Source organism: Narcine bancroftii, chromosome 11, assembly GCF_036971445.1.
Source record: "Narcine bancroftii isolate sNarBan1 chromosome 11, sNarBan1.hap1, whole genome shotgun sequence".
NCBI classification, from domain to species: domain Eukaryota; kingdom Metazoa; phylum Chordata; class Chondrichthyes; order Torpediniformes; family Narcinidae; genus Narcine; species Narcine bancroftii.
This window is the reverse complement of record NC_091479.1, coordinates 34,829,955-34,901,933: the sequence shown is the minus strand read 5'-3', so window position 1 is coordinate 34,901,933 and position 71,979 is coordinate 34,829,955. Positions and strand designations below refer to the sequence as shown.

At 44.6% G+C, this 71,979-nt stretch overlaps 1 protein-coding gene across 3 annotated transcripts; it reads right to left on the bottom strand.

Annotated features, from left to right (window-relative positions):
- Positions 1 to 17,719: 17,719 nt before the first annotated feature.
- On the bottom strand, positions 17,720 to 63,772 carry LOC138745722 (endophilin-B1-like). 3 transcript variants are annotated; one of them, XM_069902993.1, is made up of 4 exons: positions 63,598 to 63,718; positions 39,055 to 39,195; positions 30,862 to 30,926; positions 17,720 to 18,112 (listed from the first exon to the last, which is right to left on the bottom strand). In XM_069902993.1, exons 1-4 carry the CDS (start codon positions 63,667 to 63,669, stop codon positions 18,049 to 18,051), a joined length of 342 nt encoding a protein of 113 aa, XP_069759094.1. In that variant the 5' UTR covers positions 63,670 to 63,718; the 3' UTR covers positions 17,720 to 18,048. The 3 variants fall into 3 exon arrangements, 2 of the variants coding, with proteins under 2 accessions (XP_069759094.1, XP_069759095.1); XM_069902994.1 differs by lacking the exon at positions 17,720 to 18,112 and adding an exon at positions 29,684 to 30,316 and having other exon boundaries at positions 63,598 to 63,772; XR_011346449.1 differs by lacking the exons at positions 17,720 to 18,112; positions 39,055 to 39,195; positions 63,598 to 63,718 and adding exons at positions 29,725 to 30,316; positions 35,242 to 35,739.
- Positions 63,773 to 71,979: the final 8,207 nt, after the last annotated feature.

Below are 71,979 nucleotides of genomic sequence, written 5' to 3'. Positions count from 1 at the left end.
GCCCGCCGGGCCCCACCCGGGAGTGGCCGGTACCGGCGGGGTATTTGGGTGGAGCCGAGGTGTCGGTGCAGGGGGCGGGGAGGGGAGGGGGATGAGGGAGAGGGAGGGGGATGGGAGGGGCTGGAGCCCGGAGGGGGCGGGGCAGGTCAAGGAGGGGAGGGGGCGGGGCCAGGCAGGGGTAAGGGGGAGGGTGGAAGGGGGAGTTGGAGGGCAGGGGAGGAGGGCAGGGAGGAGGGCAGGGGAGGAGGGCAGGGGAGGAGGCAGGGGAGGAGGGCAGGGGAGGAGGGCAGGGGAGGAGGGCAGGGGAGGAGGGCAGGGGAGGAGGGCAGGGGAGGAGGGCAGGGAGGAGGGCAGGGGAGGAGGGCAGGGGAGGAGGGCAGGGGAGGAGGGCAGGGGAGGAGGGCAGGGGAGGAGGGCAGGGGAGGAGGGCAGGGGAGGAGGGCAGGGGAGGAGGGCAGGGGAGGAGGGCAGGGGAGGAGGGCAGGGGAGGAGGCAGGGAGGAGGGCAGGGGAGGAGGGCAGGGGAGGAGGGCAGGGGAGGAGGGCAGGGGAGGAGGGCAGGGAGGAGGGCAGGGGAGGAGGGCAGGGGAGGAGGGCAGGGGAGGAGGGCAGGGAGGAGGGCAGGGAGGAGGGCAGGGGAGGAGGGCAGGGGAGGAGGGCAGGGAGGAGGGCAGGGGAGGAGGGCAGGGGAGGAGGGCAGGGGAGGAGGGCAGGGGAGGAGGGCAGGGGAGGAGGGCAGGGGAGGAGGGCAGGGGAGGAGGGCAGGGGAGGAGGGCAGGGGAGAGGGCAGGGGAGGAGGGCAGGGAGGAGGGCAGGGGAGGAGGGCAGGGGAGGAGGGCAGGGGAGGAGGGCAGGGAGGAGGGCAGGGGAGGAGGGCAGGGGAGGAGGCAGGGGAGGAGGGCAGGGGAGGAGGGCAGGGGAGGAGGGCAGGGGAGGAGGGCAGGGGAGGAGGGCAGGGAGGAGGGCAGGGGAGGAGGGCAGGGGGAGGAGGGCAGGGGAGGAGGGCAGGGGAGGAGGGCAGGGGAGGAGGGCAGGGGAGGAGGGCAGGGGAGGAGGCAGGGGAGGAGGGCAGGGGAGGAGGGCAGGGAGGAGGGCAGGGGAGGAGGGCAGGGGAGGAGGGCAGGGAGGAGGGCAGGGGAGGAGGGCAGGGGAGGAGGGCAGGGGAGGAGGGCAGGGGAGGAGGGCAGGGGAGGAGGGCAGGGGAGGAGGGCAGGGGAGGGAGGGCAGGGGAGGAGGGCAGGGAGGAGGGCAGGGGAGGAGGGCAGGGGAGGAGGGCAGGGGAGGAGGGCAGGGGAGGAGGGCAGGGAGGAGGGCAGGGAGGAGGGCAGGGGAGGAGGGCAGGGGAGGAGGGCAGGGGAGGAGGGCAGGGGAGGAGGGCAGGGGAGGAGGGCAGGGGAGGAGGCAGGGGAGGAGGGCAGGGGAGGAGGGCAGGGGAGGAGGGCAGGGAGGAGGGCAGGGGAGGAGGGCAGGGGAGGAGGGCAGGGGAGGAGGGCAGGGGAGGAGGCGGCAGGGAGGAGGGCAGGGGAGGAGGGCAGGGGAGGAGGGCAGGGGAGGAGGGCAGGGGAGGAGGGCAGGGGAGGAGGGCAGGGGAGGAGGGCAGGGAGGAGGGCAGGGGAGGAGGGCAGGGGAGGAGGGCAGGGGAGGAGGGCAGGGGAGGAGGGCAGGGAGGAGGGCAGGGGAGGAGGGCAGGGGAGGAGGGCAGGGAGGAGGGCAGGGGAGGAGGGCAGGGAGGAGGGCAGGGGAGGAGGGCAGGGGAGGAGGGCAGGGGAGGAGGGCAGGGGAGGAGGGCAGGGGAGGAGGGCAGGGGAGGAGGGCAGGGGAGGAGGGCAGGGGAGGAGGGCAGGGGAGGAGGGCAGGGGAGGAGGGCAGGGGAGGAGGGCAGGGGAGGAGGGCAGGGGAGGAGGCAGGGGAGGAGGGCAGGGGAGGAGGGCAGGGGAGGAGGGCAGGGGAGGAGGGCAGGGGAGGAGGGCAGGGGAGGAGGGCAGGGGAGGAGGGCAGGGGAGGAGGGCAGGGGAGGAGGCAGGGGAGGAGGGCAGGGGAGGAGGGCAGGGGAGGAGGCAGGGGAGGAGGGCAGGGGAGGAGGGCAGGGAGGAGGGCAGGGGAGGAGGGCAGGGGAGGAGGGCAGGGGAGGAGGGCAGGGGAGGAGGGCAGGGGAGGAGGGCAGGGAGGAGGGCAGGGGAGGAGGGCAGGGGAGGAGGGCAGGGGAGGAGGGCAGGGGAGGAGGGCAGGGGAGGAGGGCAGGGAGGAGGCAGGGAGGAGGGCAGGGGAGGAGGGCAGGGGAGGAGGGCAGGGGAGGAGGGCAGGGGAGGAGGGGCAGGGGAGGGAGGGCAGGGGAGGAGGGCAGGGGAGGAGGGCAGGGGAGGAGGGCAGGGGAGGAGGGCAGGGAGGAGGGCAGGGGAGGAGGGCAGGGGAGGAGGGCAGGGAGGAGGGCAGGGGAGGAGGGCAGGGGAGGAGGGCAGGGGAGGAGGGCAGGGGAGGAGGGCAGGGGAGGAGGGCAGGGGAGGAGGGCAGGGAGGAGGGCAGGGGAGGAGGGCAGGGGAGGAGGGCAGGGGAGGAGGGCAGGGAGGAGGGCAGGGAGGAGGGCAGGGGAGGAGGGCAGGGGAGGAGGGCAGGGGAGGAGGGCAGGGGAGGAGGGCAGGGGAGGAGGGCAGGGGAGGAGGGCAGGGGAGGAGGGCAGGGGAGGAGGGCAGGGGAGGAGGGCAGGGGAGGAGGGCAGGGAGGAGGGCAGGGGAGGAGGGCAGGGGAGGAGGGCAGGGGAGGAGGGCAGGGGAGGAGGGCAGGGGAGGAGGGCAGGGGAGGAGGGCAGGGGAGGAGGGCAGGGGAGGAGGGCAGGGAGGAGGGCAGGGGAGGAGGGCAGGGGAGGAGGGCAGGGGAGGAGGGCAGGGGAGGAGGGCAGGGGAGGAGGGCAGGGGAGGAGGGCAGGGGAGGAGGGCAGGGGAGGAGGGCAGGGAGGGAGGGCAGGGGAGGAGGGCAGGGGAGGAGGGCAGGGGAGGAGGGCAGGGGAGGAGGGCAGGGAGGAGGGCAGGGGAGGAGGGCAGGGGAGGAGGGCAGGGGAGGAGGGCAGGGGAGGAGGGCAGGGGAGGAGGGCAGGGGAGGAGGGCAGGGGAGGAGGGCAGGGGAGGAGGGCAGGGAGGAGGGCAGGGGAGGAGGGCAGGGGAGGAGGCAGGGGAGGAGGGCAGGGGAGGAGGGCAGGGGAGGAGGGCAGGGGAGGAGGGCAGGGGAGGAGGGCAGGGGAGGAGGGCAGGGGAGGAGGGCAGGGGAGGAGGGCAGGGGAGAGGGGCAGGGGAGGAGGGGCAGGGGAGGAGGGCAGGGGAGGAGGCAGGGAGGAGGGCAGGGAGGAGGGCAGGGGAGGAGGGCAGGGGAGGAGGGCAGGGGAGGAGGGCAGGGGAGGAGGGCAGGGGAGGAGGGCAGGGAGGAGGGCAGGGGAGGAGGGCAGGGAGGAGGGCAGGGGAGGAGGGCAGGGGAGGAGGGCAGGGGGAGGAGGGCAGGGGAGGAGGGCAGGGGAGGAGGGCAGGGGAGGAGGGCAGGGAGGGAGGAGGGCAGGGGAGGAGGGCAGGGAGGAGGGCAGGGGAGGAGGGCAGGGGAGGAGGGCAGGGGAGGAGGGCAGGGGAGGAGGGCAGGGGAGGAGGGCAGGGGAGGAGGGCAGGGGAGGAGGGCAGGGGAGGAGGCAGGGGAGGAGGGCAGGGGAGGAGGGCAGGGGAGGAGGGCAGGGGAGGAGGGCAGGGGAGGAGGGCAGGGGAGGAGGGGCAGGGGAGGAGGGCAGGGGAGGAGGGCAGGGGAGGAGGGCAGGGAGGAGGGCAGGGGAGGAGGGCAGGGGAGGAGGGCAGGGGAGGAGGGCAGGGGAGGAGGGCAGGGGAGGAGGGCAGGGGAGGAGGGCAGGGGAGGAGGGCAGGGGAGGAGGGCAGGGGAGGAGGGCAGGGGAGGAGGGCAGGGGAGGAGGAGGGCAGGGGAGGAGGGCAGGGGAGGAGGGCAGGGGAGGAGGGCAGGGGAGGAGGGCAGGGGAGGAGGGCAGGGGAGGAGGGCAGGGGAGGAGGGCAGGGGAGGAGGGCAGGGGAGGAGGGCAGGGGAGGAGGGCAGGGGAGGAGGGCAGGGGAGGAGGGCAGGGGAGGAGGGCAGGGGAGGAGGGCAGGGGAGGAGGGCAGGGGAGGAGGGCAGGGGAGGAGGGCAGGGGAGGAGGGCAGGGGAGGAGGGCAGGGGAGGAGGGCAGGGGAGGAGGGCAGGGGAGGAGGGCAGGGGAGGAGGGCAGGGGAGGAGGGCAGGGGAGGAGGGCAGGGGAGGAGGGCAGGGGAGGAGGGCAGGGGAGGAGGGCAGGGGAGGAGGGCAGGGGAGGAGGGCAGGGGAGGAGGGCAGGGGAGGAGGGCAGGGGAGGAGGGCAGGGGAGGAGGGCAGGGGAGGAGGGCAGGGGAGGAGGGCAGGGGAGGAGGGCAGGGGAGGAGGGCAGGGGAGGAGGGCAGGGGAGGAGGGCAGGGGAGGAGGGCAGGGGAGGAGGGCAGGGGAGGAGGGCAGGGGAGGAGGGCAGGGGAGGAGGGCAGGGGAGGAGGGCAGGGGAGGAGGGCAGGGGAGGAGGGCAGGGGAGGAGGGCAGGGGAGGAGGGCAGGGGAGGAGGGCAGGGGAGGAGGGCAGGGGAGGAGGGCAGGGGAGGAGGGCAGGGGAGGAGGGCAGGGGAGGAGGGCAGGGGAGGAGGGCAGGGGAGGAGGGCAGGGGAGGAGGGCAGGGGAGGGAACCCCTCTGTTTGCCCCAGGTACCCAAGTCCCCTCTCTGTGTGTGTTGGCTTCCTCCTGCCCTCCACCCCCACAATTTAATGGTCCCATTTCTGACCTTCTCTTCCTCATCTTTCCTCGATGAAGGGACAAACCCACAATGTGTTTGATGTCTCTTTCTCTTTGCTCTATGTCTGTTTGACCTGCTGACTCTCTCTAACCCTGTGGCTTTACCCCCTCATCTTTCGCTGGTTGAACCCAATGGAGCTGGAAGAGCTCAATTTGTGAAGGGTTGTATCTGGATTTGAGTCGTTTCACACCATGTTGATTTCTTTAAATTGTGGCAAAAGCAACTGAAGGATTTCAAAACCTCGTCATCGGTCCTCTTTCAAACTCGTCTGAATTCCTTGGATGAAAAAACATTGCTCTGAAACTTACCCTGCGAGAGTTTATTTTCCTCTCTTGCAGGGAGGTTTCAGAATCTGTTCCACATGATGAATCTGTTGACTTTTCAAAGAGACAGTGGAGTGGCTATTTTCTTCGACCAAGATTTCATCAACTCAGTCAAGGGCTGAACTAAGTCTGCATTTAAAAATGGTTATGTTGCAAATGCAAGATGACTTTGGCTTTATTCATCAAAAGTGGCCATTTCCACGGTCTCAACGAGGCTGCTCTCTTGATCTCAAAGAGACGGTTAGAAATGGTCTTCCTCCTTCAAAATCCACTTGTTACTCCTGGTGAAAGGAGAAGACGATGTAACTGTACCTTCTCTGACGACTGTATCTTCAATCCTCTCTTCCCCACAGCATGGACAACAACTTCTGCCTCTCATTTGTAATGTTTCTCCAGAATGGCTCATCCCATGACACGTGCCGTCATTTCTGCCTTTGAAGTCCATTCAGCCTCTTCAAAAGTATGAATCATGAGCCAATGGACTCTAGCCTTGAATCAAGAACTCGCTTATTCGAACAGCTGCCATCTCTCAGCACTCTATTGACTTAGTTTCAATTTTAAGAACACAGATAATCAACAGATGGTCTCTCGATTTGATCAGCAGTCTTTCCTGACAACACAAATTCTTCCGTTTTTAATAAAGCAAACACTCCAGTATCTCAAGGACCATCATGAAGGTTTTCCTCTTTCGGTTTCAGATGCAGAATGAGCAGACATTTCATCTCCGTACATGGCTTGCCTTCTGGCATCTCAAAGGATTGTGTGTGTGACCCTGAATCCAACCCACAAAATAACTTGATAATATATATCAACTATTGTAACTTTAAAGATTAATATTCGCATAAAATGGTCCCTGATAATTCACAGGACAATGGCATCTTCAAACAATAATTTTCATTGGTAAAGATTAATAACAACACTTTTTACTTCACTCTAACTCCACTCTGCACAAATATATATGTGTGTGTGTGTGTGTGTGTGTGTATAAAAACCAAAACCATTCCAATTAAGGCAATGCCCATCTTTTTTTCTTCCTACAGTCGACAATCAGCTCCTTGGTTTTGGTGGCATTGAGTGCGAGGTTGTTGTTGGTCCGCGATTGAACCCTGCTTTCAATCTCCCTCCTGAATGCTGACTCGTTGCCATTCCTCATGCAGCTCATGACTGTGCTATCGTCAGTGAATTTGTAGATGGTGTCGGCATACCAAACTATGCAGCTGTAGATGTAAAGCGAGTCGAGCAGGGGTGAAATATGCAACCCTCTGGTGTTTGGGAGCTAATGGAGATTTTGGAAGAGTTGTTCTTGCCAATCCACACTAATTGGGGCCTGGAGATGAAGAAATTCTGGATCCAATTGCACAGTATGTTATGGAGTCCCAGGACTTTGGAGTTTGCTCATCAACTTTGATGGGAGAATGGTATGGAATGCCAGACTCTAGTCAATAAAGAGCATTCTGATGGATGCACCTTTGTCTTCTGGGTGTTTCAGGGTTTTGGCAGAGCCAGTGAAGATGACATCTGCCACAGGTCTGGTAAATTGGAATCGATCCATGTCGCCCCTTGGACAGGAGTTGATGTACTTCAACACCATCCCCTCAATCCACCTCATCACTGGATGTGAGTGTCACTCGTTAATCATCATTTAGGCAGGTTACCCCACTCTTTGGAACTGATATATTTGATGCCTATTTGAAACAGGTGGGTGCCACTCCCTGTCGGAGTGAGATGTTGAAGATATCCATGGCCAGTTGGTCAACACAGGTTATCAGTCCTCTGCTGGGTTCTCCATCCAGGCTTGATCCTTTCCTTTGATTCACTCTGCTGAAGGCAGCCCATATTGTCATCTTTGGTTACTGATAGCAGCGGATCATCAAGAGATGTAGTGGGGGAGGGGGGATTTGCGATGGTTCTTCCCTGTACTAGTGGTCATATCAGGTGTAGAAGGCATTGAGTTCATGTGCAGTGAGGCTTTGCCGCCTCCCACTGCACCAGATTTGTTTATGCAGCACTTTATGTCATTTAGGCCCCTGTCACAGCTGATGGGTATCGTTTGTTGTTTCCATTCTCGTGCTAAATCTCCACCACCTGCAAGATGGCTTTCCATGGTTCGTATTGGCTCCTTGTGTATCTGTATCTCCAAACTGTGATTTGGCTCTCAGCAATTTCTGGATATTGTCATTCCAGGATTTCTGGTTGAGAAAGCTCCCTGAACAATTTGGTGGGGACACCCTCGTCCACAGCTGTTTTGATAAAGTTCGCTATGGTCCTGGTACAGTGATTCAGTTCCTCAGCTGAGTTCTTGAACACGATCCAATCCAGGGACTCTAGGCAGTCCTGCAGCTGGCTTCCCCTCCCGTGACCACCTTCTGGTTGTCCTGATCTCGTAAGTGTTGTGAGCAATTGTAGGCCCCATTTCTAAGAGAGGATGTGATGGCCCAGAGGTGGTTTACAAGAATGATCCTGGGGATGAGAGGAATAATGTTTGAGGAGCATTTGATGGTTCTGGGCCTGTACTCGCCCGAGTTTAGAAGAATGAGGCAGGACCTCATTGAAATCTGCTGAATAGTGAAAGGGCTGGATAGAGAGTATTTTGCCAGTTGTGCAAGAGTTTAGGATCAGTGGGAACAACCTCAGAATAAAAGGATGTCTGCTTAAAACGGAGATGGAGAAACCTTTTCATCTAGAGCAGTGATTTTCAAACTCCTCCACCACCCCACCCCCACCCCCAGGATCATATTCTACTTAATCCTTATGCTCTGTTAGTAAGGGATTACTTAAAGTGGGAGGTGAGTGGAAAGAAAGTTTGAAAAGTTTGAAAACCACTGTTTTAATCGTACCTCATTGATTTGTTCTGTGCATGTTTCATAACTCCAGAGAAAATAGGCCAATGACAACTTTTCTCAAGGAAATTTTCTCCTTCACAATTGGGTCCACTGCAGTCTTTCTCAGCCTTTTTTCCCATTCATATTCCACTTTAAGCAATCTCTTACTCATTTTTCGACACTCCAAGGAATAAAGTCCCAACCTGTTCAACCTTTCTCGTAGCTCAACTCCTGAAGACCTGGCAGCGTCTTCGTAAATGTTCTCTGCACTCTTTCAATCTTACTAATACCCTTCCTATAGCGAGTTGACCAGAACTGCACACAATACTCCAAATGTGGCCTCACCAACATCTTATCCAACCTCACCATAACTTCCCAACTCCTAATTAAAATATGTTAATTAATGAAGGCCAAGATGACATAAGCTGTCTTTTGAACCCTGTCTTCCTGTGACACCACTTTCATGGAATTATGTAACTGTGTTTTATCTCTTGCTGCCGAGTTGTACAACTTCTCTGTTCAATTTCATAATGTTGGCTTCTGGACTATTTTATTGTGCCCCCTGATCTAGACAGTTCTGGCAGGGCAAAACAATTTTGTTTTCTTTTGTCAGATCAAATTTTGTCACATTGATCCAAAAACAAGTATTTTCACCATTCCTTCATTTCAGATTCTCTGCAGCTGTCGTATTGTACCTCACAGTGACGGCATCATGTTTGTCTTGTTTATCCTTTACCCCTCCATCCAGATATATGTGCTGATCAACGAGTCGACTCCACTCATCCAGCACCGCTGCCATTTCTGCTGCTTGGGCTTTTCATACCACGTATTCAGTTTGTTATTTCCCCTCTTCTTTTTCTCAGCAAAGAGAATCAGGTTTGTTTGATCATCTTTCTGAATCCCAGTGAAAGGTTATCGACCTGAAGGTTTGAACTCCGATTATTTTTCCAGTAGATGACCTGCTGAGTATTTCCAGCATTGAGATTTTATTTTAGTTTCTTGGTGTATTACTGAGTACTTTGAATGGGAGAAGAAATGTGGGTTGGGTTTAAGTGGAGAAGTCTCGATCATGGAGTGGATTTAGAAAAATAGACATAAAAGGGGAGGGTGCATGGAAATAGTTAATTCATCTTTTGAAATTGTTTTTTGAGCTATGATTGTTTTTTGATGTATGCGCAGTGTTCAGAATTAAAAATTTATTGTGATGAACATGTCAGAAAATTTGTCGTTTTGTGGCAACAATACAGGTGCAAATATTGTACTAAATTACATTTTAAAAAAAGAAATCCATTTGTCCAAAATGAAGAGTAAGTGAGGGAGTGACTGTGGTTCCTTGTCCATTCAAAAATCTGATGGCAGAGGGGGAGAAGCTGTGTTTGTACCATTGGGTGTTCGTCTTCATGCTCCTGGACCTGTTTCCCTGGTGATCACAGTGTGAAGAAGGCCTGGTCTGGGTGGTGAGGATCCTTGAGGATAGAGGTTGTTTTCTTGAGACTCTGCCTTTTGGAGAAATCCTTAATACAAGGGCAAAGGATGAAAGGGGAAAAGTTTAGTGGAAAATGATGGGGAGCTTCTCCACACAAGGTGGTGGGAAAGTGGAACAAGCTAGTAGCTGCATGAGGAAATGTGAACTCAATGTTAGTATTGAAGAGTTTGGACAAGTTCAGGGATACGAGGGAGATGGAGGGTGATGGACTGGATGCTGGTCAGTGGGACAAGGCAGAATAAGAGTTTGGCACAGACTAGAAAAGCTGAAGGACCTGTATCGGTGCTGTAATGTTCTGTGAATCCATGGAGTGATGCACTGGGTCGTACATCTACAACCCGACAAAACTACCATGGTTCCTGCACAAAAGCACACAATATGCAGCACGTAATGACCAAATGAATAATCGAAATAAATATATGTAGAGGGCCAAGCGGGCACACAGCCCACGTTGTGAACCGTCGGTGACGCGGTTCTCCGATGTCGCGCAATACCATAAAACAGACCACTGGGCACTCACCCATTTAATGGACCACACGTGGACGGTGCTGCATGCCGAGGAATGGCACGTTGATTAGTGGTGTCTTCTGCGGGTAGGTGCAGGACATTCACAGGGCTTAATTTAAACCTGCTGGTTCCATGGATCGATAGCAAACTCTTAATAATGTCTCACCATGTCTCATTTGGCAGCCTATAATATACCCCAATAATAGTACCCTCATCCTTCTTATTTTTTCATTTTACCCACACTGCCTTCCTCGATGAGCCCTCCAGTCTCCTTTATCTTTCTCTGGATTCTAGATGTTGTAAGCCAAGAAACATTTTTGTAAATCTTCTGTGCATTCTCTCCACCTATCTCTATCCTTCCTTTGACAAATGAGACCAGAACTGAACACAATACTCCAAACCTGGCCTCACCAATACCTTCAATAATCGCAGCATCATTTTCCAGCTGTACTTTATGCTATGATATATGAAGGCCAGTTTGCCATAACCACCCTGTCTACGTGGCAATCCACCTTCAAGGAACTCTGTACCGTAACTCCAAGATCCCTCTCTTCCTCTGCATTCCTCGATGCCCTTCCCTTAACTGCATATGTCTTATTTTGCTTATTTTTTCTGGAATGCAGCACCTCACACTTGTCAACATTAAATTCCTTCTGCCATCTTTCAGTCCACTTTTCCAAACAAACCAAATCCTGTAATCTAAGAAAACCTTCCTCAACATCCACCACTCCCCCTATTTTCATATCATCTGCATATTTGCTTACCCAGTTAACCATCCCATTTCATTCCCCAACCACAGATCGAACATTGCCCCCCCCTGTAGTGGGCATCTCCACATACTGCTGCAAAAAGCAGTCCTGAACACATTGTATAAACTCTAAGCCATCCTGCCCTCTCACTGACTGTGTTTCCCAATCGATGTTAGGAAAATTGAAATCCCCAACCAACACCACCCTATTCCTACTGCAGATGTCAGCTAATTCCTTGCACATTTGCTCTTCTAGTTCTCCCTTCCCATTTGCCAGACTATAATGTACCCCTATAATAGTGACCTCACCCTTCTTATTTTTTAGTTTTACCCACACTGCCTCCCTCAATGAGACCTCCAGTCTCTTGCTTGAGCACCGCTGTAATATCTTCCCTGACAAGTAATGCGGTATATAAAAGAAGTCTGTAAAGTTTGAATAAAGCAGTCTTGTGTTGACTAACGTGGGTATGTATATGACTTTAGTAGCTGTACTGAAGTTGCCGCCAGAAATGGTGAGCCCCGAATGCAAGATTCAGCCGAAGCTTGAATCTCCAGTGATCATGGACACGACTGCAGCTGCTGCCACCACGGCTGCAGTTAAACCAGGTTCTGCCTATTTCTCCTGGAATTGACTAGACATGAGCTTTTAAATATGGAGGGCCTGAGTGACAGGGATCCATCTGATCTAATGAATGAGATGCTCGTATTAGCAGATGGCCATTCTCATTGTTTACTTTTTGAGACTCTATTCCTGTCCAAACTCCCAGGTCGTGTCGCAATACCAATCGTTAACTTGGATTTCTGCCATCCCCATGATGTAGCGTGGGAGGCTGACAGGCTCGATCAAACTCCAACGCAAGTGTCTGCTCACAAACAGCCTCTTTGATCAGTAGATCCATCTCCTGTTTCCTACAAGCCTCCTATATCTGCAGTTCAGTTAAAGAAGGATGAATGCACTGACAGGCGGTGAGAATTGTGTTTTTACCATCACCAATGGGGAAAAAAGCCCATAAATGTGTCCCACCATTTATCTATTAGAGAAAAAAGGCAGGAAATTTAAAAAAACGGCTGTCAGTTGGGGCCTCGGCAGCTGGCACAAGTACCGACTGGCCTATTGTATCTTCAAGACGACGTTGGTAAGTACAAATATCCTGCCAACCTATTTTGAAAAAAACACTTAAATAACCACACCGAGCTCTTCAAGCAGCAAATGGAACTACAATTCCCTGCTTTGGCATAGGACAGGTCGCAATTGGGAAAGGAGGTGCGACATTCCTTTGGAATTGCATATTGTCTTCCATTGCACAGGTCATTTTGTGTGCAGATTTTTGAAGGTCGCATGACTTGCCAGTAGACGTGAAGCGGAGGAAATGGGTTCATGCCACCACTTTGAAAACATACCCATTGGTCTGCAGCAAAGGGGGAGTTTCCCATCTCGGGGTCCATATCCTGCACAAAGATGTCTATGCTGTCCTGCTCAATGAATTTCCTGCTATTATCTCCTAATTTCAATACCTCCAAAACAGCCCAGGGTGTGTCCCATTACATAGACACTTCAGACCCGCTGATTTACACCAGTTCTCGTCATCTTCCAACTGATTAACTGCGGCAGGCAAGGGCAGAGTTTATTGCAAGGGAGAAATAAGGCATCATTCAGTGCTCCAACAGTCCTTGGGCATCACGGTGACACGTGGTACCCAAAATAACAGGTGGATGTAGACCCTGCGGTGATTACCGTCGGCTCATTAACTACACCTGACAGATACCCTTTCCCTCATATGCAAGGTTTCGCTGCCCATCTGCACATTTTCCAAGTTTTCTCCAAAGTTGACCTTGTCAAGGGATACCATCAGATCCCGGTGTATAAGGAAGACATTATTATTCCTTTAAGGCTTTTTGAATTTTTTAAGGATACCATTTGGATTGAAGAACGACGTTCAAACTTTCCAGCATCTTATAGAGGCATTGGGCAGAATCGCTTCCATACACTTGGATGACATCCTCATAGCCAGTCAAACTGAACAGGATATCTCGCACTGCAAGAGCTGTCTGTTCCAATGGCTGGAGGAATTTGGTCTTCCCATTAACCATAGCAGATGTCAATTTAGCAAGTCCACCATCGATTCCTGGGACACAAGATCATGGGTCATGGTGTCTTTCCCTTAGCCAGCAAGGTAGAGGCAGTCCGTGCTTTTCCAACACCTATCATGGTTCAGGGCCTGCAGAAATTCTTGAGCAGGAAAAACTTCTATCACCGGTTCATTCCAGCAGCTGCTGACATTCTTTGACCACGGTTTCCAATCCTCACCACAAAGCAAAGGGAGCAGAGGTTAGGTTTGTGATGCCAAAGACGCTTTAGTCAACGCAGAAATGCTCCCCTATCCTAACCCCAACACATCCTTGACATTTAGTCCTGATGCCTCGAGTATGGCCGTGGGTGTGTTTCTAGAGCAGTACGTCAATATGGCCATTGCCAACCCCTCGCATTCTTTAGCAAACATCTATGGCCATCAGAGATGAAATATCGTGCATTATGTCGAGCCACACGGCACTCCGATTTGTTTTGGAGGGTCGGCATTTCACTGTGTTCACAGACCACCAGCCACTCGTTTTTACCTTCAGCAAAATAACAGATCCATGGTCAGCAAGACAGCAGGGCCATTCTCATACATTTCAGAATTTACCATGGACGTGCGCTATATTTCTGGTAAAAACAATGGCATCACGAATATTCTGTCCAGACTGACTGTATATCATATTCAGGGTGACATTGATATTCCTGAATTAGCCAGTGTCCAGGCAATGGACCCCGATGTTCAGGCATACAGTACGGCCATTACTGACCTGGACATACAGCATGGGGCAGCACAACTGGGGGGCCAACCTTACTTTGTGACATGTCTTTGGGCTACACTCGACCAGTGATTCCACCATCTTGGAGGCAACACCTTATTGACCAGATACACAGCTTGTCTCATCCATCCATCAGAACATCTGTCAAGCTTATGTCAAATAAATATGTAGGTCATGGTCTGAAAAAATGTGTCGCGCCATGGGTCTGCACATGTACCTCCTGCCAGACAGCCAAAATTCAGTGGCACACTAAGACACCTCTTCAACCTTTCCCGGCGGTATGCAGGCAGTTGGAACACATTCGTGTGGACCGGCTCAGACCATTGCCAGTATCTCAAAACATGAGATATATTTGAACAGTTGTAGAACATTTCACGCACTGACCAGAGGCCGTCCCGTTGCCATCCAGTGACATTGAGACAACTGCCAGAGCATTCATTATCAATTGGATGGCTAGATTTGGTTTTCTGACCCACATTACTTCAGACCATGGAGCACAATTCACCCACAGTCCAATGGCCTTATAGAACATTTCTACCGGCAACTGAAGTCAAACTTAAGGCCTGACTCACCGGTCCGAATTAGGTCAACAAATTGCCATGGATTCCATTGGGTGTGCACATGGCTCCAAAGGAAGATATGTCTGCATTGTCCGCAGAGATGGTTTATGGTATGCTCCTTACATTTTCATGGGACATTCATTTCACAACAAACTCTGATCTGAATGTTCTTCATCAGCTTCGACATGGTGTCGTGATCAGCAAACCTTTTCCTCTCCACTGGCATGGATCCCCTAAACAGAATGTGCCCCCACCACTCCTGGACGCTGATTTTGTTTTTGTGTGCAGACAGATCCCAAGAGCGCCATTACAATGAACGTATGAGGGCCTTTTCCGCGTGTTGAAGAAGGATGAGGTTGTGTATACATTGGACATTGGGGGACATTCACAGCTGTTTCTGGTGACTGTTCTGGGGTGGGGGTGTAGTAAATGTCGAGTGGCCGGGCAGGCAAAGTTCTTTGGCGGGCGTGAAAAATCATGAGACAGACAGCTGGAAACTCATCCATTTAATTGACCGCCCGTGCATGGTGCTGCGTGCTGATGAATGGCACGTTCTGTGTAAATTCTCCTGCCAGAAGGCGCGGAACGTTCACAGGGCTTAATTTAAACCTGTGGTCCCGTGGATTGGCAGCAAACTCATAATGATGTCCCAGCTTGTCCCATGGAGCCCGGGACATGCTGTAAATAAAACAAAGCCTGTAAAGTCTGAATAAAGCAGTCTTGTGTTGACTAACCTGGTGTGTGTATGTGTGTTGCTTTAGTAGCTCTATCAAAGTAGCTGCTACATATATAAATATTTTGGGTGATTATCGCACTTCTAGGATTCTTTTCATCCATCTCACAGCCTGTGGGAAGAAGCTATTCCCTAGCCTGTCAGTCCTGATTTTGATGATGGACATGGTTAAAGATGCTGTTCACTGGATTGAAATGGTCATTTTATAATTCCTTGAGCCCTATTTGAACAACACTCCCAGTAAATGCCATCTGAAGAAGAAAGGGACCCAAGTGATCCTCACAACTCTTTGCAAAATTCCTGTCTGATGCTTTACAGCAACTAGACCATCCAATGGTGCAGCCAGACAGGAGACTCAACTGCACTCCTGTAAAATCTCAAGATGAGAGCCGTTGGCCTTAACCTCCTCAACCTCCTTGGGAAGTGTAGGTACTTCTGACCAATAAGGAGGTGTGATTGTTTTGTGTATTAATACGTGTGCTGTATGGATGGGAATTTTACGTGATTGTATTGTCTATTCTTGCTCTTTAACAATCTTTAGTGGATAGAAGTAGTCTTTGTACTTTAGGATGTACAATCATGTACAGATTGTCGTAAAATAGCCATTTGGCCCAGATGTCTATTCAGTCCAAGAATACTTTCGATCACAGGCAGATTTTTAACAATAACACCATTCATTCTGCAACAACTGCCACTTAATTTTGCCAGTTGTTCAAAGGTAAACTATATGGGGAAAACACCACTGTCAACTCTTCTACCTTAAAGGAGTAAATATATTGAAATGGGCAGTAGATCAAGAGATGGAAACAGTGAAATCAGACAGAGGTGAGTGGCTGCTTAAATTAGAAACATTCGTGTTCATGCTATAGAGTTTAAGGCTGCCCAGGAGGAATATAATGTGTTTTCTATAAGTTTGTTTGCCCTCACCCTGGCGAAGGATGGGGCCAACAGACATGTTGCTGGAAGGGTTCGAGAATTGATATGCTAGGCCACAGGAAGCTCAAGTTTCGAACCACAGAGCACAGGTGTTTAGCAAAATGGCCACCCAGTCTGTATTGTTCTTGCTGATATCGAGGTCAACTGAATCTACCAAATATAGTAGATTAGGTTGGATGGGATGCATGTGAAACACTGCCTCACCTCGAAGGTCTGATTGTGGCCTTGGATGGAGGTGAGAGGAGATGTAGGGCATGTTTGGCAATTTCTGCAGTTCCAATGGAGAGTGCATCAGGTGGTGGTGGGAGGAGAGGGTAGTGCCGTCGAGGGAGTCACAGAAAGACATAACCCTGTTAAAAGAGGATATGAGTGAAGCAGGTTAGATGTAGCAGGTTATAGGATGGTGCTGAAGTTCGAAGTGTCCGAGGATAACATGTCCAATGTGGCAGCTGATGGTGGTAAGTGAGAAACCTGAGGGATTCTGTCATTGTTCTGCTGGAGAGGAGGTGGGGTAAGGGCAGAAAGCGAATTGGAGATATGGGTGCAGGCTTTTTCAATGACAGTATGGGGGATTCGGCAATTATTGAAGAAATAAGACATTTTGGGTATCCTGGTATGAGGACCTAAACTTGGGATTTTTACAGGCCCAGAGGACCCCAAAAGCTGGCAGCAATAGAAAATCACCAAGACAAATGGATACTTAAACAAACATCATTTTTAATTTTCTTTAAACAAAAAAACAGGATCAAACTTTAATTTAAAACTATTAACTTAATAGCCTTATATTAACCCCTTCTAATTCTAAGCGCTGGTGTTTTTAATATGTATAAAGTTCTTTGACACAACTCCAAGTTCACCGGTGTCTATCAATTCTTAAACTGTGCACAGAATTCAACTTTTATGAATTTTCACCAAGCTCTGGTGCTTAAAAGTAAATGTTTACCCTCCAGGAAGGCTCTTGTTGGTTTCAGAGAGGACTTACTTGGTCATTGGACACACAAAGACTGATTCCCTCTGATCAGCCACTTTGGGGTCTTGCCAATGAAACCCATCATGGTTTTCCAAATGATAACCTCTTCTGCAGGTCACCATAGAGTTCCTTTTGTTTCCCTTATTTCAGGTGAATCACTCAAGCCAGCTATTTCCTCTTGTATGGATGACAAAGTTTTTCAACAGGCTGAACTGAGAACTCACAACCCGTGTTCAAAATGGGTTTCAACAAGATGCCAGCTTGCCATCTCACTCTCTCGCTCTCTCTCTCTCTCTCTCTCTCTCTCTCTCTCTTAGAAAAAGTCTATTTGGTGTCATCTCTCTGCTTGCAAAACCACATGAACTTCTTAGAACAGCAAACTGGAACATGCTTTTGAAATTCTTTAGCAAAACTGTCTCCTTGTTTTGTCTTTGCAAATGTTCTCGGTGCCTGCATGACTCACTCTCAGCAAAGCCTTTGCAATTTAAATAAGAGCTGTTTTGTGAAGTGTTTGTGTTTGTTTGTGACCTACACGACTCCTACAATCCATCTCTTTCAAAAACATATTTATATACAATGTAAATTGTATAATCATTGGAGGAGTTGTGATAAAACCAATGGTGTCCTTGCAAACTAAAAGTGGGAAGAGGTATACAGTGAGTTCTGGTGAGTGGAGTTTGTAATAGTTGAAACGTGAAACTCTCTCTCTCATTCAGGAGACAATTTACTGTCATGTAATTAAAGTGTCATATCACATAAAATTGCTTTTTTCCTGCTGTCAGGTAGACAGATTCACCATTGGCAGAAATTGCTGAAATGACTCTTGTAGTCTGAGAAAGAAGCAAAAGAGAGTAATGCTCTCCACCCCCCCCCCCCCCACCCAACCATCCCAAACCCTGGGCCAAGTCACTGAGGGTCTGTGGATTCTCTTTCAATGCTCACAGACCAATCCAAGTCATTTGCAATGGGAGCTCCACTTTTTAACCTCTGACACGATTAGGAACCATTTCGCACCCACTCGTATCCCAAGTCTGATACCTGATACACTTTTAGCCAGTTTTGAACCAGTCTCTAGCAATCCATAGCCTAGTGTGAGTTCCTTGACTACTTTGTCCGGAAGCCCATAGCCTGCATGGGTTCCTCTCCTCAAGTCACCAACAGCCTGCCACCTATGTGGGTCCTTCAGCTGCAAAACCCCTCACTGGTCTGCTTCCATGGTCACTGACTCGTGGAATGAATCCTCTGCTTCTCAGATGTTGATGGGGTGTGGTCTTCCTGTTTTCAGGTGCCCTGTGTTAGTCCTCCACTTCCCCAGAGTTCACGGTGGCGAGGAAATCTAACACATCTAAATAAAAATAAAAATTTTACCACTTAGAGGAGATTCTTACATATCTAGAGGGATGGAAAGGGCATTATTACAAATTGAAGCTTAATATTTGAATATTCAGGTGCTAAATTTGCAAAAGCATCGAGTATATATTTCTCAACTTAAATGTAATTTTTACTAAAGGAATACAATTTTGAATGTTTGCATGTCATCTTGGCATCTCTAAAAATATATCTGATTTCCAAGTAAGTGCAATACATTTCCTCATCACCGCAAATGCTAATTTAACAAATTTCAATTGATATATTAATAGTTTTAATTTGGGCCTTATTCCTTCAATATTTCCTAATAAAAATAAAGTTGAATTTTGCGGAAAAACAACGCCTGTAACTTGTTCCACAAAATTTGTAATTTTCCCCAAAAAGATCTTGCATTAGGACAAAGCTAAGTTGAATGCAAGAAAGTTGCGACATCTTCACCACACCTCAAACATTGATCTGATAATTCTGATTTTAGTCTATTCATTTTCTCTGGTGTAAGAAGTAACTGTAGAAGAAAAACTAGTTGTGAATTCCGTCCTCACTGCTGCAGTGTGGAACGCTGGACACTAGTTCCAGACTGCTGAGTTGAAGTGAATTAATACAACTCCCCTGGATCACATGATCTCTGTTTCCAAATCAGCTTCCTGTAGAGCTTTTCAAATCCAAGTGCGAGTTACTTGACTCTAGGTGCAGCTTTCAGATAAATTCCTTGCTGACATTTGCTACGTGACTGTTGTAAAAACAATTATACTAAACTAATTTATATCTTACATTGAGATCCTTATATGGATTTACCCATATCTGCCAATCAATTACAATATTCAGATCCATTTCCCACCTTTGTCTGGACTTATGAACACATCGAAGTAAATTTTTTAACAATTCCTCTTTATAAGGAATTTCTATTTCAGTACAACATGGTTGGTCCTAACTTATCCTTCAAATATGCTCTTGGGTGGAAATAGCAAAAAAAATTGCTTTGAGTTATATGATATTTATTTCTCAGTTGCTCAAATAACATTAATTGACCCCTTTCATAACAATCTTCAACATTTATAATCCCCTTACGAAACCAGCTATCCAGAAATTGATGATCCTTTGAAAAAGAGGCGAAGATTTTGAATCAAAGCCATTCTGGGTGATGTACATCCACTTAAACCAATTTCATCATTTATTTTATTCCATATATTAATCAAATGTTTCAACAATGGTGTATCTTTATCACCAACCATTAATTTCGATTCCCACCTAGATATAAATTCTTCTGCTTTTCCTCTCTTTTATTTTATTTGATATAATTTTAACCCATGGCAATTATTCCCTTTCAAACAAAGAAGCAAGAAATTTCATTTGAGCAGCTGGACACTAATTTTTAAAATGAGGAAGCTGTAGTCGTGTCAATGTAGAATTTGCATTGAGAGAAACGCAGCTGTCTTTAGCTACCTCATTGAATTGGCTAAAATGGCAGAACATGAGAGCAAATGTCCCGGAGGAGTGTGGGTCACTTATAACGTGGGATTCATTCGAAAATATGTTCACATGACATAAACTCATGATGCAGACTGTTTTCTAAGAATGGAATACAAGAGGAAGGTTGACTAGGTCTCCAGCAGGATATAGATTACAAGATATAGGAGCAGAAGTCGGCCCACGGCCCAACTTTCTCCCTTTAACCCTTGATTCTTTGATGAATCAAATACCTGTCAATCTCTGTCTTAAATACACCCAATTACCTCATTTCCACAGATTCATGACCCACTGACAAAATCAATTCTACCACATCAGTTTTAAATTGACACCCTTTTATCCTGAATTATGCTCTCTTGTCCAAGCATCCTCCACCATGGGAAACATCTTTGCCAAATGGACTCTGAACAGGCCTTCCAGCATTTGAAATGGCTCTGAGGTCCCCCTTATCCTTCTGTACTCCAACTAGTACAGTCGAAGAGTCGACAATTGTTCCTCATACACTAACCCTTTCATTCCTGATATCATTCCAGTAAATTATCTCTGGCCTTCTCCAACACCAGCACATCTTTTCTCAAATACGGCACCCAAAACTCTAATTCAGTTTGAATGGAAAGGGAATTCTCTAATAACACAAACACAACAGTTAAATGATATTATGTCTTGTTGAAAATTACAAAAAATTATTAAAGAGTCAAATAAAAATTTCAAAAGATGCCGGGGCTCATTTATGGACCATTATCATAACCGAAAGAATTCGGGTTGTTCTGCTGTGTTATGAGAGCAGAAGATCCCAAAACCCACAGCAATAGATATTCACCAAGACAAATGGTTACTTAAACAAAAGTTGATTTTAATTATCTTTTAACATGAAAACAGAATTACACTTTAACTTACTTACTTTACCTAACTTACCCCCCTTCTAATTCTAAGTGCACCTGTGTGTAAGTTCAGAAAAGTTCTTTGGTTCACAGTCCAATCTCACTTCTCATTCCTCCAAGTTCACTGGTTGCAGGCCATTCTTATACTGTGCACAGAATTTAACATATATAAAGTTCACCAGGTTTGGTGCTTGAAAGGTAAATAATTACTGTTCAGAAATGTTCTTGTTGATTTTCAGAGAGAGCTGTGTTGTTCAGTGAAGTATTAGGGTGTTTTTTACTCAACATACCAGCATCTGAAGTCCGTTATCTCTTCAGAAAAGTTCAGATAGCTTTAGCATGGAGCAGAGTTGAGCCAGCATTGCGCAGGTATTTAAGGGAATGTGTGGGCAGGCTTTGTTCTGGACAAAAATCTCACCAAATGACACCTCTTGAAATCAAGATTCAATCCATTTTGAGGAATAGAACAGGAGTTGTTCAACAAGAGCCTGGTGTTCCCTGAGGAGTTTTCTTTCAATCGTGGAAATAATTTTTTTAAAAAGCCCGTTAATCTTCCTGATACAGGTCTTTGTATTTAACTTTCAGGTTGCTATCTGTTGTTAACTTGGAGGCCTTTAATGGGGTGTCTGGGTGGAATCTTTGCTTTAACCAAGCAGTTCTCTTGCAATTATCCAGCTGTAGGATGCGGTGTAGTTGCTTGCAAGTTTAGCAAGTGGGATTATGATGTGAAACTGCAAGTCACAGCGTGATTTTTGTTTTTGAAAATGCAAATGTGAAAATTTTAACTTTGGTCTCCTTGGTTTGCTTAAGTTTACAGAGGAGACGTTGGGTCAAGCTGAGAAGATAGAGTTGGATGCCCATTAGGCGAATCGACTGGGCAAAGCAGAAAGTACAAAACAAGGGACTGAAAAAATAATGAAGCAGACTGAAGTGCCGTTGAACCAAACCCAGGTAAAGAATTTAATTTTGTGCTGTGTACTTAAGAGACCAAACGATTTAGGCTTTTAGTGGTGACCTATTTAAATTAACAAAATCTGATTAGAATTGAAGTTTATGGAATGTTTGGAAGTTACCACAAAAAAATGGAGCATATAAATTAGATGTTGTAATTAAGGTAAATGAACAATACAATGAGCCTGGTGTCACAGTATCTGCCTCCCTCTACCATACATCGCCATTAAACCTTCTCCCCACTATGAACCTGATGTCACAGTATAGGCCAGAATTTATTGTACATCACTGTTAAACCTTCTCACTACAGTGAATCCGGTGTCAGCAGTATCTGTCAAAGTTAACTGTACATCACCTTCAGCATTCTTCCTACTCTGAGCCCGGTGTCACAGTTTCTGTCCCAGTCTACTGTACATCACCATTAAACGTTCTTCGCACTGTGAACTTGTTGTCACAGTATCTGACACAGTTTATAGAACATCACTGTTAAACTTTCTCATGACTGTGAATCCTGTCTCACAGATTCTGCCTCATTCAAATGTACATCAATGTTAAACCTTCTCCCCCCTGTGAACCTGGTGTTACAATACCTACCTAAGTCTACTGTTCATCACCGTTAAAACCTACCCACTGTGAATCTAGTGTCACAGTATCTGCCACAGTTTATTGTACATCTTGTTAAACATTCTCCCCACTGCGAACCTGGTGTCACAGTATCTGACACAGTTTATCGTACATTAATGTTAAACATTTTCACTCCCGTGAACCCATTATCTCAGTATCTATCTCAGTTCACCGTACATCACCGATAAACATTCTCCCCCCTGTGAAGCTGGTGTCAGAGTATCTGCATACATCTATCGTACATCACCGTTAAACATTCTCCCAGCAGTGAAAACAGTGTCACTTTCTCTGTCACAGTTTATCAAACAGAACTGTTAAACATTCTCCCCACCGTCAACCCTGTCCATGTCCCAGCATCTCAGTTTCTCGTGAATCACCAGGAAATCTTTTCCCCACTGTGAGGCCGGTTTTACTGTACCTACCACAGTTTATCGTACATCACCATTAAACCTTCTCCGCACTGTGCACCTAGAGTCATGGTATCTACCTCAATTCACTGTATATCATCATTAAATCTTCTCCCCACTGTGAATACAGTGTCACAGTATCTGTCTCAGGCTACCGTACATCACTGTTAAACCTTATTCCCCACTGTGCACCTGGTGTCACAGTATCTATCTCAAGTTACCGTACATCACCGTTAAACCTTCTCCCCACTGTGAACCTGATGTGACAGTATCCACCTCAATATAAGTTATATAGCCCATAGACCTTCTCCCCACTGTGAACCCAGTGAAATAATATCTGCCTCAGTCTTTTGAAAATCAACATTAAAATTTCTCCCCACTGTTAACTCTGTGTCTCTGTATCTGCAACATTGTTTAGCTTGTCACCTTTAAACCTCTTCCGCACTGTGAACCTGGTGTCACACTACCTGCCACAGTTAACTGAACCTGACTGTTAAACCTTCTCACTAATGTGAACCCGGTTTCACAGTATCCCTCTCAGTCTCCCATCCCCTCTGTGAATTGGGTATAACAGTATATGCCAGAGTTTATTATACATCACTGGTAAACCTCCCCACTTTGAACCGGGTGTCATATTATCTGTCTCCATGCACTATACATCACCATTAAAGCTACCCCCACTCTGAACCTAGTGAAACATTATCTGACACATTTTATCATACAACACTGTTAAACCTCTCATTGCTATATAACCATATACAGCACAGAACAGGCCAGTGTGGCCCCACTGGTTCATGCCTGAACAAATCCCCACCCTCCAAGTTCCACTGACCAGCACCTGGTCCATACCCCTCCAATCCTCTCCCCTCCATGTAATTATCCAGTCTTATATTTAATGTAAATAACGTCCCTGCTTCAATCACCTCTGTTTGAAGCTTATTCCACATCCCAAACACCCTTTGCGTCAAGAAATTCCCCCTCATGTTCCCTTTATAATTTTCCCCCTTCAACTCAAACCATGGCCTCTGCTTTGAATATCCCCCACTCTTAATTGAAAAAGCCTATCAACGTTTACTCTGTCTGTCCCTTTTAACATCTTGAACACCTCCATCAAATCCCCCCTTAATTTTCTACGCTCCAGAGAAAAAATCCCCAGGCTGCTCAACTTTTCTCTGTAACTCAAACCCTGAAATCCTGTCAACATTCTCGTGAACCTTCTCTGCACTCTCTCTATTTTGTTTATATCTTTCCTATAATTCGGTGACCAAAACTGAACAAAGTACTCCAAATTTGGCCTCACCGATGCCTTGTACAATTTCATCATAACATCCCAACTCTTGAATTCAATACTCCGATTTATGAAGGCCAACATTCCAAATGCCTTCTTCACCACTCTATCTACCCGAGTATCAACTTTGAGGGTACTATTTACCATAACTCCTAAATCCCTTTGTTGCTCTGCTCTCCTCAATTGTCTACCATTCAATGTAAATGACCTAATTAGATTTGCCTTTCCAAAATGCAACACTTCACACTTATCCGTATTAAATTCCATCAGCCATTTCTCAGCCCACTCCTCTAGCTTTCCTATATCTCTTTTTAAGCTATGGTAATCTTCTTCACTGTCCATAATACCACCAATCTTTGTATCATCTGCAAACTTACTTATCCACATCACTACCCCTTCTTCCAGATCGTTAATATATATAACAAACAATAGTGGACCCAGGACTCATCCCTGAGGAACTCCACTAGTCACTGGCCTCCAATTTGACAAACAATTTTCTACCACTACTCTCTGACACCTCCCATCCAACCATTGCTGAATCCATTTCACTACCTCCTTATTTATATCTAATGCCTCTACCTTTTTGCCTAACCTCCTATGGCGAACTTTGTCAAAAGCTTGACTAAAGACTAAATAGACAACATCCACAGTCTTCGATTCATCAATCTTTTTTGTAACCCCCAAGAAAAACTCTATAATGTTTGTTAAGCATGATCTACCCCTGACAAAACCATGCTGACTACTACCGATCAATCCCTGTTCTTCCAAATATTTGTAAATGCCATCCCTCAGAACACTTACCATTAACTTACCCACCACAGACGTCAGACTCACAGGTCTATAATTTCCAGGCTAACATTTGGACTCTTTCTTAAACAGCGGAACAACATGAGCCACCCTCCAATCCTCTGGCATTACCACCATGACCAGTGACATCCTAAATATCTCTGTTAATGGCCCCACTATCTGTACACTAGCCTCCCTGGGTGTCCTTGGGAATACTTTGTCCAGACCCAGAGATTTGTCCACCTTTATCTTTTTTAACACTGCCATCACTACCTCCTCGGTTATCCTTATATGATTCATGACCTCTCCACTATTTTTCTTTACTTCAACTGGTACAATATTTTTTTCCCGAGTGAATACCGAGGAAAATAAATCATTTAAAATTTCCCCCATCTCCTCTGACTTCTAACAAGGGGTCCAATTCTATCTACAAGGGGTCCAATTCTATCCCTCACTAATCTTTTACTTTTAATGTACCTATAGAAACCCTTTGGATTTATTTTTACTCTGCCTGCCAAAGCCTCTTCATGCCTCTTTTTGGCCTTTCTAATTTCTTTCTGAAGATTTTTTTCTACACTCCTTGAAGTCCTCTTTCAATTTCTCATCACCCTGCTGTTTATACCTCTTGTACACCTCCCTCTTTCTCCTAACCAAATTTCTAATATTCCTCGAAAACCAAGGCTCCGTCTGACTTCCAGCCTTTCCTTTCATCCTCACTGAGACACATCTACTCTGTACTCTCTACATTTCTTCTTTGAATATTCTCCATTTTTCATTTATTTCCTTTCCTGAAAAAATCATGTCCCACTCAATACTCCCCAAATCCATTCTTATTCCTTTGAAATTTGCTTTTCTCCAATCCAGAACCTCAACTTTAGGCCCCTCCTTCCTCTTCCCTAAAACTACCCTAAAATTAATAGAGTTGTGATCACTAGACTCAATTTGTTCTCTAACATTAACCTCAGACACCTGACCTATCTCGTTCCCTAACAGGAGATCCAGTATTACACCGTCCTGAGTTGGTTCCTCTACGTATTGATTAAGAAAACTATCTTGTACACATTTGACAAACTCTAGCCCTTCCAGCCCTCTTACTGTATGGGTATCCCAATCAATGTGAGGGAAGTTAAAATCTCCCATGATCACTACCTGATGTTTATTACACATATATGCTATCTCCTTACAAATTTGTTCCTCCAATTTTCTTGACCCATTTGGTGGTCTATAATACACTCCTATTCATGCCCTCATGCCTCCTCCACCCCTCAATTCCACCCAAACTGCCTCACTGGACGATCCCTCCAAACCATCCTGCCACCTCACGGCAGTAATGTCCTCCTTCACAAGTAGAGCAACTCCTCCCCCTTTTATACCCCCTATTCTATCACATCTAAAACATTTGTATTCTGGAATATTGAGTTGCCAGTCCTGTCCCTCCCGTAACCAGGTCTCACTAATTTCCCCCACATCATAATTCCAAGTGCCAATCCAGGCTCTAAGCTCATCTACCTCGTCACTCTGCTTTTTGCATTGAAGGACATGCATTTCAGTATCTGTCTCAGCCACTGGACAACAACATTAAACCTTCTCCCTACTGTGAAACTGATGTCACAGTATCTGACACAGTTTATTGGATATCAGTATTAAACATTCTCACTACTGTGAAACAGGTATCACTGTATCTGCAACATTGAATCGTGTATCACTGTTTAACCTCCTTCCCACTGTGAACCTGTTGTCAAATTATCTGTCTCAGTCTACCATACATCACCGTTGATCAATCTCTCAACTCTGAATCCATTGTCACAGTATTTTCCACATTATAACATACATCACCATGAAACCTTTTCCCCACTGTTGACCTGATGCCACACCATCTGCTGTAGTTTATTGTACATCACTGTTAAACCTTCTAACTACTGCTGTGAACCCGGTCACACAGTATCTTCCTCATTCCTCCGTATATCACCGTTAAACTTTCTCCCGACTGTGAACTCGGTGTAACAGTATCTTCCTCAGTTTGCCGTACAGCGCTGTTAAACATTCTCACCTCCGTTAACTTTGTGTCTCAGTATTTGCCACAGTTTATCTTATATCACCGTAAAACCTTATCCCCACTGGAAACCTGTTGTCAGATTTTCTGCCACAGTTTATCATACATCACTGATAAACCTTATCTCCACTGGAAACCTGTTGTCAGATTTTCTGCCACAGTTTAACATACATCACTGATAAACCTTCTCCCCACTGAGAACCCAGAGTAACTGTGTCTGCCTCAGTCTGCTGTACATCACCATTAAACCTTCTCCCAACTGATAACCTGGTGTCACAGTATCAGCCAGAGTTAATCGTACATCAATATTAAACCTTCTCACTTCGGTGAACTCATTTTCATGGTATCTGCCAACATTTACCGGACATCACTGTTAAACCTTCTCCCTAATGTGAACCCACTGTCACAGAATCTGCCTAAGTCTACTGTACATTAATGATAAATTTTCAACCTACTGTGAAACCGGTATCACTGTATCTGCAAAATTGAATCGTATATCACCATTAAACCCCCTTCCCACTGTGAACCTGGTGTCACAGTATCTGCCCCAGTTTATCTTATATCACTGATAAACCTTCTCCCAACTGTGAACCCGGTGTCACAATATCTACCTCAGTCTATCATATATCACCGCTAAATCCTCTCCCCACTGTTTACCCAGTTTCACAGTATCTATCTCGGTCAGCCATACATCAGCGTTAAACCTTCTCCCCACAGTGAACCCGGTGAAATAGTTATCTGCTTCAGTCTCCCAAAAATCACCATTAAAATTTCTCCCCACTGTTAAATCTGTGTCTCTGTATCTGCAACAATATATCTATCACGTGTCACCTTTACACCTCCTCCACACTGTGAACCCGGTGTCGCAGTACCTGCCACAGTTCATTGAACCTCACTATTAAACTGTCTCACTAATGTGTACCCGGTTTCACAGTATCCAGCACAGTCCACCGTACATCTCCGTTAATCCTTCTCACTACTGTGAACTCATTGTCACAATATCTGCCATATCTAGCGTACATTAAGTTAAAAGTTCTCCCCAATGTGAACCATTTGTCACTGCTTCTGCCATAGTTTATCGTACATCACAGTTAAACCTTTTCACTGCTGTGAACCCATTGTCACAGTATCTATCTCATTATCATTAAATCGTCTCCCGACTGTGAACCTGGTGTCACATTATCTTATACAGTTTATCGTACATTAGTGTTAAACCTTCTCACTGCTGTTAACCCAGTGTCACAATGTTTGTGACAGTTTTTCGTACATCTCCGTGAAACATTCTCCCCACTGTGAAGCTGAGGTCAGATTACCTGCCTCAGTCTGCCAGATACAGCACCGATTGCTCTCAGCCAAAGGTGCTGTAGTTGAGTTCGGGTGGCCAGAGGTGTCTGCTCAAGAAGGCCAGGGGCTGCCATTGCCCTTCAATGAATTGCTCCAGTGCGCCCCCTACTGCTGTGCTGGAAGCATCTACTGTGAGAGTGGTGGGTGTCTCTGGCCTCGCGTGTACCTGAAGGGTGGTGTTGGCCAGTGAGTCCTTGGCCCTCTGGAACACCTCCTGGATGTCTCTGGATGCTCTGCTCAGTGGACCACCCCACAGTATCCCATCAAGCCTAGAGTCTCTGTGTCAGCAATTCTCTGCTGACCACTGGCTGATGGCTTTGTGGTCAAATGTGTTTGTTTATGAAACCATTCCCTGGAAGGTGATAGGGCAAAGCCCTGCTGACTGGGACATTGTGCGGCACCAGGGCCAGACAAATCTTTCGCAACACCTGAGCCAGGTAGAACCTCAGCACAGAGCGCCATTTGGTGCCCTTGCACTTTGGTTCCATGCACAGCCACACACAATGATGGCCATGCTGGTTACACCCTTGTCCCCATTGATTGACCACGTACATGGACTCCCACAAGAATAGGAAAACTGTTTTGGGAATTGCCAGGGTGGAGGTGTGGGGATGGGCCAAACCTGCCCCACGTGCAGCAGTACTGAGAGTTCCTTTCACCTTGCAACTGATGATCAGGTTTTATCCGATTGAAAGAGTTGGGCATCTTTGTGCTTCTCCCTGTCTCCTAGAGCTGGGGGTCTCTGTACTGCTCCCCATCTCCTTGAGTTGGTGCTTTGTTCTCCACCATCCCCACAAGACAACCAAGACCCTTGGATGGAGGGTAGAGGCGCAGAGAGATCAGTGAGAACACAGGTAGTTTCAACAGGGTGGGGTCTATCCAGGTGCCTGATAACAGGAGGAACCAAGTGGGAAGGAGGATGCAGGTCATTCATTAGCAAGACATTGCGAGAGAGTGGATTCCTCGAACACTTGAGGGGAGAAGGCGCTGATCGATCCATTGGTTTAGGTGGGCCAGAGTCTTGATATGGCAGCTGACTGGAATTGTCAGCGGGATACTGAGACTTGGTAGAGGAGGGGAAGGAGGGTGCAGTAGTGTTCTGATGAGAGAGTGCTGAGGGAGAGGTAACATTGGTGGAACCTCAAGGCAAGCGACCCCTGATTGTTTGCAGGGATGGGATTTGTAAATAGACTCATAGATATCCAGCACAGAGCATCTCTGTCCCCCTGCCATCACGAAGGAGATATGGAATAAAAGCAGGACAGCCAGGCAGCTTCTTCCCACAGGTCATGAGATTGACAAGGCAACCTGAACTGGATGGGAGCAAAGAATGAAAACGGGGAGAGGAATATGGACTGATTACAACTCAGCCAGCAGAAGAGAGGGGCCGAAGGGCCTGATTCTGTGTTGTCTATCTGGACCAGCCTTTTGGATTCTAGCTTTAAAAAACCCAACCATTTTTAAATTTAATAATAACGGTACAGAATGAATGAAGAGACAAGATGTCTGTCATGCAGCGAGCGTCTAAGGCACTTCCTGAAATGGAGGATCTGAAACCATGGGAGGTTCTGGCCGGACTGAGGCCCGACTTCTGCTAGAAGGAGGAGAAAATAAGCAGGGATAATGTGGGGGAAGGGATGGAGAGGGGAGGGAGTAGGGATGGCTTCCTCCGTTCACCTCCCCTTTCCTCCACCCCGTTCCCTGTCCTGCATAAACTTGTACTTCTCACTTTGTTCGTTTGAGATTGGTCACAGTGTTTAAGCTACCGAAAGAAAATAGACACCCGCACTGAGAGCAGTTCAGTTTATACAAAGGTTTATTACAAATTCAAAAGCTGATTTCAAACTACAATATGCAAGCCCTTCCCAATTATATTTATCAACGCCTGGACTGGTCCCAACTGCCGAAGCGAGGCAACGACTGCACACTTGTAGTAGGTTGTCGGGCGCCGGTAGCAGCTTCTCCACCTCCCTCGACCAGGATGTTAGCTGGACTCCAGAAATTCTTCTTCTTGCTGACAGATGTTGCCACCTCTCAGAGAGTCTCAAACTTCAGCAGCGGGACCATGGCTTATATTACCCAAAAACTGCTTACCCAAGCACCAATTCCCAGCACAGTAAGAAAGATAAGCGAGCAAGCTAGCATATTAGGCTTCGATTGAATAATATAATTCTCAGCTTATCACTTTGAATACAATGTTATTTTGCATCAAGGCTAGGCCTCTGACAGTCTGTGACCAAAACAAGTAGAAACATTAAATGTTCTTGGTACACAGATGTCCTCTTGTCAGATAACTGCATCTCTGGCCCCTTGGTGGAATTTAGCTTATGTCTGCTGATTGTAAAAAACAAGCAGGTTCTCAGCCTTGCAGAAGCAAAGTCTGCAAGAGTATAAAACACGGTTTAAATCTTCCATTACATTCCCCTCCCCCTTTCCTTCCCCCGCTCGCCTCCCAGCTCCCCTCCCCCTTCCCATTCCCCTACTCCTAACTCTAACCCCTAACAAACCCTAACCTTAACACTACTGATACCCCCTATTCTCCACGTCCCCTAACTCTATCTCTTCCCCTATGCTGTCCCCTAACCCCACCCTAATCCTACACACCCACAACCCTACCCCTTACTCCTACCCTTACCCGCTTCCATTACCCCCTTTCTCCTACCCCCTTCCCCGACCCCTCCTTCCCCTAGGTTAAGGTTGGAAGGGGAAAGGGGGAGGGGGAAGGGGAGGTGAAGGGAGGAGAGCTGGGGTTAGGGCATAGGTGTGAGGGAAGGGCAAGGTGAGCAGGAGGGGGTTGGGATCGAGGAGGGGTAGAGGAGAAGGGGGGGGAGTGGGTGACGGGACATGGGAGATGCAGGGAATGGGGTTGGCAGGGCCAGAGGGAGAAGAAGGGGAGGGATTCAGGACATCATGATGTTGTCCGACCTCTGATCAGCTGGGTTGCAATGTTCTTCTGGACTCGTGTCTTGTCTCTGAGATCGCTCCTTCTCCTGGGAAGATAAATATGGGTGATAGAGATGCTGTCTGCGATGCCTGATCACGATGACTTTGGAGGGTCCCAACTCTTCCCCCTTCACCCCCCTCCCTACCCCTGCACACTAGGGCCTTTCCCCTTCCTCTGCTTTACCTGAGGAAGTGTGTTTTGGAGAAAAGCACGATCTATCTCTGCAGAGCTCAGAGCACCGTGTCTCCATCAGGCAACACCCTGGTTCACCACGACATGGCAGCAAGATGCTGGACAAATCATGGATGGATTGGTCGAATCCCTTCAGCTGACCCATATGAACCTACCCCACAACGATATTACCCTTCCCTCCCTCACACCAGTACCTTCTGTTTTTCTTTTATTCCTGTCCCCATATTAAAATAATTTTCATGCCTTTTATGGACCAGCCTCCGCTACTACCCCTGGCAATGCATTCCAGGCACCCACTACTTTCTGTGTGAATAAAATGTACCCCTCACATCTTTCCTAAAGTTCCCTCCTCTCACCTTATTTAGACGACTTCTGGTATTCTCGCCCCAGGAATGCACACAATATGCCAAGAGTGGTCTGACTCGAATTTTATACATCTGCAACATTACCTCTCAGTTCTTGAACTTATCCCCTGACTCCTGAAAGCCAGCACACAATACACCATCTTAAACTCCCTCTCAATTTTCACAGCAACATTGAGCGATTTATGTAGCAGGATCTAAATATTTCTCTGTCCTGCACACTGTTCATAATCCTGCCATTAACCAAGTGCTCTGCCCTCACGTTCTTGTAATTCGCATTCAATAAAGAAATTGGTCTATATGAAGCTACTTTTAATGGGTCTCCAATCTTCTTTGGAATAACTGTTATTTGTGCCCTTGAAACTGACTCTGGAAATAAACCTGTACCAGTTGCTTGTTTAAGTACATCTGATTTACAGGATTGAACTCCATCTGTCACTTCTCTGCAAACTGGATGACCTATGACAACCTTCTACACTGTCTACAACATCTCTACCTCTGTGTCATCCCCTGACGTACCCACCCTTCCACTCCCATCATCATTCATAAAAATCACAAAGAGCAGGGGTCCCAGAGCAGATCCCTTTTGAGCGCCACTAGTCATTGTTCCATCTACTACTACCATCTGTTTTCTGCAGACAAGCCAATTCTGAATCCATACAGCCAAGCCTCCATGGATCCCATGCCTCCCGACGTTCTGAATGAGGCCACCGTGACGACCTTGTCAAGCACCTTACTAAAATCCACGTGCAGCACATACAGACCTTTACCTTCATCTATTTCCTTTGACACCTCCTCGAAATACTCAATTTGACTGGTGATGCAGGACCTGCTCCTCACAAAACTATCCATTAGTTTCCCCAGCATGTTTGTGCATTGCCCTCGGACTCAGCATCTGCAGACTTCCTGGCCAGCCCCTCCCTTACCCCTTCCCAGAGCTTCCGCATCCATTACAACATTAAGCATTGCTGCCCAGTACTGCCCAGTACAGACCTTTGTAAACGTTCTCCACAACCAACTAACCCTTACCCGTACAACACCCATAACTATGGGTGGATTAAATATCCAATTAATTTCTTTCTGAAGTAATGTATCATGAATTTGATGTTGATTCCAATTTTGAATAACTTTTCATAATTCTCGTTCAGCTCCTTTAAAGTTAGATCCATTATCAGAACATAATTCTTTTACTTGACCATGTCTAGGAATAAAACGCCAAAGAACATTAATAAAAGAGTCTCTGTCAAGCAATGACGCTACTTCAATATGAATTGCTCTCATAGTTAAACAAGTGAAAATAACTCCATATCGTTTTTCAACACTTCGTCCTCACTTTACTTGCAAAGGACCAAAATAATCAACTTCCACGGATGTAAATGGGAATTCATCAGGTGAAACTCTGTCCTGTGGTAAATCTGCCATTTGTTGTTGTCCAGGTTTTCATTCTCTCTGTTAGTCACAAAGAGATGAAACCTCATGATTTCATTATTAATATATTTAAGCACTGATGTTCTATCAGTCCAAAACACAGGATCTGCTAACTCCATCTGTAATTCTCTTCTTAACATAGCGTCCATTTTGCTCGCCATAATAGCAGCAGTCAATTCCATTCAAGGTCTGATGACTGACTTTAATGGAGCCACTCTGGCTTTTCCCATTACAAATCCACCATCTACTCGCACTTGGGTTATTTCACAGGACTCAGTAACTGACAGGATCAAAACCACCTTCACTTACATCAGAAAAATGGTGTAACTGAGCAAATGTGGCCACTCCAAAGTCTGTTGACGTCAAAACTTCCAAGTATTTGAAGACGCTCAATCTAATTTTTCCAATCTTGTGCAATGGATTCTGGATTAGTTTCATCCCATCCAAATTTTCTTCTGCACAAAACTGGTATTTGGCCGGGCTGATCATTAGGTTGAATTCGGCCAGTCGGGAGAAGAGGGTGTGCAGGTGAGACTTGTGTTGTGTCCAGTCTCTGCTGGCGACAAGAATGTCATCCAGATAAATGAACACGAAATTCAAATCCCTGCGCACCGTATCCATGAGGTGCATTATGTCTGGGCGGTGTTCTTGAGCCTGAAAGGCATGCATAAAAATTCGAACATGCCGAAAGGGGAGATGATGGATGTTTTGGGGATGTCATCTGGGTGCAATGGGATTTGATGGTACACGCACACCAGATCGACCTTGGAGAATACTCTCACACCATGCAGATTGGCCATAAAGTCCTGAATGTGAGGGATGGGGTAACGGTCAGGTACTGTCATGTCATTAAACCGTCGATAATCTCCGCAGGGGCGCCAGCCATCGGAGGCTTTTGGGACCAGGTGGAGCGGCGAGTCCCAAGGACTGTCGGATGGACGAATGATCCCCAGTTCCTGCAGATGCGAGAACTTCTCTTTCGCTATCTGGAGCTTATCTGGTGGGTTTAACAGTAATGTACGATAAACTGTATCAGACACTGTGACACCAGGTTCACAGTTGGGAGAATATTTAAGGGTGAGATACAGTAGACTTTGGCAGATACTTTGACACCAAGTTTTCAGTAGTGAGAAGGTTTAACAGTAATGCATGATAAGCTGTGGTAGATACTGTGATACCAGGTTCACAGTTGGAAGAAGTTTTTACGGTAATGTAATATTAACTGTGGCAAATAAAGTGACACCAGGTTCACATTGGTGCGAAGTTTATGGTGATGTACGGAAGACTGATGCAGATATGGTGACACCGCATTCACAACGAGGAGAAAGAATATCAGTGATGTGCAATAAACTGTGGAATATACTGTGACTCCAAGTTTACAGTGGGGAGGTTGAACTGTGATGTACGATAAATGGTGGAAAAAACAGTGATGAATGGGTCAACTTGGGGAGAATGTTTAACGGTGATGTACAGTCGACGACTTTGGCAGATACTGTGACACTGTGTTCACAGTACTGAGAAGGTTTAACAGATATGTATGGTAGAATAAGGCAGATTCTGTGACTCCAGGTTTACAGTGGTGAGAAGGTTTAAAAATGATGTACAATAAACTGGCAGATACTGATACTTGGTTCACAGTGGGGAGGAGGTTAATGGTGATGTACAGGAGACTATGTAGATACGTTGATACTGGGCTCAGAGTAGGAAAAAAAAGCTTTATTGGTGATGTATGGGAAACTGAGGCAGTTACTGTGACACTGGGTTCATAGAGGGGAAAATGTTTGACAGAGCTGTACGATAACCTTTGACGAATAAAGGGACACCAGCTTCATATTGGGGAGAATTTTTAATGATGATGTACACTAAACTGTGGCAGATACAGTAACACCAGGCTCACATTGACGAGAAGGTTTACTGGTGATGTACGGTAGACTGGCAGGCTCTGTAACACCGAGTTCACAGTAGTGAGAAGGTATAATAGTGATGTACGATAAACTGTGGCAGATACAGTAAAACCGGTTTCACAATGGGGAGAAGGTTTAATGGTGATGTGTGGTAAACTTAGGCTGATACTTTAACACCAAGTTAACAGGGTGAGAAGGTTTAACGTTGATTAACGGTAGACTGAGACAGAAACTGAGAGACAGCATTCACAGTAATGTGAAGGTTTAAAAGTGTCATAAACTATGTCAGATACTGTGACAAGATGGTGCAGAGGGTAGACGTGTGGTTCCACCCTTTCGCAGTTAGACTATTAAATGCTCGATTTTAAAAGTTGTAAAAGTGATTAAAAATACTGTTTATAGACTTTGGAATAGTGGAGGATCGAAATGGCTGCAAATGTGAAAAAATCGAAAACTCAGTTACAGAAGAAATTACCTTACAAAAGTGTTGAAGAACTGAGGCCAAGTTCAAGTTGAAGTAACAGAGTTGTCGACTGGAGTCTCCAAGCCTCAGAGGATTCCTGCCCAGCTAAGTATTTCGTCGGCGCTAGCTTAGCGATGAATTCAGCGGTTTCGACTCGTGCACTCGTGAACACAGGCGTGAGGGCGAGCCAGCTGAACGAGGACAGGCACGTGAGCCTGCAGCATTGCCTGGTGGTCAGGAGAGGTACAGTGTAGCATCAGATGACGCACCTGCGCAGTCGGTGGCCCTACCGGGCATGTGAAGTGCGTCAAGGGTATACAAACCTTTGGAGAAGGTGTGGGCTGTGGGGGAGCCTGAGCGACGGTGAACTGACGAGGTCGCTCACTGTTGAGATAGGCATGCTGTTGTTGAGTGTCCAGACCTGCAGCCGCACTGGAAGAGGACCTACTGCTTTGGAACAAGAAGAGAGCTCAACTTCATTAGAATTTGAAGAACTGGGGACTGCGGCAAAAGAAGGTCAGCTTCAAAGGCAGGTGATGGATCCTGGACTGGATTCTGTGTTTCCAATTCTGGAAGGGATTGCTCAACTCATGGAAGATATGGCAAATATGTCAATGCAGATGACTCATCAGATGACTCAAGGATTTTCGAAATGAAAACTAAAATGAACACTGTGTGTGAAGAAATAACTTTTATGAAGCAAGATATTAATGTAGTTAAGAGTGATGTTACGAGATGGACACGATCAGTGGATACTGTGCAAGATCATTTTAAAAAGATTGAGGAGGCTTTCTTGAATGCAAGAGTCAAGTGGAGCGTAATAGAGAAAAAATGGAAATAGTGGAAGATCCTTTTGTAGATTGGGGGATTCAGAAGAAGGAATTATTGAAGAAGTTTGACTCATTAGAAAACCAATGTCGTAGAAATAATGTTAAGATAGTAGGTCTTCCGGAAGATATGGAAGATTCGGATCCGGTGAAGGTTTTGAAGAAATGGATCCCAGAAGTGAAGGGCAGGTAATTCGTTCCAGATGGACTGGAATTAGATCGAGTGAACAGAGCGTTAAGGAATAAACCGTTTCCAGGCCAATTACCACGAGCAGTTTTGATTCGCTGTTTTAAATAACAAGACAGAGAGGTGATACTCCGATTGGTGGTGCAGAAAACATGGCAAAATCAGACTCCACTGATGGTTCAAAATAATAGGGGTTTTTTAATGCAGATCTGAGTCAAGAAATTATCAGAAGAGACCGAGAATTTAATTCAGCCTAAGAAGTATTGTGGCGAAAGGGATATAAATTTGCTTTTCGTTATGCGGCAGTATTGAAAGATTTTTATGGGAATTTTCAATCTCAGTTTTTTGAGAATGACCATGATGCTTTAATATTTGCTAATTCATTGCCAGATGTACGAGGAAATGGGTGATCGTCACCATTGTCACCAAAGGGAAGGGTCAATGGGAATGGAAATGGGAAGATTGGAAAATATGGAAAGAATGGGAAAAAAGTTGAATGGATGCAAAGTCTTCTCGATATTGACGATCCGGAACAATCATTGGGACTGGAATCACTGGGTTGAATGTTTTTGTTTCAGGACTTTGTGAAAGTCTGACTGGGGGTGGGTGACACTGAGTCCTTTAGTCACCTGCTACTTGTGGACTTTACCACACCCAGATTTTTAGGGGGCTACTACTTTTGAGTATCTTGTTTTGGGATTGATGTTTCTCTTTTTTTTGGAATTTTTAAAATAGGTGGGATTCGAATACAGTGAGACTTAGAAGGGGAGTATTATTTTATAGTAGGATTCACATTTGTGAGAAGGTTTTAGAGTGATATAATATGAACTGTGTCAGATACTGTGACACTAGGTTCACAGAGCGAGAAGGTTTAACAGTGATGTATGGTATGTTGAGGTAGATAATTTGACACCAGGAGTAAAGTGGGGATCAGGTTTAACGGTGATGTACTGTAGACTGAGGCAGATACTGTGACACCAGATTCACATGAGAATAACGTTTAATGGTGATGTGCGGTATGTTGAGGTAGATAAAGTGATACCAGGTGCACAATGGGGATAATGTTTAATGGTGATGTATGGTAGACTGAGGCAGATACAGTGACACCAGGTTCACAGTGGGGAGGAGGTTTAATGGTGATATACGGGAGACTGAGGCAGAACTGTGCCACCAGGTTCACAGTTGGAGAAGGTTCAACAATGAGGTAGGGTAGACTGAGACAGTTATTGTGACACTGGGTTCACAGAAGTGAGGAAGTTGAAAAGTAATGTCCGATAAACTGTATCAGATACAGTGACACCCATTCACAGATGTGTAAAGGTTTAACGATGATGTATGGTAGACTGATAAGAGATACTGAGACAATGGGTTCACAACATTAACACAGTTTAACAGTCATGTACAATTAACTGTGTGAGATACTGCGACACCAGGTTCAGAGTGGGGAGATGTTTTAACGGTAAAGTACAGTTGATGTTGGCATATACTGTGACGCTGAGTTCAGGGCAGTAAAAAGGCTTAATGTTGATGTGCGTTAAACTGAGGCAGATACTTTAACACCAGGTTCACAGGAGGAAAAGGTTTAATGTTTATGAACGGTAGACTGAGGCAGAAAATGTGAGATGGATTCCACAGTAGTAAGAAGGTTTAACAGTGATTTACTTTAAACTGTGTCAGATACTGTGACATCATGTTCACATTGGGGAGAATGTTTAACAGTGATGTACGGTAAATTGAGATGGATATCGTGACACCGGGTGAACAGTGGGGAAGAGGTTTATCAGTGATGTACGATAGACTGAGATCAATCCCGTGACACCAAGTTCACAGTAGTGAGAAGGTTTAACGGTGATGTACAGTAGACTGAGGCAGATACTGTGACACCAGGTTCACTTTGGGGAGAAGGTTTAACGGTGATATACTGTAAATTGAGATATATACCGTGACACCAGGTTCACAGTGGGGAGAAGGTTTAACGGTGATGGACGGTAGACTAAGGCAGATTCTATTACACCAGGTTCACAGGGGGGGGGGGGAGAAGGTTTAACGGTGATATACTGTAAATTGGGATATACACCGTGACACCAGGTTCACAGTGGGGAGAAGGTTTAATGGTTATGGACTGTACACTGAGGCAGATTCTATTACACCAGGGTCACAGAGGGGAGAAAGTTTAACATTGATGTACGATTAACAGTGTCAGATACTTTGACATCAGGTTCATATTGGGGTGGCAGGCAAAGTGACACCAGATTCACAGTGGAGAGAGGTTTAATGCTGATGTATGGACGACTGAGATCATTACTGTGACATTGGCTTCACAGCAGTGAGAAGGTTTAACAGTAATGTACAATACACTGTGTCAGGTACTATGACACCAGGTTCACAGTGGGGAGAATGTTTAATGAGATGTATGATAAACTGTGGCAGATTCTGTGACAACAAGTTCACAGTGCGGAGAATGTTTAATGGTGATGTACAGTAGACTGGGACAGATATACTGACGCTGGATTCACTGTAGTCAGAAGGTTTAACAGTGATGTACAATAAACTCTGACCTATACTGTGACATCAGGTTCATATTGGGGAGAAGGTTCAACAGTGATGTACGGTAGAGGGAGGCAGATACTGTGACACCAGGCTCATTGTATTGTTCATTTATCTAATTTATATGCTCCATTTTTTTGTGGCAACTTCCAAACATTCCATAAACTTCTATTCTAATCAGATTTTGTTCATTTAAATAGGTCACCACTAAAATCCCAAATTGTTTGGTCTCTTAAGTACGCTGCACAAAATTAAATTCTTTACCTGGGTTTGGTTCAACGGCATTTCAGTCTGCTTCATTATTTTTTCAGCCCCTCGTTTTGTGCTTTCTGCTTTGCCCAGCCGATTTGCCAAATGGGCATCCAACTCTGTCTTCTCAGCTTGACGCAACGTCTCCTCTGTAAACTTAAGCAAACCAAGAAGACTGAAGTTAAAATTTTCACATTGGCATTTTCAAACACAAAAATGACGCTGTGAGTTGCAATTTCACATCAAAATCCCACTTGCTAAACTTGCAAGCAACTGAATCGCATCTGGTTTGCATAATGTACACACCCCTTTTCGGAAGAGATAACGGACTTCAGATGCTTGGACGTTGAGTCACAAAAACATTAATGATTCCCTGAACAACACACCTCTATCTGAAAACCAACAAGAACCTTCCCGAGTAGTAAATATCAACAAGACATAATATCATGTAACCATTGTGTTTGTGTCGTTTGAGAATTGCATTTCCATTCAATCAGAATTAGAGTTTTGGGTGCCATATTTGAGAAAAGATGTGCTGTTGTTGGAGAAGGTCAGAGATGATTTACTGGAATGATATCAGGAATGAAAGGGTTAGTGTATGAGGAACAATTGTCGACTCTTCGACTGTACTAGTTGGAGTACAGAAGGATATGGGGGTCCTCAGAGGCATTTCAAATGCTAGAAGGCCTGGACAGAGTACATATGGCAAAGATGTTTCCCATGGTAGGGGATTCTAGGACAGGAGAGCATAATTTCAGGATAAAAGGGTGTCAATTTAAAACAAATGTGGAAAAATTGATTTTGTCAGTGGGTCATGAAACCCACGTGAGGTCATTGGCTGTATTTAAGGCAGAGATTAACAGGTATTTGATACATCAAGGAATTAAGGGTAATGGGGAGAGAGCTGGGCAGTGGGGCTGAGTGGGTGAATGGTGGAACAGACTTGACGGGCCTACTTCTGCTCCTATATCTTGTGATCTATATCCTGCTGAAGAACTAGACAAATCCTCCTCTTGTATTCCATTCTTAGAAAACATTCAGCATCGTGGTTTTATGTCACATGAACCCATTTCCGATTGAATCCCATGTTACAAATAACCCATTGCAAATTCTGCATTGAGAGGACTGCAGCTTCCTCATTTTAAAAATTGTTATGGAGCAGCTCAAATGAGATTTCTTGCTTCTTTTTTTGAAAGGGTTAAAATAGAATCAAATAAAATAGGAAAGGGAAAAGCAGAAGAATTTATGTACAACTGGGAATCAAAATTAATGGTTGGTGATAAAGATACACAATTGTTGAAACATTTGATTAATATATGGAATAAAATAAATGATGTAATTGGTGTAAGTGGATGTACATCACCTAGAATGGCTTGGATTCAAAATCCTCGTATCTTTTTCAAAGGATCATCAATTTCTGGACAGCGGGTTTCGTAAGGGGATAATAAATGTTGAAGATTGTGATGAAAGGGGTCAATTAATGTCATTTGACCAACTGAGAAATAAATATTATATAACTCATAGCAATCTTTTTTTGCTATTTCCAACTTAGAGCATATTTGAAGGATAAGTTAGGACCAACCATGTTGTACTGAAATAGAAATTCCTTATAATAGGAATTGTTAAAAAAAATATTTGATAATGTCCTCTTTATTACAAGTAGGAACCTTTAAATGAGGAGTTCATAAGTTGAGACAAAGGTGGGAAATGGATCTGAATATTGTAATTGATTGGCAAATATGGGCAGATCTACATAAGGATCTCAATGCAAGATATAAATTAGTTCAGTATAATTGTTTTTACATCAGTCATGTAGTAGATGTCAGCAAGGATTTTATCTGAAAGCTGCACCTGGAGTCAGGTGACTCAGGCTGTTGGATTTGAAAAGCTCCTCAGGAAGCTGATTTGGCAATAGAGATCACATGATCCGGGGAGTTGTATTAATTCACTTCAAATCAGCAATCTGGAACTATTGACCAGAGTTCCACACTGCAGCAGTGAGGAAGGAATTCACAACTAGTTTTTCTTCTACAGTTATTTCTTTCAGCAGTGAAATTGAATAGAATAAAATCAGAATTATCAGATCAATGTTTTAGGTATGATGAAGATGTCGCAACTTTCTTGCATTCAACTTATCTTTGTCCTAATGCAAGATGTTTTTGGGGGAGAATTACAATATTAATGGAACAAGTTATAGGAGATGTTTTTCCACAGAATCTGACCTTATTTTTATTAGGAAACATTGAATGAACAAGGCCCAAATTAAATCTATTAAAATATCAATTGAAATTTGTTAAATTAATGTTAGCGGTGATGAGGACATGTATTGCACTTACTTGGAAATCAGATATACATATATTTTTAGGGATGCCAAGATGACATGCAAATATTCAAGGTTGTATTCCTTTGGAAAAAATTACAAATAGCTTGAGAAATATATACTCCATGCTTTTGCAAATTTGGCACATGAATATTCAAATATCAGGCTTCAATTTGTAATAATGCCCTTTCCATCCCTCTAGACATGTGAGATTCTCCTCTTAGTTAATTTTTTTTATTTAGATTTTTTAGATTTCCTTGCCACCGTGAACTCTGGGGAAGCGGACAACTAGTGCAGGGCACCAGAAAACAGAAAGACCACACCCCACCAACATCTCAGAAGCAGAGGATTCAATCCACAGGTCAGTGACCAAGGAAGCAGACCAGTGAGGGGTTCTGTAACTGAAAGACCCACATAGGTGGCAGGCTGTTGGTGACTTGAGGAGAGGAACCCACGCAGGCTGCGGGCTTCTGGACATAGCAGTCAAGGAACTCACACCAGGCTGTGAAATGTTAGAGACTGGGTCTAAACTGGCTAAAAGGGTGTCAGGTATCAGACCTGGGATACGAGCGAGTGCTAAATGGTTCCTAATTATGTCAGAGGTTCAAAAGTGGAGCTCACATTGCCAATGACTTGGATGGTCTGTGAGCATTCAAAGAGAATTCACACACACTCAGTGACTTCGCCCAGGGTTTTGGGTGGTTGGGGGGAGGTGGGGGAAAGCACTCAGTCTTTCTCTGACTGCAAGAGGCATTTCAGGCAATTTCTGCCAGAGGGTGCGTCTGTCTGCCTTATAGCAGGAAAAAAGCAATTTTCACTTTTATGACACTTTTTAATTACATGACAGTAAATTGTCTCCTGAAATAGAGAGAGGTTCAAGTTTCAATCTATTACAAACTCCACTCACCAGATTATACCTCTTCCCACTTTTTTTTGCAAGGACACCATTGATTTTATCACAACTCCTCTGCTGCATCTGTCCTGTGACAGATTATATATTTTACATTTTATATAGAGATGTTTTTGAAAGAGATGGATTGTAGGAGTCGTTAAGGTCACAAACAAACACATACACTTCACAAAACAGCTCTTATTTAAAATGCAAGAGCTTTGCTGAGAGTGAGTCATTCAGGCACCGAGAGCCTTTGCAAAGACAAAACAAGGAGACTGTTTTGCTAAAGAATTTCAAAAGCAGGTGTAAATGGATTATTGTTTTTAAAGCAACAGATGAATGGACTCAGAAGTATGGGTCCAGTGCAGTCATCTGGCTGGTACCAGTTTGCTGTTCTAATGTTTTGCAAGCAGAGAGGAGAGGCCAAATAGGCTTTTTCTAAAAAAAAATGAGAGAGAGAGAGAGAGAGAGATGGCAAGATGGCATCTTGTTTTGAAGACAGGTTGTGAGTTCTTAGTTCAGCCTGTTGAAAAACTTTGTTGTCCATACAAGAGGAAATGGCGGGCTAGAAATTATGTTTTACCTGAAATAAGGGAAACAAAAGGTGATCAATGGTGACTTGCAGAAGAGGTTATCATCTGGAATATCCTGATTGGTCAAGTTTCTTTGGCAAGACACCAAAGTGGCTGATCAGAGGGAATCAGTTTATGTGTGTCCAATGTGCATGAAATCCCTCTCTGAAACCAACAAGAACCTTCCTGGAGGGTAAACATTTACTTTTAAGCACCAGAGCTTGGTGAAAATTCATAAATGTTGAATTCTATGCACAGTATAAGAACTGATAGACACTGGTGAACTTGGAGTTGTGTCAAAGAACTTTATACACATTAAATACACCTGCACTTAAAATTAGAAGGCGGTAATGGAAGGCTGTTAATAGTGATAAGTTAAAGTTTGATCCTGTTTTTTTTTTGTTTAAAGAAAATTAAAAACAATGTTTGTTTAAGAATGAATGGTGTTATTGTTCAAAATCTTCCTGAGATCGAAAGTATTCTTGGACTGAATAGACATCTGGGCCAAATGGCTATTTAAGGACAATCTGTACATGATTGTACATCCTAAAGTACAATGACTACTTCTATCCACTAAAGATTGTTAAAGAGCAAGAATAGACAATACAATCACGTAAAATTCCCATCCATACAGCACAAAACAATCACACCTCCTTATCGGTCAGGAAGTGCCTACACTTCCCAAGGTGGCTGAGGAGGTCAAGGCCAATGGCTCTCAACCTGAGATTTTACAGGAGCGCTGTTGAGTCTCCTGTCTGGCTGCACCATTGGATGATCTAGTTGCTGTAAAGCATCAGACAGCAATGATGCAGAGTAGTGAGGATCACTGGGGCCTCCCTTTTTCTGTAGATGACATTCACTAGGAGTGTTGTTCAAATTAGGCTCAAGGAATAGTGCAAAGACCATTTTGATCTAGTGAACAGCATCTTTCACCACGTCCATCATCAAAATCTGGACTTACAGGCTGGGGAATAGCTTCTTCCCACAGGCTGTGAGATGGATGAAAAGTATCCTCTAAGTGCAATAATCCTCCAAATATTTATATATGTAGCGGCTACTTCAATAGAGCTACTAAAGCAACACACACATACCAGGGTAGTCAACACAAGACTGCTTTATTCATTCTTTACAGGCTTCTTCTATTTACAGCGTGTCCCGGGCTCCATGGGTCAAGGTGCGACATCATTTATGAGTTTGCTGCAGATCCACAGGACCACAGGTTTAAATTAAGCCCTGTGAGTGTCCCGTACCTTCCGGCAGGGGAAATCACAGATCAACGTGCCGTTCCTCAGCACGCAGCACCACGTGCATGCGGTCAAATAAAGGGATGAGTTCCCAGCTGTCTGCCTTATGATTTCATGTGCCTGCCAAAGAACCTTGCCCTCTCGGCCCGCTACACAGCTGCTACACCTCCCCCAGAACCGTCGCCAGAAAGTAAAACAGCAGCTGCATGCACCTTAGGTGGACACCCTCATTGTCTGGGCTGGGGGCATTGAATGGGTGAAGCGGGATCCACATGGGCAGCGTTGTGTCTGTCCAAACTAAACAGCTGTGAATATCCCACAATGTCCAAAGTATACTCAAACCCATCCTTCTTCACCACGCAGAAAAAGCCCTCATACGGTCATTGTAACAGCACTCCTGGGTCCTGTCTGCGCACAAAACAAAATCAGCGTCCAGGAGTGGTGGGGCACGTTCTGTTAAGGGGATCCAAGCCAAAGGGTAGGAAAGCTTTGCTGATCACGATACCATGTCGAAACTGCTGAAGGATGTTCAGATCAGAGTTGGTGGTAAAATGAATGTCCCATGAAATTTTAAAGACCAGACCATAAACCATCTCTGCGGACAATGCAGATATATCTTGCTTTGAAGCTGTGCGCACTCCCAAAAGAGTGCATGGCAACTCATCAACCTAATTGGGACAAGTGAGTCGGGCCTTAAAAGTAGACTTCAGTTGCCGGTGGGAACGTGACTGAATTAATGTGGGAAAACCAAATCTGGCCATCCAGTTGACGATGAATGCTCTGGCCCTTGTCTCAGTGTCACTGGATGGCAACGGGATGACCTCTGGCCTCGCGTGAAATGTTCTACAACTGTTAGAATGTATCTCATGTTTTGACATTCTGGCAATGATCCCAGCAGGTCCACATGCACATGTTCCAACTGCCTGCATACTGTCAGTAAATGTTGAAGAGGTGCCTTAGTGTGGCACTGAATTTTGGCAGTCAGGCAGGAGATAGTCATCCAAACCCATTGCATGACGCCTTTTCTCAGTCCATGCTATACATATTTATTTGACATGAGCATGACAGATGTTCTGATGGACAGATGAGATAAGCTGTGTATCTGGTCAATAAGGTGTTTCCTCCAAGATGCAGGAAACATTGGTCTAATGTAGCCCAAAAACATGTCACAAAGTAAGGTTGGTCACCCAGTTGTGCTGCCCCCTGCGGTATGTCCAGGTTAGTAATGGCCATACTGTATGCCTGAACATCGGGGTCCATTGCCTGGACACTGGCTAATTCAGGAATATCAATGTCACACTGAGTATGATATACAGTCGGTCTGGACAGAATATTCATGACGAGATTGTTTTTACCAGATGTTATCCAAGTAGATCTAAGGGAACTCTAAATCTCTGCCCAAAGTGTCTATAACCCGCTGGCAGGTTTGAACAGCATTCTGCAACTCAAGAGGCATCCTAAGACATTCAAAAAGCCCAGAAGGGGTAATAATCACCATTTTAGGAATATCTTCCTTATGGATGAGATCTGATGGTATCTCATGACAAGATCAACCATGGAGAAAGCACAGAAATTGTGCAGATGGGAGGCAAAATCTTGCATATGAGGGACGTTAAGACAGTGGGTCTTATCTTGAGATATGGTCTGCTGGCCTTCATAAATCATAGCATAGACTAGAGTATAGCTGGAAAGTGATGCTGCAACTATTTAAGGCATTGGTGAGGCCAGGTTTGGAGAATTGTTTTCCGTTCCGGTCTCCATATATAGGAATGAAATAGATAAGGTGGAGAGAGTGCAGAAAAGATTTACAAAAATGTTATGTGGCTTACAACATCTCGAGTATAGAGAAAGATTAAGGAGACAGCGACTTTATTCATTGGAACGTAGACGGATGAAGGGGGTTATGATAGAGGTATTCAAAATTATGAAAGGAATAGATAGACTGCACGTGAGTAGACTCTTTCCCCTGAGGGCAGGAGAGGTTGGAACAAGAGGGCATGAGTTCAAGGTAAGGGGCAAATTTTAGGAGGAATGTGAGAGGATTCTTCTTCACTCAGAGAATGGTGGAAGAATGGAATGATCTTCCAGAAGAGATAATTGCGGCAGGGTCCTTTCTGTCATTTAAGAGAAGGTTGGATGTGTACATGGATATGAGGGGGTTGGAGGGATATGGCCAGAGTATTGGAGGGGAAAACTAGTGGAGTTGTTCATGTGAACTGGCACAGACTCAAAGGGCCGATATGGCCTGTTTCCATGCTGTAAACTGTCATATGGTTATATGTGCTGGGCTCCACGGGACAAGGTGGGACATCATTAAGAGTTTGCTGCCAGCGGGTTTGAATGAAGCCCCATGAGTATCCCGCGCTTTCTGGCAGGAGACTCCAAAAATCGAAAAGATGAATTAACTATTTCCATGAGCCCTCCCCTTTTACGTCTATTTTTCTAAAAGCACTCAGTAATACACCAAGGCAGTAAAATAAAAACTCGATGCTGAGAATACTCAGCAGATCATCTACTGGAAAAAATAATCGGAGTTAAAACCTTCAGGTCGATAATCTTTCACTGGGATTCAGAAAGATGATCAAATAAACCTGATTCTCTTTGCTGAGAAAAAGAAGAGGGGAAATAACAAATTGAATACGTGGGATGAAAAGCCCGAGCAGCAGAAATGGCAGTGGTGCTGGATGAGTGGAGTCCACTCTTTGATCAACACATCTGTCTGCATGGAGGGGGAAAGGATAAACAAGACAAACACAATGCCATCACTGTGAGGTTCAATACGACAGCTGCAGAGAATCTGAAATGAAGGAATGGTAAAAATACTTGTTTTTGGATCAATGTGACAAAATTTGACCTGAGAAAAGAAAACAAAATTGTTTTGCTCTGCCAGAACTTTCTAGATCAAGGGGCACAATAAAATAGTCCAGAAGTCAACATTATGAAATTGAACAGAGAAGTTATACAAATCTGCAACAAGAGATAAAACATAGTTACATAATTCCATGAAAGTGGTGTCACAGGACGACAGGGTTCTAAAGACAGCTTTTGTCATCTTGGCCTTCATTAATTAACATATTGAAAATAAGAGTTGGGAAGTTATGGTGAGGTTGGATAAGATGTTGGTGAGGCCACATTTGGAGTATTGTGTGCAGTTCTGGTCACCTAGCTACAGGAAGGGTTATTAGTAAGATTGAAAGAGTGCAGAGAAGATTTACTAAGACGCTGCCAGATCTTCAGGAGTTGATCTACAGGGAAAGGTTGAACAGGTTGGGACTTTATTCCTTGGAGTGTCGAAAAATGAGTAAGAGATTTCTTCAAGTGGCACATGAATGGGAAAAAAGGCTGAGAAAGACTGCAGTGGACCCAATTGTGAAGGAAATATTTTGCTTTAGAAAAACTGTCAGTGGCCCATTTCCTCTGGAGTTATGAAACCACGCACAGAACAAGTCAATGACGTAAATAGAAAATTAAAACATTGGTTTTCAAACTTTTTCTTTCCAATCACATACCACATTAAGTAATCCCTTACTAACAGAGCACTTCTGGCACAGGGATTAAGTGGAATATGATCCGGGGGGTGGGGGAGGGTGTGAAGGAGGAGTTTCTTGATGAAAATGTTTGTCCATCTCCGTTTTAAGTAGACATCCTTTTATTCTGAGGTTGTGCCCACTGGTCCTAAACTGTCCCACGACTGGCAAAATCCTCTCTATCCAGCCCTTTCACTATTCATCAGATTTCAATAAGGTCCTGCCTCATCCTTCTAAACTCAGGCGAGTCCAGACCCAGAACCATCAAATGCTCCTCCAACATTATTCCTCTCATCCCCAGGATCATTTTTGTTAATCACCTCTGGGCCATCACATCCTCTCTTAGAAATGGGTCCTAAAATTGCTCACAACACTTATTAGATCAGGACAACAAGAAGGTGGTCACGGGAGGGAAGACAGCTGCAGGGCTGCCTAGAGTCCACGGATTTGATGGTGTTCAAGGAGTCAGCTGAGGGGAGGGGGGATTGTCGTGGAAGAATGGCATCGGAAAATGACGTGAGAAGACACCTCTCCCTGACTAAACTGTTCAATACTCGAACTGTAGTGACTTTTTTGATTTTTATCAATGTTTTGAACAGTAATTTACTACAGTAGGATTCTGGAAATGAAGAAAGGAAAAAAGCAGTGTTGGGCACTGCCAGTTTCCCCAATAATCACAGAGACAAAGAATGAGGGGAACGATAGGCTTTATTAATCACAAGACTGCAGGCCCGGGTCCAAGTGAGGGAAGTGAAGGGATGGAAGAGGTGGCTCGACCTTTATGGCCGGGTCACAGTGGAGGAGTTTAGGGAGGAGTCGAGGAGAGGATGACATCAGGAGGGTGGGCCATCCCATGCCTGTACTGATAAGTACATACAATACCATTTCATTACCAGCAACTTAGAAAAAACCTAGGTTTTCAACCTGTAAAAAGTGCAGAAGAAGCAAGGCCGACCTTCCAGAAGGAACCTCGGGAGCAGTTAGAGATAGATCCGAATCCTCAATGTGGAACTCGGGAGAAGCTGGAAGAAACATCCACATCCTCTGCGCATCCAGTGACGCAAGATGTCCTCAAGTTGTTTGGCCTGGCGGCGGGTCAGGAGGAGTGCGAGGTCTGCCGGACGATATTGAAGGTTCAGATCCTGTAAAATTATTTTTGGAAATGGATTCCAGAGATGTTGGGAGTCGAGTCTTTTGAGATCGGGCTCATAGGGCGTGAAGGAGAAAACCTTTTCTGGGTCAAATGTCAAGAGCGGTTCTTTTAAGATGTTTGTGATATCAGGATAGAGAAATTATATTGTGGCTTGCGGATCAGAAAGTCGCCTTGATCAAAGCCCTACGATGTATCAAGGCAATAGGGTTTTATTTTAAGCTGATTTAAGTCAGGAGATTATTAAGTGATGGAAAGAGTTTAATCTGGTCAAAGCAGTGCTGTGGAAGAAAGGGTATAAGTTTACTTTTTGGTATCCGATTATATTTAAGGTGATTTATGGGCGAGATCAGTCTCAATGTTTTGAGAGTCCTTATGGTGCATTATCTTTTGCAAATTCCTTCCCAGATTTGAAGGAATTGCTGGGGAAAATGCCCGAGGATAAGATTGGGAAGGGAATGGGAATCGGTGAATGATGTTGAAGATGAAGCTCAAGCTCAATGTGGGTGTTATCACTGGGATGACTGATGGGTTTTAATGGTCGGTTGGGGGGTGGTGGTTGACTCTACTACTTCTAAAGTCGTCTGTCACTTGTGGTATTAACTGCAGCTGGTCCGACTCTTGTACTTGTAGATTTTTACATTTTTTACAGGGGTTTCTTATTGTTTGAAAGGGGGGTTTGGGTTTTTAAAAAATTTATATCTAATTGTAATTGCTGTGTGAAGTGTCAATCTCAGGAGGAAATTAAGTTATGGCTCATTTAAATTATGTGACCTTTAATGTTAAATGACTTAATAATCTGATGAAAAGGAAGGTAATATTGGCATATATAAAGAAAATGAAGGTTGATGTTGCTTTTTTGGAAGAAACTCATTTGTCTGAGAAAGAACATATGAAATTGATGAGAGATTGGGTCGGACATGATTTTGCATCTCCATTTAATTCGAAAGCTCGAGGTGAGTTGCTACTTTGGTTCATAAGAAGATTCCGTTACAGTTGGAATCATTCTCTGCCACATTGGGTCGAGAGCTGTTGGTGAAATGTAAATTTGTTGCTGAAGCATGGACTTTGATGAATGTTTATCCACCCAATGAAAATGATGAAGACGCTATTTCTGAAACTTTTTGGAATCTGGGTCAAGCTAATGAAAATATTTTGGTTGGTGGGGATTTTAATTGTGTGTTGGATAAATTTCCAAAACTGTACAAAGAACCAAAATAGCTAAATGGATGTTAGACTCAATGAAAGATTTGAATTTGGTAGAAATATGGAGGAAATTAAATCTGACAGAATAACTTTTCTCTTTATTCACCCAGACATTATCCTTTTTTGAGAATTGACTTTTGCTTAATGTTAGTACAATTACAGGGTAGATTTATACATGCAGAGAATAAGAGTAGGATTTTGTCTGATCATTCCTCATTGTTAAGTAGAAGTACACAATCCTTTATCTGGACATCTAAAATCCGGAAAGTTCCAAACACCAGCAAGTAGGGAGAGAGACGGCAGTGCGAGGCAGGAGGGAGAGGGGTGGGGGGAAAATGGCAGCATGACTGGAAGGGAGTAGGGGTGGATACAGCAACACAATTTGGGTGGGCTTAAATCTGGGTTTCTGAAATCTAGAAAAATCTGAAATTCAGAACACAGTGACCCCCCCCCCCCCAAGGGTTCTGGATAAAGGATTGTGCACCTGCACATGTTCTGGTTTGCATAATGTACACACCCCTTATCGCTGAATGTTTAATGGGATGTTATTGAAGCAACCAAAATTTCTAAGTTATATCAAAGACCATATTCAGTCTTATTTGCAAATTAATACAGATTCAGTACAAAGTAAATTTGTTTTGTGGGATGTTTTAAAAGGTTATTTAAGAGGTCTGATAATCAATTATACTGCAAGAATTAAGACACAGCATTTGGCAGAGAGGCAAAATTTGGAGAAGGAAATAACAATTTGAGAGAAGGAATTCCAACGAAATTCGACTGTGGATAAAAAGACTTTTTTGATTCAGTTGAAACTGTTATAATATAATGCAAACATATAAATATCAAAAATTAATACAATGATCCAAATAGCGTTATTATGAGTTAGGAGAAAGAGAACATAAGGTTTTCGCTCGGCAATTAAAGACTGAACAGGCATCAAGGACAATAAATGTGATAAGAAATAAATCAGGAGTTACTTTTAAACCTCAGGAAATGAATGATGAGTTTCACTCATTTTACCAGAATTTATATCCTTTTGAAGTAAGTCAGGATGAGGAACGTGTTGAGTCTTTTTTAGGTAGTTTGAACGTATCAGTTTTGGACGATAAAGATAGGACAGAATTGGAAGTTCCTTTCAGTGATTTAGAAATTGAAGAAGCGATATTGAATATCACCTGGAGAAGATGGGTTTACAGGAGAGTTTTATAAAGAATTTTATGAAGTCTTGTCTCCTGTTTTGGTGGATGTTCTTAAATAAGCTACAGAAGAGCAAAAGCATTTCCAGAATCCTTTTGTAGACCTAGACTTAGTTATTGCAAAAAAGAAAGAGCCCCATTGAAAGTTGCCTCATATCGACCAATATCTTTATTAAATGTAGTTTATAAGTTAGTAACTAAGGTATTGGCCAATAGACTTGTGAAGTATTTAACACGTTTAATCGAGCCTTTGATCGAGTTGAAAGGTACTTTTTATTTAAAATACTTGAAAGATTTAAGTTTGGAACTTTTTTACCTGGTTGTTTTAAAGCCTTGTATAAAAGGCCTTTGGTGAGTATGGTGACAAATGGACAAATTTCAGATACGTTTAATTTAACACACTCCACAAGGCAAGGTTGTCCTTTGTCACCATTGGTGATAGAACCGCTAGCCCAAGCTATAAGACAAAATGATAAAATTAGTGGGATTAAAATAAATGAAGAGGAACGTAAGATTAATTTGTTTGCAGATGACGTACTAATATATTTAACAAATCCTCAGTAATCATTATGACATCGACAAACCTGTTTGGTTCAATATGGAAAAATGTCTGGTTATAAGGTTAATCGGGATAAGAAGAACATATTACCAATTACACAGGAAGATTATCCTGCTTGTAAACAGATTACACAGCTTAGATGGACTAAGAAAATTAAATATTTAAAGGTAATGGTTGATGTGGATTATGTGTAAGTTTAACTATGTTTCTCTATTGATAAAATTCAAGCTGATTTAATTAAATGGAAAGATCTTCCTTTGACATGAATGGCACATGTGAATTGTATTAAAAATGAATATTTTTCCTTGAATTCAATATCTTTTTCAATCAATTCCATGTTTGTGTCCAAACATATTTTTTAAAGAGTTATGTAGCAATCAGAATATTTTTATAGAAAGGTTCATTGGCTAGAGTATTGTTGCAAAATTTAACATGGCAATATGCATTAGGGATGACAATGGCCTCATTTTCAGAATTATTCATTAAATTATTAGTTTATTATCAGTTAAAATTTATTAATAGGATGTTCGATGTTAATCAACCTCCACACTGGGTTAAAGTGTTATTAGCACAGATTTCTCATTCTATTATACATCAATGTATATTTAGATGGACTCCTCGTCTTTTGCATTATTATAATGTGGCAGTATGATGACATTTATGTGATACTTGGTATAAAAGAAATCTGTCAATAGCAACTGGAGATAAGGTTTCATTACAAATTCCATTACATCAGGATAAATACATATCCTTCTCGATGGGTAATCTCAGTATTTAAAGATTTGCCAGATGAAAGGTGTTCAAGTGTTAGCAGATTGTTTTGAAGATGGGATATTTTTTCTTATGTTAGGCTTCAGGAAAATATTGAGGTACCGTTAAATTCTTTACTTGCATATTTTCAAGTACATGCTCCAGTAGTGAAGAGTTTTGGGCGGGAATCGAACATGCCTAAGTTAACTAATTTTAAAATTTAATTGTAAATGAGGCAGAAATTGATTTATTTCAGAAATGTATTCTTTTTTGCAAGAGAAAATGGGTAATCTAGATTGAGATAAATCAAATCTTAAATGGGAGAAAGATTTATCCTTAGAATTATCCCAAGAAGGATGGACTACTATGTGTGAAGAGAGTGTGACTAAATTTGGTGAACTACAATTTTCAACATCAGTTGAATTAAACACCAGAAAAGTTAAAAAGATATGGATTTAGTCATTCAGATTTATGTTTTAATTGTGGGACTCAAATTGGTACTTTTTTTTTCCAATTCTGTCTGGTTGTGTGATAAATAAGTCTTTTTGGATAAAAATTAAAGAGTTTAAGGCGGATTTATTAGAGACTACTTTAATGTTAGATCCACTGCTTTTTTTTTGAATGGGGTATATTACAACTTTAACAATGGGTTTAAGAATGGATAAATCTCAAATTGAGTTTATTCGGTTCGCATTAGCATTGGTTGGGGAATGTATTGTTATTTCGTGGAAAAATGATGTGGATTTAAATATGAATCGTTGGCAAAATGAAAACTTGTATTTGTTTGGAAGAGATAACATAATTTACGTGATAATTATTTTTTTTATGTGAAGATGTGGTCTAAAATTTACAGTCTTTTGCCTCTTCTTTCTTAAAGAGTGGAGTAACATTTACAATTTTCCAGTCCAGCCTGGGCAGACAAGGATAGATAGACTTTAAACATGAACATGGTGAGGAATTAGCAAAGCTATTCATTCAAATATACTGCTTACAACTAGGTAATTCAAAATCATCCAAGTTATAGGGTTTCACATGAGAGACGAGGCCAATAGCCGCAGAGATCAAGACAAAGCAGAATCATGAACACCATTACTACCAAGATTTACATTGGTGACATATCAGAGTCAATGCAATACTTTAAGATTAGATACAACACAGTAACAGACCCTTTAGGCCCACAAGCCTGTGCTTCCCAGTTGACCTTCAACACCCCCATACTTTTTGAACAGTGGGAAAAATTTGGAGGCCCCTCCCCCACCCTGGGGAAAACCTAAGCACACACAGGGAGAACATAGAAACTCCTCATAGAGAGAGCAGGATTTGAACCCCATCCCTATCACTGGCAGCGCAACAGAGTTGCGATTGTGCCATCCACTGTCGAACCATGTTGGACAGGAAGAAACTCAAATCAAGAAAGTCAATAAATGGAGAGCATCAATATTTCGTGAATTGGTACGGATTAGTTCAGATTTTGAGAAAAGATGGATGGACAATACTTTGCAACAACATAATGACAGTCAGTACAAAAGAAGCCAGAGCGAGCTTACATGGGAGCCAGGAAGGGAAAGTAGCCACTTCATTGAAATGGAAGCAAGAGAATGGTCTTAGGAGCAAGAACCCATGTAAGAGAAGTTCTGGTTCACGAGCAAGTCACAAAAACCCAATGATGCCTTCCAAAGTGCATTCCGATTTGGGAATACGAGGCATTTATCTTGACTTATTTCCCCAGTTTGGGCATTTTAGATCATTAATATTCCCCAGTATTCTTAAAAATCTGATGATGAGGTGTTACATGTGTTGCTATGAGGTGTAACAATGCAGCTCGCAGTATTTGCACAGCAGATATAATAAGGGATCCACCCTTCCCCCTCTCCTTCATAGTGTCTATTTAAGACAAACATAATCTGCAAAGAAATGATGATGAGATCACGAGATGTAGCAGTAGAACTTCATTCATCTTTTGATTTGATCGTCTAAACAAGTTTTAAAAAAATTACAGAGCAGTGAGGGTCTGGGATGCATTGCTGGGGTGGAGGTGCGAGCTGGTACAATAAGGACATTCAAAACACTCTAAGATACATGGATGGAAAAATAAAAGAGGGTAATGAGTGTGAGGTAGGGAAGAGTTAGATTTGTAATGGCACTGATATACCATCGTTTACAAACAATTAAAGAATACCCTCACTCGTTTCTTCCAGAAGACAATGGAGTCGACCTTCTTTATCCTCCTCAGACACAACATTGCATTCTTCAACTCCCGAAAGACCACCCAGCCAAACCCCTTTGACCTTCTCATTGGCTCATTGCCACATTGTAATCCTGACCCTCTCTCTCTACTCCTCCTGCATCGGAGATCCATCACCCATACACTGATGTTTAACACACTCGGACACATGGGCTATTCCTCCAGTGCGATGCTTCAAATACATCATCAGCGGCAAATGGCACCGTTCCCAAAGCAGGCAGATGCATCACCGTGACAGCCCCCTTCCCCCCCCCCCACCTCCAGCCTCCGAGCCATGCAAGGAGGCGACTGAATGGAACTGTCCCCAGTGTAATGGTCTGGAGGGTTGACAGTTCACCTGATCTCGTATGATACTGAAAGACAGGCGATGCAGGGGTACGACTGGTCCTTTTGCTCTGGCCCTGATGCAGAATGTGGACATTCGAAATACACTGGCTTCAACCTGTTGATGGAAACAGTGTTACCTTTTCCATTCCTGTCAATAACAAAACACTATGAATGGTGTCATAAGACCTGGAAAGAACCATCGTAAATGAGCTAAAGTGGTTTACGAACAACATCATGTCAAAGAAACACACGAGTACAGTGTTGACAATCATTTGGCACATCCACTGCAGAAGATGCTGCCACATAGGAGAACATCAGAGTTATCTCATTTTCTCAAAGAAAATCAAGAAAACTGACCTGTTCATGGAGCACTGTGTTTGGACTCAGATTCACAAACTCACCTGGCAAGGTCAGCATACAGTCATAGACTAGCTCTACCACTAAACATCTATGATCTGCCCTCAGAGCTGTAGTCACGCAAAGGAGAACCATGGGCAAACGTTCGCTTCATGTAGATGATTTGCCACCTGCTGTCAATGGTGCTTTCGATCGTCAATGAAAATGCTCAAAGAAGCTGTTGGCCTGAAATGCTTAGCCGTAATTCAGGTAGTGACCAGAGGATCAGTGAGAGCTCAGACCAATGCTGACTCGAACTGAGACCCTCGATCTGTTGTAATTGTGCCCAGAACACCAAAAGATGGAATCCAATGATCCACAAAAGCCCAAGCAATTGTCTCTGCAGAGATGCCGATGATAGGAATTTCGTCCTTCCACCTGGTAGTCCTGTCCTCACCCGTGAGCAGAGAAGTACATTGCCGAGATGGCGGAAGTGGACCTTCCAAGCCACAAGGTGCATGTGCTGGAAATGGGAATCCAAAACAACAAAATCCCCCAGCTTGAATTTCATGTGCCTGGAGACTTTAGGGCGTTGACTTAGCAAGCAAGTCCTTGCCCATAATCCAACATTCTGTTTAACACGAAGCCAGGTAAGATGTTCCTTAACCAGTTTGATTGATGCTCTTCTACCAGGAAGAGATAGATTGTGAAGAGAAAATCTCCTGCCTCATAGCCACCCACACAAACAGCCTCGTCCTTTCTGTTGGGGGAAAAAAATCACAAACCAACTTTTCACCTGATTCATCCAGCATCACATCTTGAAAATGGAGACCAGAGTTGATCTGGTTTCACCGGATGAAATCGGCATCAGTGTGCCGTGCATGAGCCATGGCACTGAAATCGATGGCAGTAGTTTTATGTAATGTCGAGCCTGAATAGGGCACCAGCCACAGCATTCACTTTTCCTCAGATGTGCTGTGAGTCCGATGAAAATTGTAGGATGAAGTCCAAGTGCCGAATCTCTCTGGGCAAATAGAGATGTGTGCTTCTACTTGCAGTATGCAGAAGAGGCTGGTGGTCTGTACAAATGGTCAAAGAATGACCTTCCAATAAAAAACTGAAATATCGAATTAGAAAATGGGATTCATGAGAGAATTACAAAGAAATTTATTTCAAAATTGTATCTACTATATCAAGAGGAATCTCCAAATCCAAACTTGAATAAATCAAAAGAAGGATGGGAATTGGATTTGGGAACTGAAATTGACCCTTTTTGCTGGTCTGACGTTTGTTGGGACAATAATTATTGTTTTTGATAGATTAGTTAATTATAACTTTATTCATCAATTATATTTAAAGCTACAACAATTAATTTATTCCTAATTTTTCAAATTCATATTTTAGATGTGGCACATAAACTGGTACATTTATACATTGTATCTGGAGATATCTCAAGGTGACATCATTTTGGAAAAATGTGGGCAGGTTTTTGGAACAAATTATCATAATGTTTACCATTAACACCTGAGCTTTTACTTTTGGGAAATGTATATGATTTGGAAGCCTAATTCAATTTCTCAAAGAACAATTAATTATTTTTATGTCGCATTGGCAGTTACCAGGATATGTATAACAATTCCATGGAAATCTGAATCCCATCTTAAAATTGATTGTGGGGAAATGCAAAATTGTATTCCCTTAGCAAAGGTGACTTATAATATTCGAACTGGGTATGATACATACTTCAAAATATGGAAACCATATTTAGATATGGGTTTGGATATCTAATGTATTCACTTCTCCACCCCACCACCACTTTTCTTTAATCTTAATGGTTGAAACTTATCATGTTGGTTTCATTCTACTATTTTATTAATATCCTGCCTTTCCTTTTGGGAGGGAATAGTTATCACAGTAGCTTTGCACCTAGATCTGTATTTTTTATCTTTTATACTTTTTTCTCTTCTCACTTTTCTATACAGTTCAACCATTTATTTTTTTTATTCTATTTTCATAATTGTAAGTTTCATTTGGATACGATTCTATAATTATATTGAACTGTATAGAAAACTATACATATATTTTTTTTAAAAACTGAAATATTTCACTGCGAGATAGATAGCTAAGAGTTCTTGCCGAAATGTACTATATTTTCCTGAGCTGGTGACCACTTGGCTGGAAAAAAAATGTCAAAGTTTCCAATTGCCCACAGACTCGTTGTTCGAACACTGGTCCCACAGCACTGACAGATGCATCTGTGGTAAGAGAGCAAGGCCTTGGGCATTTGATGTACAAGCTTAGTGGCCTTTGTAAGAACAGTGTTCACATCATGGAAAGCATACACGGCATCGTCTTTCAAAGTTAAGGTCTTTTTGAAACAGGCATCAGATCCTTTGAGTCATTCAGCAAGAGGTAATAGAGATGCTGTGGCATTCACCAGGGAACAGCAATAAAAATTCCTCCAACTTAAAAACCATCACAACTGGCCAACCTTAATGGCGGGAAGAAATTCTCAAAATTCACGCATTTCCCATTCATCAGGCAAAATACCATGTGGCATAACTCTAGGTCCCAAAAATACAAGATCAGAAGCACCAGAAACACTTTCCTGGGATTGATCACGATGCCACATTCCTCAGGTCTTGGAAACAATGAGATAAGGTGGCTCTTGTGCTCCTCTTCATCCACACTTACAACCAGAATCTGATCGATCAACACAAGCACCAAAAAAACCCAAGGCCAGTGAATTAGTGGTCCATGAACCACTGAAATGTCTGAGCTGCATTTCATAGACTGAATGCCGAACGGGAGCATCACTGCTGTCTTCGTGACATCCGGAGACTCAAATTGAATCTAATAGTAAGTAGGTACTAGATCTATTTTGGCAAATGCATATTTGCTGTGGAGGTTTGCTGAGAAGTCTTGTAAATTTGGAATATTTTATCAGTCAGGCTTGGTGGAATTGTTCAGGGGACGATCATCTCTGCAAGGCCGCCAATCCCTAGTTTTTTTCAGAACCATATGCAACCGTGAAGCCCAGCAGCTGTCAGATCTGTGGAATACGCCCAACTCTTGCCAATCCAATCTTGCGATTTTAAGATAATCTGGGGGTATTACAAGCCTGCGTCTCAGACCCTGCCTTTATATGGTGGCTTATTGCATGTCTGTACACCGTTACGATGGGGTCATGAGGCAAGGAAAACACGAGTAAGGCTTGGAAAGGGCAGGAATCAGGTTGAAGGTTTGTCAGGCAGCAGGTGGCATTGGAAGGACAACAAATGCAGCTCACTTGCATTCAAGAGCTGCAGTCCACACAACGTTTTTTCAAATACATCACGGAAAAATGTGACAAGAAATTCACTCCCAAAATGGAATTTGCCACATTTACAACTGAAAAACTACCCAAAAAGATGGCAAGACTAAAATGAAGCATGAGTAACCTCTGGCCATGTTTGAATAAGAGAATCATTTGTAGCTGAAAGAACACATGACATATTAGAAAGACTATGTTCCTCAAGGATTGGAGGGACCGGCACCGATCGAAACTGACAGAAAATTTTGAACTTTTACATAGAGATGGCAAACAAATAACCTACTCCAACAATTTCCTCCAATGTTTCCATTTTTCTCAGTTGCCTTCGATAATCTCTCTCAAATGAGAACAAGATCCCAAAACAAAGGAGGAGAACCATGCCACCAGGCCCATTGAGCCTGCTCCATAAATACACACTGAGCTACTCTACACTCCTTCCAATTTCCACACTTTTCCCCATATCCCTTCATGCCCTCACTAACGAGATACTTGTCTATTTCTTGTTTGAATACTCCCAGTCATCTGGCTTCCACTACTGTATGAGGCATTAAGTTCCACAGCTCCATGACCCTCTGGCAAAAGAAGTTCTTCCCAATCTCTGTTTTGGATGGATAACCTCTAATTTTCTTGTCATCGATTCACCCACCAAGGGAAACATCTTACCCGCATCCACCCTATCTAAACCTTTCAAAATAAAAAATGTCTCCATGAGATTTCTTCTTTAATTTCCGATATCCCAATGAATATAACCCAAGAGCTGTCAAACACTCCTCATACATTATATTTTGCATTCTGGGAATCATTCTCGTCATTCTCCTCTGCACCCTCCCCAACAACATCACATCCTTTCTCAGATAGGGGGCCCAAAACTGCACCAAGACTCAAAGTGAGGTCTCACCTGTGCCCCATAGAGCCTCATTAACACCTCTTTACTCTTGTACATATTTCTCTTGAAATGAATGCCAACATAGCATTCGCTTTCTTCATTACTAATTTCACCTGGTCATTAACATCTTCGAATAAATGTTCTGGGTTTAATTTTTTAAAATCATGTTGTGGTTCCTTTTCATCACCTTTTTGGAAGCTGAATTCACAAAATTTTCCAAATATTTTTTCAGCAATAATTCTGTGGTACAGAGGATTACTCATCTTTCCTAGAGGTTAAAAGTTGCATTTTGATTTTGTTGTCTCAACTGAACATTGTACAAGGTGAAGGCCGATTAAAATGGATTCAGTAATGATGGCCTTCAACTTTGCATTATTGCTGTGGCTACACAGCTTGAATGATAAACTGCTGTTTCTACAGGGAATTAACTCATGGAAATGTTCTAAATACATTCATTGGAGATAGACCTCTGTGAAATGTTTACTGCCCATCGACAACAATCCTTGAAAAGAGATGAATCATCACCCAACAGAGCAGCCCAGGAATAGGACATTTGGTGAACAATGTCTGTGGTGACCATGATGCTCATTTAAATTAATCCCATCTGTCAGCACATGGTCCATACACATCACCCATTCCCTCTTGTTCATGTGCCCAACCAAAACCCTCTTAAATCGTGGTGATTTCACCACTATCCTGGCAGCGTGGACCAGACTCCCACCGCACTGTGCAAAAACCTGCCTCACTTCTCTCCTTTTCCCCTCTCATGTTCAATATAGGCATCGTAGTATTTTTACATCTCCCACAGGGGAGGGGGAAGAAGAAATCTACCTTCTCCAGGACTACAATAATTGGATAAATTTCAACCAGGTCATCACTCAGCTTCCAATGCTCCAGAGAAAACTATCCAAACTATCCTCTCCTCAGACCCAATGCTCTATCCCAAGCAACCCCCTGATAAACTCCTTTTGTCATGCAGCAACTAGAATTGCAGAAAACACTCGAAATGTGGCCAAAATTACACCAAAGTCCCTATATTTTTCAAGGAATTTGGACAAGTAACTGAGAAAAATTACATTTTAGACACATGGTACGTCAAGATCAGAAGGATTGGAGCATTATTGTTCAAGTGACACAACTTTAAAAAATAACATCTAACTTGATGAAGAATGTGATGCTACAACGGGAACAACGGATGGAATCAGACACATTCTATGAGCATTGGGAAGCAAAGAAAAACGAATTGGTTTTCCATCTCTTCCAAGGCGACCCAATGACCCCGACAGGTCCTCACCGACCTGCGACCGTAGTACCACAATGGTCGCGTCCTGGGAGGGTGCCCACGATGGTCGCAAGTCGGGGTTTTGACCGCGTGTGAGGACCCCTGAAGTCTTAGAGCCTATTTTTAAAATCAAATGATTTGACAAACGAGAACAGAGACACAGGGCACAAAAGACCCAAAATGTACGGATTGACTTTGTGACTCAGGGTCCATTGGCTGGGGCAGCCATCTTAATTTCTGTACGCATGCGCCAGACGTCAGTTGGCGCTTGCGCAAACAGTTCACTTCGTGGCCCTCAATCGGCACATGCGTATCTGCAAGATATGCGCAAACTCATCAAGCATGCGCCAACTAGACTTGCCAATCACGTTCCGCGCCCCCTCCCGCTGCAAGTAACACCGCAGCCTCCAGCCTCGCCCTATCGACACCATCAGGCCTCGCACCGACGCCTCGGTTTCACCCAAACACCCCGCCGGTACCGGCCGCTCCCGGGTATGGCCCAGCGGGCTGCTGGTCACCCGTTTTCCCTGGACCACGCGGCTGTGGATCACGGCGCCGCCGCCAACTTCTTCCCGTTGGGCCAGCGGGGACACAACGGACCCTGAGCAGACGATGCCGCCGCAAACGTCCCGCCTCCCCACAGCACAAGCCAATCAGCCTGCGAATCCGCCCATCAATCCAACCCGACTTCAGCGTCCAATCAAATAGCAGCCTCACCGAATCAACCCATTGGCTCGCGCAACTGAAGCAACCAATCAGCGAGCGATTGAGCGAACACACAGGTGAACCCAATCAGCATCGCAAGACAGAACACAAAGGCAGTGGAAGGAGCAGGAGACCTTTCGGACCTTTCACTTTCAACTACCCCAACAACTCAATCAAATCCTTGGGAAACACAGGATCACTTTGTCTTGGCTCCAGGATTCCTCTGATCTTAAGAAATACATTGTACCCCAACTGCAAGGGAGACTATTTATTATCAAACTTTCGTTCATATTTATTACCGCTTCCAATTTAATGGAGGACACAAGTGGTTGTGTCAGCCAGCTGGACCGCCTCGGGGAACCTCATGGAGCAGTCAATCATGGTGAGAAGGTAACTCATCCCGCGGGAGGCCGGAAGTGACCCCACAATGTCATTGTAGATGTGGCTGAACCTATGTGATGCTGGCTCGAATGTCTGGGGTGGTGCCTTCACGTATGTCTGCATTTTGGTCATCTGGCAGAGTGTACAGGCCTTGGCCCACTGACAACCTGTTTCTGAAGGCTCAGCAAGACAAACCTATTAACCACCATTTTGACAGTACTGATGGCCGGGTGCGTCAGGTTGTGCACCTCATCATAAAACTGCCATCTCCATGCTGTCGGCACGATGAGGTGGGATTTGCCATTGGAATGCCGCAGAGGAGCGTCTACTTACCAGGGTCGATGTTAACATCCTCCAGCCTGAGCCTGGACACTGCTGTCTTGCTTGCAAGAATATCAGGGTCATCCTGCTGTCCCCTGCCGAGGGCTAAATAGTCTATTCACTGGGACAGGGCCTGGTCAGACTTGATTGCGGGGGTGGGGCAGTGCATCACCCACGATGTGTTGAATGTCTGTAGTGAACTCAGACTCATATGAGAGGAGTCGCTGCTGCTTGGCCGACCACAGGTCCAACACTTTATGGAAGGCAAAAGTTAATGGCTTCTAGTCCATGAAGACACTGAATTGTCTACCTTCCAAAAATACTTTAAGTGCCTGACTGCCAGGTACAGCACCAATTGCTCTCAGTCAAAGACACTGCATTTGAGTTCAGGTGGCCAGAGGTGTCTGCTAAAGAAGGACAGAGGCTGCCATTCCCCTTCGATGAATTGCTCCAGTGCACCCCCTACTGCTGTGCTGGAAGCATCTACTGTGAGAGTGGTGGGTGTCTCTGGCCTGGCGTGTACCACAAGGGTTGTGTTGGCCAGTGCGTCCTTGGCCTTCTGGAATGCCTCCAAATCCTCATTGTCCCAGGTAATGTTTTTACCTTTCTCCGCATGATGTGGGCCACTACCGGTATGAATCGGTGATAAAAATTAATGGTACCAGTGAATTCTTGCAGCCCCTTCATTATGTGGGGTTTGGGGAAGCACTGAACAACCTCTACCTTTTCAAGCAGGGTTTAGTTCCGTGCCTGTTGATTTGACCCCCAAGGAAGTCGAACGTTTCCAACCTGCACTGGTACTTAGCAAGGTTTATATAGTATGTCCAAATACCTCCAGCCAGGTGCACAGTCACATTCAATAGGGTAGAGAATTCCAAGGATATTTCATTTTCATTGAAGACATTTCTTAAAGTCTAAGCAGCCGATCGGTTATTGGGAAATTGTGACACTTGGTGAGCCTTTTAAATGCCCCTAAGATTTCAGCCTTCACCACCACTCCAGTTCTTGGGCTCGTCCCATGTCCCTGACCTGGTACGCATACATTGCATCCCCTCCCCTTGTCACCCTCCTGTTGCTGCACCCCGAGCCAGTGGTGAAAGTGGTTTCTGTCCCAACAGGTGTTGGGGACCTCAACCAGGGAGCAGACCCGGGAGATGAACCTCAACTGCATCTAATTCACATTCCCGCAGATCAACGCACGACCGTGGGCCAAGGTGAGTGACCCATTGGTGAACCGGAGCTCCGGGGGTGGTCTCCATCCTCTGGGTTCATCCCCAATACTGTCCCCTGTCACCCACCAGGCCCATCTCCAAACCCCCATCTCCCACCAGGCCCATCTCACACACCTCTGCCCTGGCTGGAGCAGTTTCACTCTTCATGTGGGGGTCCAAAATGGATGGAGTGGGAAGGAAGTCCATGTACGTCGTCAGACTATCATGTTATGATCCCAAAGGACCCCAAAACCCAGCAGCAATAGACATTCACCAGGACAAGTAGTTGAGCGTGTCAAGGGTTGATTCGGTGAGGCCGCTATTGGATGAGACGCTGGGGTCGGGTTGGATTGATGGGTGGGTTCGCGGGCTGATTGGCTCTTGCTGTGAGGAGGCGGGACGTTGGCGGCGACGTCATCTGCTCGGGGTCCGTCGCGTCGATGCGGGCGCGAATGGGAGGAAGTTGGCGGAGGCGCCGGGACCTTCCTCAGCCGCGCGGTCCAGGGAAAACGGGCGACCGGCAGCCCTCCGGGCCCCACCCGGGAGCGGCCGGTACCGGCGGGGTGTTTGAGTGGAGCCGAGGCGTCGGTGCGAGGCCTGATGGCGCCGACTGGGCGAGGCCGGAGGCCGTGGGGTAACTGGCAGCGGGAAAGGGGCGGGGGAGAGGCAAGAAGAAGTTTGGAAGTCTGTTTGGCGCATGCGCGGTGGATTTGCGACTTGGAGTTGGGTTTGCGCATGTGCGGCTAATATGCACGTGCCGACTGACGGGCCACTCAGCAAAGCCACAAGTCGCGCATGCGCACTGAAATTAAGATGGCTTCCCCAACCGATGGACCCTGAGACACTGAGTCCCAAAGTCAATCCGCACATTTTGGGTTTTACGTGTCCCGTGTCTCTGTTCCCCTTTGAAAATCATTTTATTTTAAAAATACACTCTAAGACTTCAGGGCTCCTCGCACGGGGGGGAAACTCCGACTTGCGTCCATTGTGGTATCTGACTGAACTTTTGAGTTCCATTGCGGTCGCAAGTCGGGAAGGACTTGGGGTCATTGGGTCGCTTAGGAAGGGATGGAAAACCAATCCATTTTTTTTTGCTTCCAAATGTTCATAGAATGTGTTTGATTCCATCCGTTGTTCCTGTTGTAGCAAAGACTGGCTTTACTGTTTTAAATTCCCCACATGTGCTCGCTGGCCCACCCACTTCTGGTGACGTACTCCCTGACTTCCCGATTTACGTCATTGTGTCATGGCGTCACTCTCCAGCTGTCTGCCTCTACGTGGAAGTGGAGGGCTCCTCAGCCCATACATGGTGCTAGGAGTGGGCTCCTTCTCGTCAGTGAAGGGGAGTCCGTGCCATCTTGGACTATCCGAGTGTGGCAGTGATTTGGCCTCTTATTGCTCACCTGGTCTCTTGGCATGCTACAATCTCAGTGTTTATAAGCGGGAAATTCTTTCAATGTTTCATTCAACTTTATTACAGAATTCTTCCTAGATTATCTGTGTACCATTGAAGGTTATGGGTTTTCTTGAACAGGGATCATGATTTTACTCATAATTTGGTGAGCCAATGGATGGCACATTTTTTGCTCATGCCCCATGGGAATCGAAATAAAAATGTAGTGACAAAATTAGGAAGGTTTGTTGACCCTTCTTTTTAAGCAGGATGTCATGATGATGTTCATCTTGCATATGATTTGTCAGTTCTTAATGGCAGCTGCCATATTGGCATTGCAAGGAGAGATGGGAAATGGGTCAGGTCCTTGATGGTCCCAGTAATGCAATGTGGAAAGATGTCATGGGGCTGAATGTGGTTTAGGGAGGGAGAGGGTAGAGTATTAATTTTTAAGAAACGTATGTTGCCAGCCACCTATCAATATTTTTTATCAAATAGAAACTCCTGCTGGTAGAACCCATTTCCTACTTTGAACATTCCCAATGTCATTATCTAAGCAGATATTGTTCAATCTCACTTCTCCTTCTTCCAAGTTATCTGGATGCAAGCAATTCTTCTGCTGTGCACAGAATTGAACGTTTCTATATTTCACCAGGTTTTGGTGCTCGAAAGGTAAATGTTTCCTGCTCAGGAAGGTTCTTGTAGCGTTTTTAGAGATTTGTTGTTCCAGGATTTCCACAACTGAGGTACCTTCATTAGTCACCTCAATGTCTGGCTGAGGAAACTTGCCCCATCAGGATTTTCCAGATGGTAACTTCTTTTTGCAAGCTATTACATAGTTCCATTCCTCTTATTCCAAACAACAGGAGTTCTTTCTTCTGCTCAAGCTGTTGTTAGATAAACAAAACCCACGTGTGACTTTCCTCTAAGCACCCTGCAGAAAAGTACTTGTAGCCATCCTGGCTCCATTTCCAAACAATGGTCATTCATTTTATGACATCAGTTCGACTAACACCAACTTGTGAATGTGAATAACTTTCTCCAGAGATCTTCAATATATCTTCAGTCTTTCAAATAAAATGTTTTATAATATATGTGTGTGTATGTATGTAACCTACTCTAAATCTTACCAAAATCCCAAATATTACCAAATTCTCCAAATATATTTATCCATTACAATATCACGTAAGGTGCATTTAAGAGACTCTAAGACAGGTTTACATGGGTGAAAGAAAAACAGGGTTGTAGCGGACGCAATGCCACCGTCAGTTCACAGACTTACCTGACACGTCGCAGGCTAACAGTGCTGGGCACCAAAGTACAATGAGTGGATCAGATGAAGCCCCTGCCTAAAGGCACGGGGCACAAATGGCTGGTAGCTTTAACCTGCTGGTCCTCTGGACCAGGTGTTCACTAATGTTCTCATTGAGAGGCAGGGAATAAAAGGTCTGTATGTCTGCAATAAACCAGTCTTGAGTTGACTACCTTTGTATGTGTTTTCCTTTATTTAGTAGCATCTACCGCAGTAGCTGCTACAGGGTTTTTTTTTGTTAGAAATATCAAGATCAACAAAACATCGTGGGTCAAAGGGCTTGTACCGTGCCGTAATATTCTGTTATTTCTGTTATTGCTCGATTTGAATATCTGTTGTAAGCTCTGTGAGACTTCAATAATGTAGCAAATTTGGGCAGCAACATTGCAGTCAGAAATTTGTATCTCCTGGTTGACTTGAGTTTTTTACCTTTTCACACAATGCTTTATAGTTCTGGTCAGTAAGAAAATAAATATTGTGCATGTTTAATATGTCATTATGTCTGAAAGTAACACTGGAAAAGAGTCATTAACACCAAGGTAAATAGCACCCTGTAGTGGGTGGTGCAGTTTCCTGATGGGCACAAGTTATCCCTCAGTGGCTACAGTGATGTTAAACTGTGGGTAAATTATTTTGATTTATACATGGCAAAATTGGCTGTTGTTTGTTCCAATTTCAGGTAGATGAGATTGCAAAGAGGGTAAGGATAGAAAATAGTTGGGGAACAAAACTGGGGCTTGCATTTGATGGTGTGAAAGTCAAAATGGAAACTCAGAATAGGCTAATCTGATTAAGCAAGCCACTGGCTCTTATACTTCCACCAGAAGTGAATTGAATTTTGAGGCATTTACGGTGGGTAATTTCAAAGTCTGTTGATTGCAAGACTAAATTAAGAGCCCTTTTGCCCCTGGCTGTGCTGAAATATTGTTTTGTTTATTAACTAAATCTTTCTGAGAGGGAGAATAGACTGAAGCTACTTTACTACTCGTTGTTGAAGAATCTTGCAGTAGGATCTTTCAACTAATTACAGACTCCTAATTCCTCCCCCTCCTCGGTCATTTTCTCCTGCAATCTACATCATTTACCACCATCGAGGGATTCTCATGCAGGGTAAAGTTTCACAATCACCTCCTCCAACCATGTCTGTTCTCTCTGTGGCAGGAAACCCAATGCAGAGTAAATGACAGATTGGCTGAGCACCTCCAATTTGATCACAATGGCCATCTTGGCTCATGGTCACAAGCCGTTTTAAGTTCCATTCCATTCTCACACTGACCTTTGTCTTCTGCCTCCTCCATTGTCAGGGTGAGGTCAAATCCAGAGGAACCATCTCTTATTGCATTTGTGACTCGATAGTATGCATATGGAATTTTCCAAAATCATGTAACCTGTCCACCACCTCCCCCCTCCACAGGTTTCACTCTCTCTCCTGCTGATTCACCAAGTTCCCCTCGTATTCTCCCTTCCAAACCGATAACTTTTAAATGTGGGCAGAGAAATGGCAGATGGAGTTTAATCTGGACAAGTGTCTTGCTCTTCGAGAGGACTTGTCATACTGTTGCATAGAGGGATCTTGGGGTACAAGCGTGAGCTCCTTGAAAGTGGCAACACAAGTGTAGGGTGTTAAAGAAAGTATTCTTCATTGAGCAGGGCATTAAGTATTAAATGTGATTAGGTCACATTTTGAGTATTTTCTGCAATTCTAGTTGCTGCATGACAAAAGGAATTCATCTGGTGTTTGCTTGGGATAGAGCATTGGGTCTGAGGAGAAGTTGGACAAATTTGGATACTTTTCGTTGGAGCATGGGAGGGTGAGAGATGACCTGGTTGAAATTTATCCAATTATTGTAGTCCTGGAGAAGACAGATTTCTTCTTTCCCGGCCCCCGTGGGAGATGTAAAAATACTACGATGCCTATATTGAACATGAGAGGGGGAAAAGGAGAAAAGTGAGGCAGGTTTTTGCACAGTGCGGTGGGGGTAGGGCCCACACAGCCAGGATAGTGGTGAAATCACCATAATTTAAGAGGCATTTGGTTGGGCACATGAACAAGAAGGAATGGGTGATGTGTATGGACCATGTGCTGACAGATGGGATTAATTTAAATGAGCATCATGGTCACCACAGATATTGTTCACCAAATGGCCTATTCCTGGGCTGCTCTGTTGGGTGATGATTCATCTCTTTTCAAGGATTGTTGCCGATGGGCAGTAAACTTTTCACAGAGGTCTATCTCCAATGAATATATTTAGAACATTTCCATGAGTTAATTCCCTGTAGAAACAGCAGTTTATCATTCAAGCTGTGTAGCCACAGCAATAATGCAAAGTTTGAAGGCCATCATTACTGAATCCATTTTAATCAGCCTTCACCTTGTACAATGTTCAGTTGAGACAACAAAATCAAAATGCAACTTTTAACCTCTAGGAAAGATGAGTAATCCTCTGTACCACAGAATTATTGCTGAAAAAATATTTGGAAAATTTTGTGAATTCAACTTCCAAAGAGGTGATGAAGAGGAACCACAACAAGATTTAAAAAAATTAAACCCAGAACATTTATTGGAAGACGTTCATCACAATAAACATGTTCAGGTTCAGTGATGATCGATTCTGGAATGGCATGTGGCAGTAATAAAAGGAATGCAGGATAGATATATTCCAAGGAAAATAAATTAATGATTTGGATTGTGATTTAAATGGTTTTGTGGCCAAATTTGCGGAGGTCACCAAGATAGGGGACAGAGTAGGAAGTGGAGAAACCGTAAAGTTGCAGAAGGATATAAACAGATTAGGAAACTGGGCAAAATGATGGCAGATGAGATTTAACACCAAGAAATGTACAGTTGTACATTTTGGCAGTGGAAATAAACAGGAAGCATACTATTTGGATGGGATGAAAATTCAGACCTTGGATGTGCAAAGGGACCTGGGTGTCCTTGTGCAAGGAAGCCTAAAAGTTAATAACCAGGTGAAATTGGTCATGAAGAAAGCGAATGCTATGTTGGCATTCATTTCAAGAGGATTAGTGTACAAGAGTAAAGAGGTGTTGATGAGGCTCTATGGGGCACCGGTGAGACCTCATTTCAAGTACTGTGTGCAGTTTTGGGCCCCCTATGTGAGAAAGGATGTGATGTTGTTGGAGAGGGTGCAGAGGAGAATGACTAGGATGATTCCCAAAATGCAAAGGATAACGTACAAGGAGTGTTTGACAGCTTTTGGGTTGTATTCATTGGAGTACAGGAAATTAAAGAAGAAATCTCATGGAGGGATTTTGTGTATTGAAAGGTTTAGATAGGGTGGATGCGGGTAAGATGGTTCCCTTGGTGGGTGAATCGAGGACAAGAAAATTAGAGGTTATCCTATAAAACAGAGATTAGGAAGAACTTGTTTCGCCAGAGGGTCGTGGATCTGTGGAACCGCTGCCACATACAGTAGTGGAAGCCAGATCACTGAGTATTAAATCAAGAAATAGTTTTGTTTCAGTTTACGGAGCAGATTCGATGTTCCTTTGTCCTCATTTGGGAGAGATTATCGAAGGCAACTGAGAAAAATGGAACAATTCTAGGCAGTTGTTAGAATAGGTTATTAGTTTGGCATCTCTATGTAAAACTCCAAAACTATCTGTCACTTTGGAGCGGTGCCTGTCCCTCCAACTCCTGAGGAACATAGATTTGCTAATATGTCATGTGTTCATTCAGCTACAAATGATTCTCTTATTCAAATATGCCCAGAGGTCACTTGCATTTCATTTCAGCTTCACATCGTTTTGGGTGGGTTTTCAGTTGTAAATGTGGCCAGTTCCACTTTGGGAGAGAATTTCTTGTCACATTTTTCAGTGATGTATTTGTCAAAATGCCGTTGTGTGGACTGCAGCTCTTGAATGCAAGTGACCTACATTTATTGTCCTTCCAATGCCATCTGCTGCCTGACAAGTCTTCAACCTGGCTCCTGCCCTTTCCAAGCCTTCCTCAAGTCTTTTCCTCGCCTCGTGTCCCCATCATAATGGTGTGCAGACATGCAATAAGCCACCATAAAAAGGCAGGGTCTATGAGACGCAGGCTTGTAATACCCCGGATTATCTTAAAATTTCAAAATTGGAATGGCAAGAATTGTGCCTAGCCCACAGATCTGACAGCTGCTGGGCTTCACGATTGTATGTGGTTCTGAACAAACTAGAGATTGGCAGCCTTGCAGAGATGATCGTCCCCTGAACAATTCCACCATGCCTGACTGACACAATATTCCAAATTGACAAGACTTCTCAGCAAACCTCCATGGCAAATCTGCATTTGCCAAAATAGATCTAGAATGTGCTTACTATTATATTCCATTTGAGTATTTGGATGTCACAAAGACAGCAGTGATGCTCCCGTTCGGCATGTTTGTGTTTCTGAGAAAACCATTCGGTCTATGGAATGCAGCTCAGAAATTCCAGTGGGTCATGGACCACGAACTCACTGTCCATGGGTTTGTTTGGTGCTTGTGTTGATTGAGGAGATCTGGTTGTAAGTGTGGATGAAGAGGAGCACAAGAGCCACCTTATCTCATTGTTTCTAAGGCTTGAGGAATGTGGTACCGTGATCAATCCCAGGAAAGTGTTTCTGGTGTTTCTGATCTTGTATTTTTGGGAGCTAGAGTTATGCCACATGGTATTTTGCCTGATGAATGGAAAGTGGGTGAAATTTGAGAATTTCCTCCCTCTGTTACATTTGGCCAGTTGTGATGGTTTTGAGGTATGAGGGATTTTTATTGCTGTTTCCTGGTGAATGCCACTACACCTCTTGCTGTACGACTCAAAGGATCTGATCTCTGCTTCAAAAAGACATTATCTTTGGGAGACCATCCTGTTTATGCTTTCCATGATATGAACACTGTTCTGACATATGTCACTAAGGTTGTACATCAAATGCCCAAGATCTTGCTCTCTTACCACAGATGCATCTGACAGTGCTGTGGGACGAGTGTTCGAACAACGAGTCTGTGGGCAATTGGAATCTCCGGTGTTTTTTTTCAGCCAAGCGGTCACCGGCTCAGGCAAAGTATAGTACATTTGGGCAAGAACTCTGAGCTATCTATCTCGCAGTGAAACATTTCAGTTTTTTTTTTAATTTATAGTTTTGTATACAGTACAATATAATACCAGAATCGTATCCAAATGATACATTGATCAAAATAGAATAACAAATAAATGGTTGTACTGTCCATAAAAGTGAGAAGAGAAGAAATGTATAATGAAAAAAAAAACAGATCTAGGTTCAAAGCTCCTGTGATAACTATTTCCTCCCAAAAGGAAAGGCAGGACATTAAAAAAATATTAGAATTAAACCAACATGATAAGGTTCAACCATTAAGATTAATGAAAAGTGGTGGTGGGGTGGAGAAGTAAATACATTAGATATCCAAACCCATATCTAAATATGGTTTCCATATTTTGAATAATGTATCATACCCAGTTAATATTATACATCACCTTTGCTAAGGGAATACAATTTTGCATTTCCCCACAATCAATTTTAAGATGGGATTCAGATTTCCATGGAATTGCTATACATCTCCTGGCCACTGTCAATGCAACTTATAAAAATAATTAATTGTTCTTTGAGAAATTGAATTAGGCTTCCAAATCATATACATTTCCCAAAAGTAAATGCTCAGGTGTTGATGGTAAACATTATTATAATTTGTTCCAAAAACTTGCCCAGATCTTTCCAAAATGATGTCACCTTGAGACATGACCAAAGAGAATGTATAAACGTACCAATTTCTGTGCCACATCTAAGACATAAATTTGAAAAAATTGCAATAAATTA

Excerpts from the sequence above, each read along its gene's own strand:
- LOC138745722 (XM_069902993.1), bottom strand. The coding sequence starts at position 63,669 with ATGGACTTCCTTCCCACTCCATCCATTTTGGACCCCCACATGAAGAGT. Across the intron at positions 39,196-63,597 it reads CTGCTCCAGCCAGGGCAGAG|TTTACAGAGGAGACGTTGCG; the intron begins GTGTGTGAGATG and ends GGTTTGCTTAAG. Across the intron at positions 18,113-30,861 it reads TGCAACCCAGCTGATCAGAG|ATGTGTTAGATTTCCTCGCC; the intron begins GTCGGACAACAT and ends ATTTTTATTTAG.